This window comes from Carya illinoinensis, chromosome 7 (assembly GCF_018687715.1).
Source record: "Carya illinoinensis cultivar Pawnee chromosome 7, C.illinoinensisPawnee_v1, whole genome shotgun sequence".
NCBI lineage: Eukaryota > Viridiplantae > Streptophyta > Magnoliopsida > Fagales > Juglandaceae > Carya > Carya illinoinensis.
The window spans coordinates 2801600-2873688 of record NC_056758.1 but is presented as its reverse complement, the minus strand read 5'-3'; the positions used below and the strand labels follow the sequence as shown (position 1 = coordinate 2873688).

The 72089-nt window shown below is 34.7% G+C and overlaps 5 protein-coding genes and 1 pseudogene across 24 annotated transcripts; 1 reads left to right on the top strand and 5 right to left on the bottom strand.

Annotated features, from left to right (window-relative positions):
- Positions 1–112: 112 nt before the first annotated feature.
- LOC122315334 (GDSL esterase/lipase At5g03980-like) lies at positions 113–2769 on the bottom strand. Its single transcript, XM_043131192.1, has 5 exons — positions 2264–2769; positions 1141–1359; positions 911–1059; positions 554–827; positions 113–452 (listed from the first exon to the last, which is right to left on the bottom strand). Exons 1-5 carry the CDS (start codon positions 2610–2612, stop codon positions 223–225), a joined length of 1221 nt encoding a protein of 406 aa, XP_042987126.1. The 5' UTR covers positions 2613–2769; the 3' UTR covers positions 113–222.
- A 4702-nt stretch (positions 2770–7471) lies between these two features.
- Positions 7472–11197, bottom strand: LOC122315471 (annotated as a pseudogene).
- Positions 11198–19758: 8561 nt separating this feature from the next.
- LOC122314941 (translationally-controlled tumor protein homolog) lies at positions 19759–21539 on the bottom strand. The gene is made up of 5 exons (XM_043130598.1): positions 21381–21539; positions 20712–20785; positions 20435–20563; positions 20190–20347; positions 19759–20111 (listed from the first exon to the last, which is right to left on the bottom strand). The coding sequence occupies exons 1-5, from the start codon at positions 21406–21408 to the stop codon at positions 19994–19996; spliced, it is 507 nt and encodes a 168-aa protein (XP_042986532.1). The 5' UTR covers positions 21409–21539; the 3' UTR covers positions 19759–19993.
- A 19061-nt stretch (positions 21540–40600) lies between these two features.
- Positions 40601–48836, top strand: LOC122315812 (E3 ubiquitin-protein ligase RFI2). The gene is made up of 6 exons (XM_043131989.1): positions 40601–40986; positions 43635–43804; positions 45686–45744; positions 47417–47442; positions 47526–47910; positions 48132–48836. The coding sequence occupies exons 1-6, from the start codon at positions 40824–40826 to the stop codon at positions 48601–48603; spliced, it is 1275 nt and encodes a 424-aa protein (XP_042987923.1). The 5' UTR covers positions 40601–40823; the 3' UTR covers positions 48604–48836.
- A 714-nt stretch (positions 48837–49550) lies between these two features.
- LOC122315813 (serine/arginine-rich splicing factor SR30-like) lies at positions 49551–67079 on the bottom strand. Of its 20 annotated transcripts, none has more exons than XR_006244119.1 (17): positions 66850–66907; positions 66153–66254; positions 65238–65303; positions 65025–65099; positions 64819–64927; positions 64694–64740; positions 64508–64565; positions 63871–63920; positions 63448–63504; positions 63244–63374; positions 63041–63094; positions 60961–61050; positions 60653–60876; positions 60462–60495; positions 50272–50351; positions 49915–49990; positions 49678–49818 (listed from the first exon to the last, which is right to left on the bottom strand). XR_006244119.1 is itself a non-coding variant. In XM_043131995.1 (14 exons), the coding sequence occupies exons 2-13, from the start codon at positions 66237–66239 to the stop codon at positions 49940–49942; spliced, it is 819 nt and encodes a 272-aa protein (XP_042987929.1). In that variant the 5' UTR covers positions 66240–66254; positions 66932–67079; the 3' UTR covers positions 49551–49818; positions 49915–49939. The 20 variants fall into 20 exon arrangements, 9 of the variants coding, with proteins under 9 accessions (XP_042987929.1, XP_042987926.1, XP_042987927.1 ...); XR_006244122.1 differs by having other exon boundaries at positions 49678–49797; XR_006244121.1 differs by having other exon boundaries at positions 50272–50348.
- A 1920-nt stretch (positions 67080–68999) lies between these two features.
- Positions 69000–71067, bottom strand: LOC122314772. Its single transcript, XM_043130357.1, has 3 exons — positions 70905–71067; positions 70517–70607; positions 69000–69396 (listed from the first exon to the last, which is right to left on the bottom strand). Exons 1-3 carry the CDS (start codon positions 70972–70974, stop codon positions 69261–69263), a joined length of 297 nt encoding a protein of 98 aa, XP_042986291.1. The 5' UTR covers positions 70975–71067; the 3' UTR covers positions 69000–69260.
- Positions 71068–72089: the final 1022 nt, after the last annotated feature.

The window sequence follows — 72089 nt, the reverse complement described above, 5'->3', positions numbered from 1 at the left end:
TTACGAGTGCAGATCATATCTCAATACCAGAGCTTAAAAAGAGCATGTATATGTAGTTATCATTGTCTGCAGAACCATTTCAAAGTCATTTTCCGTTCAGAAGATCATAGAATATTGTGGCGTAATACCAATAACCATTTCATTCAAATAATGATATAATAATCATATAAACAATAATTTTTCAATAAATTACTAAATAGTAATTTACAACCTATATACAAACTATACAAACTTAACAATATTGCAGTTAAGCTTGGGTAAGATGTCACGGATGAGCCAATACGCCATATATTGATATGCTTTCTCAGTCAAATGAATTCCATCCCAGCTTATGCGTTCTTCTGGATTTGTACAAACTGGTACATTTGGAGCTCCGCACATTTTTGTCATTTCAAAATTGTAATAGCCTCCAGCACCACAACAAGACTTTTGTACAGATGCAACATCAAATCCTGTCCATTGAAAAACAAACAACGTTAAATTAGCAGATTTCCTTCGTACAAAACTCTTATCATTATCTGATCTGCTCTATATTAAATCGAGAGAGACTTACTAAGAAGAGGTGCATTTTGGTAAACCCATTGGAAAGCGTTGTAGTAATCACCATACACTATAATAACATTAGGATTTGCTTTTCTTAAATCTTCAATGGCTTGTTTCAGTTGATCATTGTGATATGTTGAGAAACTATTCAACCACTTCAAGCAGTGAAATTCATCATAAGCAGCCGCATTGTTGGTTTGGAATGCTGTAAGATAGATTGGGAAACAACCTATTGGGAAGTTTCCTGGGACGACAACTCGAACAGCACCATAACCAATGACTCTCTGCTTCCAATACAATAGAATTATGAATTAATAACTGCAACAAGCAATTTTGCTAGCAAAAGTAGGGAGGAAATTAAACTTACTTTAACGGCATCCTTTATCGCTTGGACAACTTCTGGAACCATGGCATTGACCTCCTCAACGGGTTTGCCTTGGAAGAATGCATAGTTATAATCATTACCTCCAATTTCTCCCACCATGAATAAGGCTTTGTTATGCTTCTTGACACAATCTGTCAAACATTAAAGACAAAAAAATGGTGAAAAATGCTATTCGTTACATAGATTGCGAGCCTTACTCAAACGAGATTTACCTTGGTCGTTGAGACAAGCTGCATTGAAATGGGAAGACATCCAATCCAATTGTACATCGAGAGAGCTATTAGTAACCGGGGATAAGATATTCTTCTTTGCAAGAGCATTTGTAGACAAGGCAGTAGAACCAGCCACAGCAAAGTTCTCTCCTAGACAAGGTAGAAAGAGCACATCCTTATCTAAATAAGGATGAAGAAAGGGAACTCCAGCCGCCCTAGCTGTGTAATTACAATATAATCAAATAGAATTTCTCTAATAATAATAATAATAATAATAACCCATATCAATCAGCAAGAGGAAGAACCTCGCTTTAGTCCCCTACGCAGTCATATTTAATTTATATGCTTATTACAAGAGAGTATATTAAATAATACATTGGGAAGGGAAATAAAAGAAAAAAAATGAAAGAATGAAATAAGGAATTTACTACGATCTTAAAAAATCTTATCATCATCGCAATATAGATTGCGAAGATCAGCGGTAGAAGATCCAATGATGTTGATCAGGTCATAAAACAAAAAACAGAGGATTTTATTTATTTATCAAATATATGTAAATTAAATTGGACGCAAATCGTTCATATATACGTACGAATAAATTTAATATCAATGATTTCATTGTTTTCAATAAATTTATTAACTTGAAACAAGTCTATCAAAATTATATATTTTTGAAGAACAAAAATTCTATCAACAAGATTGGGCTCGTTTGATTACACAGATAAGATGAGATGAAAGTTAAATAAAATATTGTTAAAATATAATTGTTTAATGTTATTTTTATTTTGAGATTTGAAATTTGTCAGATCTGTTTTTCAATAAAAGTAATTTTACAATCTGAAAAGTCAATGTGAGATTATTTTTATGTAACACTATAGTATTTCTCAATCTGAATATACACTAGAAAAGATTCTAAAGGGAGAAAAAGAAAAAATAATTAGTAGATCGAAGGGCAAGCAATATCATGAAATATATCGAACTGTTTTGTCAATGCTCACTGTTGTTTCCCTATTTTTTCTAAAACAAGAGCCTGTTTTGAATAAAACAACTACACGCAAACAGAGCGTAGAAAGTAAAAGTGAACTAAAAACAAAACAAACAATACAATAAATACGATTTTTACCTATATAATCGATCATAAGCAAACCATTAGAGCACCGTCCTGTTGCGTTCTTGAAGAAGGTCTCGCCGTATGGAAGTCGAGCAAACGGTAAAGCCGAGTTCTCGCGAACCAAATTGCCGGTGTCGGACATGGAGTCGCCGACGTTGTATATGGCATCAAACTTACAAGCCATAAGATCAGGTTGTGCATCAGTCATGCACTGAGGAAGAAGGAACAGGAGAAGAAGAGCATTGAGGGTGAGAAGAAGAGAGGAAACTGTTAGTGTGGAAGCCATTGCACGGTGCTCAAACGGAAAAAGAAACGGTACTCTGGTCTTGAAGATGAAACATGGGAATAAGATGAGCAGCATCTGTGAAGGTATACGTGTAAATATATAGGGGATGTTTCAGCCTATTCCTACTAGGACTACAAATCCTAACTTCAGAAGGATTTAATCTGTGTCAAAACTCATTGATTGTATCACTTTTAAGTACGTAATCTGGTTTTATTCATTTTTAATGGAAGATGACAACAAAACTCTCCTTTACTATGAGCAGTAGTATCCGTGAACGTACCAAATATATATATAGCCAGGACCGACGTTTTATCCTATTCTTATTGTGACCACAAATCCTATATTCAAAGGGAAACCGCGTCAGAATCCAGAGCGAGCTTGAATTCTACTACTTTGCATGCGATTGTAATAAATATTGTACGTGAAAGCCGCGTCTTATGGTACTCATCTAGAAGGGCTAAAACCCTTATTAAAAAATTGCTAAAAATTACATGGGTTGGGAAGCAATAAAAGCCCTGGTAATTACAACAAGCCATGCATATCAAAGGAGATCAGGCAATACCTAGCTAGCTGCATCCCTTTCAATCCTAGAAGCAGTGCATGCGCAACTTTGCCGGCCAATGTTCTATCAGAGGGAGACTCCTGGCTAATATTCTCTTGTTATTAATAAATATTGTATTAAGTTTGAAATTATCAAGAAAAGATTATGCATATTGGTTTTTTATGCTCCAAGTTATTCAATGGACACAAGGTTACAAGTTATATATTTGAATCAGAGAGCTTGGGATGTCATATATATATATTGTAACGAACCGGCCAGTAATTTTAAGGTAGGAATATTGATAATTTTTTTTGGAGCCTAAATTATATTTAATGGGCATATTAATAAGTTTACAAGTGATAGATTATTGATGTTGATTAGGAATTTTAAATAAGTTTAATAATTATGTTAAATCTCATTTATTATTTATTGAATGAGTTAGACTCTTTTTAGAATTTAAAAATCAGTCATTAGAAATTTATGTCAATTTAAAATCATTACTAATTGAAACCCCCTACGCAGTTTTAGTCACTATGAATCCTACAATATATTAAATGAACTACTAGATCATATTTTTAAATTCAAACTCTTTTCTTGAATGATCACAACCAAGTCCAACTCAAAGTTGAACTCATCAGCACCATTTTCCAAATCTCTCTATAAATATCTCCATTCCGTATGTTATTTAGAAAAAATCATAAACCTTCATAAGTGCAACGGCCAAACCCAAGATACCTAGTCTAGCATTGTGACCGATTTTGTGTCAGATATTTTAGGAAACGACACCACAAGATAAGTAACTTGATCATAAATTATGATAACATATGTTAGCTAGTTATATATATTATTATTATAGTCAGTTCTTTGAAAGTACCACACATATTATTATATTTGCAAGCATGTCATTCATCATGTTTCATTCTGCAGATTATAGTTATATATGTATATGCATCTCATGCATCTCAAGTTGCATAGAACACGTAAACTTTTATATATAAGATCAAGTGTAAAATAAGCTTAGACTAGCTTAATCAGATGACCATTCAGATGCATGGTACTAATATAGTTTCAGGGTAGATATGCAAGTCATGGACTCAAGCGTGGTCCACCATAGTATGCTAGGACGTGGGGCTAGTGCACAACCTCGCACACGTGGTTAACTGTGTTGGCCAGCTTGATCAGTCAGATAAATCAGATCAGCAAGTTAATTCAGATAAATCAGATGAGTTAGTTAATTTAGATAAATCAGTTATGCATAGCATAAGTATCAGTATGATCAATCATGATTTTAAGCTCAGCATGAAATATTTTATGAAAATCTTATGTTAAGTATGTTTACATTATGATGACTTTTTTACCGAGCTATTAACTCATTTTAGTTGTTTTATGTTTTTAAACTTCCCTAGGTCAAAATATTTATGAAGGTAGAGCTGCAAAACAGTACTTAGTCGAGGGAGACGTGACAGTGGTTTAGATCATGTACAGAGATTTTAAGTTATGATTTTTATGGCACAGATTTTGAGAAATTTTAATAACTGTTTCCGCACACTCTCATTTATAATTTTAGTATTTTAATTCAAAACGACTCTATTTATTATAATAAATCTTTGTATTTGGCGCTTCCTTTAGAAAGAAAACAAATATATTTTTAAGTCAGATTTAGTAGTAACACTCTAACTTTTCCGAGATGTTCTAAAAGTGATTTTATTCTTAAACTTTGGGAGTGTGGTGTTACATATACAAAGGGTAATGATATCCTTACATTTTTGTTTACTACTCGGAAGTCAGACTAGACCGAACTCCTTACACCTTTTATAATGATTAGATAATGATTAGATAAAAATTTTGAATATTTGAAATTAAAAATTATGTTGTGTTTGAGTGATATTTAAAAATGAAATATTTGATAATAGCTTTAAAAAGTGATGTTATCAAACAGGCCCTAAGTCATGGATACTTTTCAACTTAATAAATCTATCAACAACAACAATAATAATAATTGAAAAACAGAAAGGATACAAAAGAAAGGGCCTGATATTGCAATATACCTGTGCTTAATAGTACAAGTTCTCAAGTCTAGTGCTCCATTAATTGAAAATCCATCAAGGAAATAATTACAGATATACATACGTTTGTCACTAATCTTATTAGTCCGTTAATACTGTTAATACATCAGGAAATTACTTATTGTTACCATACTAATGGCGGTGGGCCCTGCATCCTGCAGGGAGGTGGCTACGGCGGCTTGCAGAGTTTTCCAGGCATCCTCAAGCTTCTCTACAATCTCAGCGTCAGTGTAACCTTGATCTATAAGTGTATCCTGGAGTACGACAAGCTTAAGCTCGGTCTCTGACGCATGTGATCATGCTCAAGAATGTCCTTGTTAGGCTTCCTGGTGATCATACCAGTCGTGCCATGGTTTGCCTCAAACCCCAGCTTGGTGGTTTCGGCGATCCTCCCCCAAGTCTTTGACTTGATTAAGAACCTGTTGCTCTGTACATACCCATTCGTCCTGGACCCTCTGGTGGTTTGTAACCCTACTCCGTTGTACATCTCGGCCTTTTTCAGAATTTGTTTGGCAACACAGCTGTTTTCAAATACTTTTAGAATACGTTAATCCAAACGGAACCTCGGTCCAAACAATAGAAAATCGACGATTAGAATAAATCGATCGGTGAAGGTACATGTAGGGCTGGGCAACCGGGCCGGATTTTTTTCCGGCCCGGTCCGGAACCCGGATAACCGGGTTCCGGTTACGGGCACCGGCCCGGAAAACATCCGGGCCGGTACCCGGTTTTCTAAAACCCGGGTGCACCGGGCCGGGTACCGGATTTAAAACCCGGTACCCGGGTTTTTTTAAAACCCAAACCCATTATAAAGCTCACCATTTGCTTCCCACGCACGAACTCCGATTCCCTTTTCTACCGTCCACACCCAAAAGAAAGGAAGAAAAATCATGGGTTTCTGTAGATCCCCATCAACCATGGCGATCTTCCTCTTAATGATGATATTCACGCTATCGACTGCCTTGGACATGTCGATCATCGCATACGAAGAATCACGGCCACGGGTCGAGTCCGAGGACCGATGGCGAAGTGATGACGATATACGAGGCGTGGCTCGCGAAGCACGGCAAGGCTTACAACGCCATCGGGGAGAAGGAGAAGAGGTTCGAGATCTTCAAGGACAATCTCCGGTTCATCGACGAGCACAACGCTGCAGAGAAGAACCGGACCTACAAGCTCGGCTTGAACCGGTTCGCTGATCTGACTAACGAGGAGTACCGGGCCACCTACTTGGGAACGAAGTCCGTTTCTGAGAGGAGGCTTTCGGGGCCGAGGAGTGACCGATACGAGCTTCGTGTCGACGATAAGTTGCAGCGTTATCGCGTCCTCACCAGATTCCATGATAAGTCGAGGCTCACCAGATTCCAATCCTCATAGCTAGGGATCTTAACTTGGACTTACGGATTTTCGGGATTATCACTACATTAGCTTATTTTACAGAATTAAATTTTTTATTTATTTTGAAAAAAAAAAATCCGGGTAGAGGCCGGAACCCGGATTTCCGGGTTGTAAAAACCCGGATCAATCTGGGTTCCAGCCCGGGTCATAACCCGGATATATCCGGGCCGGATTTCGGCCCGGATTTAGAATCCGGGTATACCCGGATACCCGGTCCGGTACCCGGTTGCTCAGCCCTAGGTACGTGTAAATTGTATATAAGGGATGTTTCATGCATCCTATTCCTACTAGGACCACAAATCCTACCTCGAAAAGGATTGATCTGTGTCAGAATTCTGGTTTTATTCGTTTTCAATGGAAAATGATAACAAAATGATTCCTTCATGTGGGTGCTTGATGCTTATTTTTTGGTGTTTATTTACTTGACTTCTAATTTCACTGACTAATTAATAATTTTGGAAAAAGAGAAAATAAAAAAAAAAGAAACTATATATACCAATTAAAGTGTACATTCCAGTTTGTGACCGATATGGCAGGCAGGGCTTCGATCGTTCGTTACTGGTAATTGAGTAGAATTGTAGAAGGGTTAGGTTACATAGAAGAGTCCTACAACAAAACAACCCTTTTCCAGCTATTATAAAATCAATGGAGAACAAATGACGCAAAATAGCAATTTTTGTGTCGATATTGAAATCGCTGCGGCATGTAAACCCGAATCTGACAGTCTCATTAAAATATGTGTTGCGGCGATTTATTGTCATTTTCACGACAATTTTGTGCATTGCAAGATAACAAAAATTGTTCGATGCTGTGATTTTTGTTGGATCTCAGCATAGGTGAGCCAAGTAGAACGCCTTTTATTTCGCCCCATGTTTGGACGCGCAATCACCCTTCTGCACTTTGACCCTTTGCACCAACAGACTCAACTTTCATTGCCCGCAAGCATCACCCTTCTCAGTGTTCTCTCGTGACGTCAACTCTTCCGTAGTTGCAACCGGCCCATTTTCTGAGTCCCATTTCCCCATACCGGCCTTCACCCTTCTGTTGGACCACTAGTACCTCCATGACTTATTCAAATCAAGACTTTGCTAATTAAACACTTTTAAATTACTATAACAGAGCATCCACACTGGGATGATTAAATTTTTTCTTAAATTTTACTCCAAAATCATATTTTCCTATTTTAAGTATTTATCTTTTCAAAATTTCATATATCTCACTTTCTATTCTTTCTCTATTAAAAAATGTTTGAACCATCGAGAAAGGTGACCCCAGAAGTGACCAATACTATATTTTTTTTTTACTTAATAATTAAATAAGTATTTTTTTATTGAGTTTGTGAATTTTTTTAAATGTTTAAAAGAGATTAAAAATGCTTGAAAAATGAAAAGAAAAACGAAAAGAAAAGTGTAATTTGCATTGTTGGTAGAATGCAATTATGCAGGGGTCATAATATTTCACGGTGGCCCTAACATTATTGTTCTTCTCTATTATTTCTTTATTATTTTTACTACTCATTTCTACATCTTTAACTACTCAATTTTTTGTCTTTTGGAAAAAGAGCGGAAAAAAAATTTTTAACTTATTTTTTTCACATTTTCTTAATTATTTAATTATGTGTTGAAAACATGATTATTTGTTGTATCCGTATTTTTAATTTTTTTTATCTGTAATGAATCTTTTTAAACTGCTTATCTCTCTAAACAATAATATTTTCAAAATCAGTGCTTTCTTAACAATAATATTTAAAAATATATATATTTTCACAAATAGTCAAATTGAAAAAAAAAAAAAAAACAATTAGATTATCTCAATTGTGACATTTGTATCAAATATCAACTATAACAAATATGAGCATAAGAGAAATTGAAAATAATTAGAATAAGAGTTTTGGTTTCTTAGTTAAACAAAATATTAACAAAAAATAATTTAGAGATGAGCTCTCCATATTTAAGGAGTTACTGTTCAAATCCCATGAATTTTCCCAAAAATTGTCTGGGGATAGAGATGATTTTTTTGTCAAAAGCTAAATGTTTTTACCAAAATTTCAGCAATTAAGCTGGAGCTCCTATCCTCATACGAATGTGAATGCTATTGATAACCAAATATTGGCCACTAGCCAGAGGTTATTTTCATTTTTTATTTTATGTTTACAAAATTTAGAGTTTGAGTTTTTTTAAGAATATTACTCAGAAAAATTTTATTCATCATCCCTACAGTACTACATATTTATTTTTATTTTTTATTTTTTTTATTTAATTTTCTTAACAAATGTGTGGTATAAGAATGATCATGAGTAGAAGATCGAACTATTTGTAAGAATACTGATTTTATATGAAAAAATTTATTCATTATTTATATTTTTATCATCTTATGATGTGACATTAGATTATTAATATATTTATTTCAAAAAATAAATATTATGCTATTTGCTACTAAACGTATGATTAATGGAGACCTGATTAAAATAAAAAATAGACACGCTTTTTGACCATAGATCTGGTCTGCATAAGTGTGGAGTACTAAAGGCACTTGAGCGCCTAAAGGCCGCATCATTTCAGAATTTTTTTTCCTTGCATCTTTGTCACTAATTATAAATATTAAAAATTATATATGTAGTTATTTTTACATATTTTTTATATATTCTACTAATATAATTGACTACATCATATTTTTTTAATATAAAATAACTGTTTTGACCAATCACATTAATAGACTACATAAAAAATATGTAAAAATAACTGTATATAACAGAACTCGATCTTATAATATATATGATCCAAGTCATGTAACAAATAATTGCTACGATCGATATCCCAGTTCTCACTTACATAATTAAATGAATGTAGACATAATTTATTATATTATTTGTTTGGAGCTCCACACATTTTTCCCATGTTAAACTCATAGTCACATTAGGATTTTCTTTCCTTAAATCTTCAATGGCTTGTTTCAGTTGATCATTGTGATATGTTCAGAAACTATTCAACCACTTCAAGCAGTGAGATTTCATCATAAGCAGCGGCATTGTTGGTTTGGAATGTTGTAAGATAGATTGGGAAACAGCCTATTGGGAAGTTTTCTGAGATGACAAGAAAAATAACTTTTTGCATTACTTAAATTGGATGCGAAAAATATAAAATAGTTATGAATTTAAATAATGCAAAAAGTTCTTATAGTACTGGGACAATAACTCGAACAGCACCATAACCAATGACTCTCTGCTTCCAATACAATAGAATTATATATGAACTAGTAACTGCAACAGTCAATTTTCCTAGCAAAAGTAGGGAGGAAATTAAACTTACCTTAACGGGATCCTTTATCGCTTGGACAACTTCTGGAACCATGGCTTTGACCTCCTCAACGGGTTTGCCTTGGAAGAATGCATAGTTATAATCATTACCTCCAATTTCTTCCACCATGAATAAGGCTTTGTTATGCTTCTTAATTGACACAATCTATCAAACATTAATGAGAAAAAAAGGGTGAAAAAGTGTAGATATATAATAAATATTATTCATTAAATAGATCATTACAAGCCTTACTAAAACGGGACTCACCTTGGTCGTTGAGACAAACAGCATTGAAATGGGCAGACATGCAATCCAATTGTACATCAAGAGTCAAGAGAGCTATTAGTCCCTGGGCCTGGGGATAGGATATGCTTCTTAATTTGCAAGAACATGTGTAGAGAAGGCAGTAGAAACAGCCATGCACAGCAAAGTTCTCTCCTAGGCGAGGTAGGAAGCTGAACGCATCCTTATTCAAATTGGGATGAAGAAAGGGAACCCCAGCCGCCAAAGCTGTGTAATTACATAATGCAATAAATTTTAGTATAATTTAATTTAGAGTCTAAAATCTACTATTAATATAGTTTTTTTATATATAAGAAAATAAACTATTAATAGATATAGATATATCATTTCGAGATTATAAATCAAGTCATATCATGAGAACCGCATTCCATACAACTAATTAACTAACATGATCGATATTGAGTAAAATCAAACAAATAGAAGCAAAAAGTCCCAAGAAGGTAGAATGTGTTAGCCAGAATAGCAATCAGGAAAGGCTATCTCCAGCTGTCCAAGACAATCCTGCAATAAAACTCATATCAGTCTAAAAACAGAGAAATCCCATGATGTGTGCAGCAGTGTGTGCAGCTGATATGGATGATGGACAATCACGTGATTTAAGGAGTTAGTTTAGGATATGATTTGTACAGAATCCATTGTCAGTTAATTTCCTTTTTGGTATATAGTCTCAAACATGTAAATGTTCTATATAAAGAAATGAAGTATACGGTATTGATTACATTGATCAACACCTTTCCATACTTCAGAATGTAAAGGGAACTAAAAACAAAAAAGAAAAAAAATTAACCAACAACTAGAAGTTTGAGTGTTACCAATATAATCGATCATTAGCAAACCCAATGATCAGCACCGGCCCGTTTCATTCTTGAAGATAGAAGGTCTCGCCGTATGGAAGTTGAGATTGCCGGTGTCGGACATGGAGTCGCTGACGTCATATATGGCATCGAACTTGCAAGCCATAAAAGGGTGTGCATCAGTCATGCACTGCGGAAGAAAAAACAGGAGAAGAGCATTGAAAGTGAGCAGAAGAGAGGAAACTGTTTCTGTGGAAGTCATTGCTCCAACGGAAAAAGAAACAGTACTCTGGTCTTGAAGATGAAACTTAGGAATATGATGAGCGCGCAGCATCCGTGAAGGTGGTACTGGAAATATAAATATATATATATTCTCTTATAATAAGTTGTTAATAGTTATCTAACTGATATAATAATTTTTTTTATTTTTTCATTAAATTTTGTTATTTTTTCATTAACTTTTGTTTTCCTGTTAATTTACTATCTATTATTGGCCTTATTTATTTTATTTGCAATAGATCAAGGTTATTTATTGTATTGGGAGAAGAGAAAAATGGATACATGCACGTGGTTAAAGTTGAGAAAAAATCTCTTCAATCAAAGCCTGTAATGTTTGATGGCCGATGTATAATAAAAAGTAATTTAAAAATTTTTAGTGATCTCATAAACACGTTTTTCTATACACCGGGTCTGCATGCTTTATGGATAAATAAGTCTTTTTTTTTAATTAACATTTTTTTAATTAAATATACTACTACTTTTTTAAAATTATAATTTTCAGATGAAGGTATTTGCTAGGTAAGTAAGTCGTAGATATACTATATGCATTTTTTTCTTTCAAAGTTAATTAACTTGTGTGTTGAATGCATGATGCAGAAAAGAGACAAAAAATAAAATAGACAAGTATGAAAGCTGACTCACTCTCTCTATACTACTGATCAATAATACTCATGAAACTGACAGCAATTTCTCTCATAATTAAGTAAACACTTCCACTAATTAAAGAATTAATTTGAATAAAAAAACTTATTAAAAAATTAATCATATTTTTTATGCCCATAATATGGTGTACAATTGTGATCTCTTAAAAATAAATTAGCCTTGAATAATTGAAATAGTCTAGCAAGTAAGAGAAATAATATATAGTATATTCAACTTTTAATCAAATGGAAAAGTTAAAATATAGATAATATTTTTGAGATCTAAAGTCATTTGATTTATTGAAGTTATCTAAACTAGCTTATATATGCGACAAATTTTATCGAGAACTACATGAAATATTATTGGTTTTATTGGGTTTCAAGGTTTTGTGATTTCTCCATAAATTCATACAAATAATTAAAGTCACAACTAATTAGTTTTAGTATTAAATAGAAATTAATATGTAATTCATGTACGTGCATGAAACCCATTCATGATGTGTAAGTGATTCAATTTGGTGTATTAATTAATTTTTTTGTAAAAATTTATATTATTTTTATTAAAAACATTATCTCACCTAACTATGCAAGCGTGTTTTGAACATTTCTCCAATCTAGTGTATATATATATATATAGGATGTTAATTTAATGCATTTTATTCCTACTAAGACAGTAGGACTACAAACCCTAACTTCAAAAGGATTTAATCTGTGTCGAAATTCAATTATAGACACGTAATCTGGTTTTTATATAATCAAATGGGGCTAATTTAGAAATTGTTACAAATATGGGCTCCCAACCATACCCCTTATCTAATTAACAATTGCTACGATACCCTTCAACGGTGGTTCAACCGTTCAACATTTATTTTCTGCATCTCAAATTAAGTGTACTTTGCCACACTGTAATTAGGAAATTTAATTTTATGTAACAAAAATGGAAAATATCAAAATGATAAGCTTACAAATATTTTACAACTCTACATAAAATGAAGGGTAGTTTTGTAATATTAAAATTTATTTCATTGGTTGTTTAAAATGAATTATAAAAGAGTTTCTTCTTTCTATTTCTCTCTTTACATGATTCTTTTTTTTTTTTTGTTTTTTAAAGGCTCTCTACATGATTCTGATTCAGTGGGTTAGAGTTGGATTGAAGGCCGCTTTTTAATTTGTTGACACTTGCCATGTGATTAATATATAAAACTTGCGTATGTTGGAAATCTCCCGACCTTCATTTGAAAAGAAATTAAGCCCACGCTCAAAAACTATATATAAGATCCTTTGAATCTTGTAGCTCCAGTAATACTACTTCTAAAACAATTTCTGCTCTCTGTGTGCAGAGAGTGGAGGCTTTTCTCTCATCTCTAGTACGAGATTAAAGTGATGGCTAACGATTTGGATGAACTCTATGCGAGTTTGTCCTTAACAGAGAAGGAGAATGCAACGGTTTCAATGGAGACTAGTAGATTGGGCAATGTGTTAGAACGAGGAGAGAACTGTCTAATTATGAAACTTCTAATTAGGAAGCATTATAATCATGAGGCTTGCAAGTAGACGATGAAGAAAATTTGGAGGATCGTGAAAGGGGTGAAGTTTCGTGATCTGAATTCTAAGTTTACATTAGTTGAATTTGACAATGCAAAAGATAAGGCAAAGGTGCTGCGCAAGGGTCCTTGGGCTTTTGAAAGAGTTCAATAATTTGTTGCAAATTAGTAAACTTGAACTGGTGTATAACCCTTTTTGGGTCCGTATACATGATTTACCTTTGATGGCTCATAATGAGTACATTGGTAAACTGGTTGGAGATGCTTTAGGGGAGGTGCTGGAGATTGATTTAGAAAAGGGAGAGATGGAGTGGGGGGAGTATATGAGAGTTCGTGTGATTCTTGATGTTTCAAGGCCCTTTTTAAGACAAAAGCGTCTGAATGTGGGGGAAGGCGTATCCTGTTAGGTTTGTTTCACCTATGAGAGATTGCTAGATTTATACTATTACTGTGGGGTGTTGAGACATATGCTAAAGGAATGTGAAGTTGTTGATGCTACTAAGATTGATCATGCCAAACTTTCATATGGTCAATGGTTGAGAGTGGGATTTGCAACTAACGTAGGGGAGGGAAGAGAGAAATTCCTAACTCGGGGCTGTCGAAAAGTGCAGCACCACGGATGATGGTCGAAGTGGTGGGATTTGAATCACCGACGAGTAGTAAAGTTGATGGTTATACTTCTCTGGTTGTTATAGAGCCAGTTATGGATAATCAATGTGGGGAGGTGGGGGTGAAAGATCAGGGAACGGTCGTGGTGAAGATAAATGAGGGAATCAATCCCTCTCTTGCTATTGAATCTCCCGTTGATTTAGGGATAGCTGAAATTGTGGATTCTAAGCAGTCGTTTGAAGCTAAATGCATGGATTCAATTAAAGCGAGGAATGGGACTAATGGGCTTACAGAAGTCCCTGTCTTGAAGGCCTCACATTTGGACTTGGGCTTGGGATTTGGCACAATTGGTAATATTTCGAGCTTTACTTCAACTCTAGCTGGCCATGACTCGATACATCCTAAGACTAAGCTGAAATAGAAGGGGCGATTATTGGGAATTAGGGCAACAAAAACCAAGGTTGACTCGATCAAGGGGGAAGACGATCGCTCTGTTCAATCTCGGCGAGGGGTTTCTCCATCCCACCAAGGCAAGAAATGAAAGGGGAAGTTACTATTGAAAGATGACATGAAACATTGTAAGTTCAAATTTGTTTATGTTTCAGAGGATTCAATATCAGCGGCGATTGTTGAACAACCCCCCCGATCCCAATGAAGGTGTTAAGCTAGAATCTCTGTGGGCTTGAGAACCCATAGAGTATTCGTACACTTCGAGATTTGATCAGAAAGAGGCTCCTGATGTTGTTTTTTGCAAGAAACAAAATTGAAGTCTCAGCATTTGGAGTTTTGTAAGTTTAAGTTGGATTTCTGTAATTGTTTTGGTGTTGATCGTATAGGGCGTAGTGGTGGGCTTACTTTGTTATGGACAGATGATATTCAACTGTCTATTGTTAATTTTACTAAAAATCATATTCATGCTATTGTTACTAATAGTGATGGGGGGAAGTGGCTGTTAACAGGGGTGTATGGTCATTTGAACTGTAATTTGCAAGGGGAACTGTGGCAGTTGTTGAAGACATTAGGTTGTGGGGTTATTTAACCTCGGTTGGTTTTTGGGGATTTCAATGAAATCCTAGATCATTTTGAGAAGTGTGGAGGTAATTTTAGAAGTGATTCACAGCTGAGGGTGTTTAGGGATGTTAGCATCTTGTGAGCTTAGAGATTTGGGTTTTGTTGGTGCTCGATTTACTTGGAGTAATCGAAGGGAGGAGGTTGGTTTAATTGGGGAGTGATTGGATAGATTTCTTGCTAATTCTTTGTGGTGTGACATGTATCCAAATCTGAGGGTTCAGCATGGGTGGCAGCTTATTCTGACCATATCCCTTTGTGGTTAGATACTGATGGGGTTTTAATTAGAAAAAAGGGAAGGAAGCTATTCGGGGTTTGAGGCCATGTGGGTGGAGGAGAAAGAATGTTCATCTATTATTGAGAAAGCTTATAGGCAAGTAGATGGTCCTCATTCTTTCGGTCATGTTATGGGGTGTATCTCTACCTGTGCTGAGGATTTGGGAAGGTGGAATTAGACTTCTTTTTGTCATGTACAGAAGGAATTAGCTACTGCAAAGTTGAGATTGAAGGGTTTGCAAGAAAATTATCCAAGCAGTTATTTTCTGGAGGAGGATAATAAAGCACGTGAAGAGGTCCAAAAATGGCTTCAAATGGATGAATTAATATGGAAACAGATGTCTCATGTGATGTGGCTTAGAAAAGGGGGATAGTAATTCGAGATATTTTCATTCAAAAGCTTCTACTAGAAGAAGGAAGGATAGTATTGTTCAGTTGCAAGATGATTCTGGACATTGGACAACAGGGGCTCAAATGGATGCTTTGATTACAGATTATTTTCAGAAGTTATTCTCAGCTGCTGATCAAGTGGATATGGAAGATGTTTTGTCAGGAATTGAGGTGAAAGTAACTAATGGGATGAATGTGGAACTTGTCAAACCTTATGTGGCTGAGGAAGTGAAGGTTGCACTCAAACAGATGCACTCTTCTAAAGCTCTTGGACCAGATGGAATGTCTCCAATTTTCTTCCAGAAGTATTGGCATGTGATAGGTAAATTTGTTATTGATGCTTTTCTCTTAACTTTGAATTCTGGAGAATTTCGTACAAATTTGAATCATACTTTCATAACCCTAATTCCTAAGAAAGCCTATCCTTCTAAGGTAGTAGATTTTAGACTCATTAGTCTTTATAATATGCTTTATAAGATTTTATCAATAGTTATTGCAAATAGACTTAAGAAAGTTTTGCCAGAAGTGATCTCAGATACTCAATGTGCTTTTGTTCCTGTTAGACAAATTACTGATAATATGTTGATTGCATATGAGCTGTTGCATTTTTTGAGAAATAAGAGGTATGGAAATAAGTGGTTCAAGTCTCTTAACCTTGATATGAGCAAGGCTTACGATAAGAAATGAGTATTTTTGAAAAAATAATGGAGTCACTTGGATTTACTAGAAATCTGATTAATCTGGTAATATAGTGTGTGATAACAGTTTATTTTTCCATGCTTGTAAATGGGAGTCCAAAAAGCCCTATAATTCCGAGTAGAGGAATTAGGCAAGGAGATCCCGTATCTCTTTACTTGTTTCTCTTGTGTATTGAAGGCCTTATTTCTTTGTTAAAAATAACTATTGGAAGGGATGTAGTGGAAGGTGTAAGGCTATGTAAAGGTGCCCCTAGAGTCAATCACTTGTTGTTTACGGATGATAACATTATTTTTTGTAAAGCCGATGTGATTACCAATGAGAATATTCATTCTTTATTGAACAAATATGAAAGAGCCTCGGGGCAATGTATTAACAAAGAAAAAACTTCTATGGTGTTCAGTAAGAATGTGAATGATATGCTGAAAACTGAGATTATGCAGCTTTGGGGGGTAATTATACACAACAGTATGAAAAATATTTGGGTCTTCCACATATGGTTGGGAGGTCAAAAAAATAAGTTTTCTCAGGTATTAAAAAAAGAGTGTGGCAGAAATTACAAATGTGGGAAGGAAATTTGTTATCACAAGGGAGTAGGGAAGTTCTTATTAAGGCAGTAGTAATGTTTATTCCAACATATGCTATGAGTTATTTTTTGTTCCCAAAGTCTTTGTGTTATGAGTTAGAAATGATAATGGCTAAGTTTTGGTAGGGAAATCAATCTCTAGAAAATAAAATACATTGGGTTAGTTGGGAGAAACTTTGCTTTTCAAAATTTAGAGAGGGGTGGGTTTTAAAGATTTACATCTTTTTAATTTAGTTCTCTTAGCTAAATAAGGATGGAGACTTCTAAGAAATAAGGGCTCTCTATTATATCAAATTTATAAAGTTAAGTATTTGCCTAATACAAGCTTGTTTGAAGCAAAAGTTTGTCTTAAGCCATCTTATGTTTGGAGGGGAATTTGGGAATCAGTTAATTGTTTGAAAAGAGGTTATAGGTGGCATGTGGGAAATAGTAAATCTGTTAGAGTGTTTAAAGACACTTGGATTCCAAATTTTACTTTGCCTCTAGTTCATTCTGAGGTTGAGGAAGATTTAAGAGTCCAATCATTAATAGATGAGCATACGGGTTGGTGGAATGTTCAGATTTTGAGAGCTCTATTTAATCCAAATGTGGTTCAACAGATTCTAAAAATGCAAGTTTCTATCAGTTCAGAAGATTCTTTGTTTTGGGTTCATAAGAAGCTTATAAAGTGCTACAACAGAGTCAATTTCAAACAATAGGGCAGCATTCAAGGGAAAGAACTAATTTAGGTTTTTGGAAGTGTTTGTGGTTGCTGAAAATTCCAAAAAAAAAAAAAAACAAAGATCTTTGCAGGGAAGGCTTGTCATGAAAAGCTTCCAACTTTTCTAAATTTGATGAGAAAGCAAGTGTTGGAGGATGCCAAATGTGTGTTATGCGACCAGGATAGTGAAGATGATGCTCATGCTTTGTTCTACTATTCAAGTGTGAGAAATGTTTGGGTAGAATTTTGTTCTCAATTGGGAAATGTATGCTCTGATCTTTCTTTTTGGGATTTGGCTAATTTGGCTAGAGATAGAGGTTATGATGAGTTGTTGTCCAGATTTATAGTAATTGCATGAGGGTTTTGGTATAGAAGGAATACATTTATTTATGAGCATGTTTCTTTGCAAACTAATGATGTAGTAAATAATGCTCTTTTTATACAACTTAAGTATAAATATATGCAGGTTTTTGATAGGCCTAATAAGTAGACAAATAAAGTGGTGAGTTGGAATCTTCCTCCTCCAGGATACTTGAAATTGAATGTTGATGGGGCTACATTTTGTGAACATAATTTCACTAAGGTAGGGGCGATTTTGAGAGATCATAATGGTGATGTTGTTGTAGCTTGTAGCAAAGCAGAGAAGGAAATCTATGCTGCTGAATTTATTGAGGGTACTACTTTTTTAAGAGGTTTACAGATGTGTGCTCAATGAGGTGTTCCAAAAGTTTTGTTAGAAACTGATTGTTTGATACTTGTTAAGGCTTTGAATGATCATGTTGAGCTCCTAACAGATTTTGACTTTATTCTACAAGATATTCGACGTCTATTGAAAGGTTTTCAAGAAGCAAGAATTATGCATACTAATTGGATGGGAAATTTGACTGTTCATCAGTTAGCTAGAAAGGCACGTGAGTTGATGACATTGTGATGTGATGGGATTCTTGTCCTTCATTTGTAAGTCAAGCTATTTGGCTATAAACACTCTATTTGTAAGAACTCTATTTGATGTGAATGCATGAATTTATGGTTATGGGGAAAAAAAAAAATACTACTTTTAAAACACCTTGGAGGCCGGGACATCTCCATCTGACCCAATATTGAGCGTTCCACTTTTGTTGTTTTGTAGCATGATTAAAGGGTCAAACCCCAATTTTCAAACCCCTTGGAACTTGTTTATGGTTTACCCTCTATTAATATTGTTGATGATTATGCTCATGCATGCACAGTCTAGGAAAAAGGCAAATCTATCCAGCTTAATCCCCCAAAGGCATTTGTGAAACTGTAAAATGATAGGAAAAGCTAACCCCCTACATAAGCAGTGCTCTTGGTTAAATCATTGCTTAGGTACTCTTGAGAGACGGAATTTTATTTTTTATTTTTTTGGTTAAGTCCTCATTGCTTCAAAATGATTATGTTTCAAAGTTTACATCATTAAATTTGAAAGCAACTGTTAGGATTAAATGAAATACACCTCGTGGAGTACTTTAAGAATCTAGAGGATCTTAAGTTCTTAACCATTTCACAACCACGATCACTGCTTATTTTGGGTGTAAAGTTTTACTATCATTCTACAATCTCAAAAAATCCATCTGAGGATCAAGCTGAATAAGCTTTCCTTATGCTCGATTGCGCCTGCTTGAGCAAAATCATCAGCAACATTAACAAATGGCAACATACATATTCAAATTCTGAAAGCTTACATTCATTTCTACTAATTTCACCCAGATTGCTTCAGTCAGAATATGAGCAAAATGCGAAGGTGAAAGATGAGCTTTCTCAAAGACATTTGAGAAAAAAACAGTAGTCTAGTGGTCCAATCTACAATGATATTCAACACACAATAGAAAGCAAAATGTATAATATCAGAGCATTCAAAGTGGCCCTACCCCTCCACACAGTAAAACTTGCAGGCCACTTACAAGGAAAAGAGATGGGAGGGAGGGGCTCATTGCTCAGCCACGACACCCAGAAACCCAACTAACGATTCAAGATAAGAAATAAATCAGTGGATGGAAAAGCACCATTTAGCAATTTGCAGAACTCGCGCTTTATTTTTTATTCTTCCACCAAGGTTTGTATATAAATTGTCCCAATGTCACCACCATAAAAAGAACATATTAATATAACAACACCCAAAAACTGAAACTCTTCCGACAAAGTATAACTTTATCCTCCAATCGTACCAATAGAAGGAAATAAAAATAAACACAACTTGAAACCTACAGAAAATATCACCATCTCAAAGCTTGTTTTGATTGACCAATGTTTAACACTTGACTTCCTTCAATCCATAAGCAAAGTAGATAAAGGTCGGATCAGTAGCACCTTCCTTGTAGTATGCAAAAACCAAACTGCCATCATCATGCATGCTTTCCCCCACAAAACTGCCACAAAGATGAGCCAACTAATTAATACAGTTTTCCCATCAGAAACAAAAACAGAAAAGATTAGAGAGCACATACAACTGGAGATCACTGAGCTTCGAAAGAAGGAACTTGGTCGCTCCCTCAATGTGCTTCTTAAACAACTCTTGCTTCTCTGTCTCCAATTTGGCTGTTAGATTCTTGATGTACCTCTTCATGAATGTGATAAACTGCTTCTTTTCAAAAGAAGGTTGTTCCTGCAAAAAAACATATGGCCACATGTTTTAGATCCAGAGCAGAAAATCAATAAGATAATAGATACTAAAAGCAGTGAGCTTTCTCACCTGAAGCCTAAAGGTATCCACAATGTCAACAACCTTGACATGTTGGTCATCGACACCTTCATCTTCATCTCCACCTTCTGCGGAAGGGTTAGCTCCAATGTCCACATCAACAGCTCCTTGCACAACCCACTGCATAAAACTGTATTTTAGAACCATCCCCACAAAAGACTAAATAACAGTAGCAGAAGTTCAAGCTCTCCATCCTTCAGCAGCACAAATATTGATATGACAAAAACAATTATGGAGAACCAAAAAAATACAAATCAACAAGTTTTACCTTTCCTTCCACTTCCCACAGCATCCCATTCTCAATTTCCTTGTACGGGAATGAGTCCGAGAGAAGCTCGTCACCTGAAATTCATCACTAAAAGTCAATCCAAAAGTCCGGTTGCGGTTCAGAAATATAACTAGAGACGGGTTTTCTCACTAAGGTATCATAAGAAGCCACGATCATATGGAAGTTAACATAGGAATTTTAGCAGCCAGAAGAAATTACAACCATATAATCCCAACCCACAACATATGAGGTATAATTTAGATTGTTTGCGTGTGTTTCAGAAAATAGATGAGAAAAAAAAAAGCTGCTTTAACCGCCACAATTTGACAACGGAAAAAATCAAATTGAGAAAAAAACGATTCTATCAGATCCGATGGGTTGAGTTCCCCAATCCTAAAATTAGAAACAAAAATGAAAACAGTCAAATTCATTAGTACTTTCCCTTGAATTAACCCTTACTCTTAGAAAGAGACATTAATGCTATTACCATTAGCTACTCAGAAAGATCAAGAATAGAGCCGGAAGAGATTATAAATAAAGTATGAAAATTAATTCCAAAAACTAAATTTTGCAAATAGAACCATATGGTAACCGTCCGAAACAAAAAAAAACGATAGTTGCAGAAACTAGTATTTGTTAAAAACAAAATAGAGAGATAGAAAATTGTACCCGTCAGAAGATCCTGGTAAACTAGCATGGCTGCAGATTTTTTATTCTTTAAGATGAATGGAGGTTTGAGAACAATGCAAAAGCAGAGAATCAAGTGGAAAAGCGTGAGAGCGTGAGGGAGTTTCGAAAGTGCAGAGGGCGTGAATGGTTTTATACAGAGAAGAGGGTAACGCCGACGCGGAACCTGAAAGAGGAGTTCAGAAATTACCGTATTAGGTCCGTATTTGTTTCAAAATCCAGTGGTATCCTCTTACGGCTTGACTAGGAGTCTCTTTATTTATTTATTTATTATTATTTTTTTTTTTTCTCAAATAAGTCGAACATATCCTAAGTTAATAGAAAAACCTTAGATACAGTTTTAAGGTATAAATATTTTTTTTTAATTCTGAAATTTATTATTAAAAAATAATTTTTTATGCAGACTCTAATTTTTTTTTTTTGCTTAAATAAAATGTGTGTGGACTTATACATTCTAATATTATAAATACCATTTTTCAAACCAATATGATTAAAAAATAAATAACAATCAACTTAGATTTTGAACAATTTCTCTCTTGAGTCTTAGCGATGTGTCATTCTCTTGTGCTTAAGATTTATTTTAAGTTACGTTTGGATGTTAAGATAAGTTAAGTTAAATTATAAATAGTAATATTTTATATATTTTATTGAGTTGGATTTTTTTTTTTTTAATTTAGATAAGTTTAACTTTTTAAGTTAAAATACATAAAATAGATTGAGATAAATTTAATTTTTTTATGTAAAGTTTACAAAAATAGTGAGTCACATATATGAAATGAGTTGATTTTAGTTTAACAACTAAACACAATTTAATTATCTGTCTAAATTAAACAAAAATATTGATATTTTAACTCTTTATATAATGATAATGATGATCTTACAATAAGTAATGCAGTACACATTAATCTTATAAATAGCCTAACCCATTGAATAGTTATGATGAATTCTTTGTATTGTTTTGTATAATACAAGCAAAAAAAGAAAAAGATGAGAGACTCGAGGCCACTATGAAAAAGAGAAGGAGGGTGGTGAAATAATGATAGTGGGGGAATTTTGGACTTTTGTCCAATTTCAGCGTAATCCTTCTAGTGGCTGCGAATATGCTTTGCACGTCAACGTATTCCTTGTGGTGGGTTTCGCTGGCAATAAGAATATGAATGGTGCTTTTCCATCATTGAGTCTTTGATCTAGGGGTGCAACGGTCTAATTTGATCTGATTTTAAATAAAATTTAAGATCGAACCGGTATATATTGATTTTATATTTTTTAAAATCGATTACGCACCGATTATCCTTATAAATCGATATTCTGGTTTTACCAGTTCGGTCCGGTTTTATCGATTTTAATGTACTATGTTATATATTATATAATATATATAATATATATTATAATATAATATATTATAATATGTTTTATATAATATAGTATATAATACTATAGAAATAATATATTGTAGTATATTATAATATATATTATAATTATATTATAGGCTATAATGATATATTATATTATAATATATAGTAATATAGTGTAAGTATAACTATTAATATGCACTATATAATATTAGTATAACTATTAATATAATAAGCAAAATGATATACGATTTTAAAATTTAATATTATATTAATTAGTAATTTATCATATAGTACAAAATTATTTTATATATAGTTATATATTATATATAAATATTATATATAATATAAAAATTTAAAATATATATATAAATTGGTCTGGTCCGGTTTTAGAAAAAGAAAAATTGGAACTGGACCGATTTTGATCGGTTTTAAAAAAATTAAAACCGATACCTGACTGAACCAACCTCGGAACCGGACCAATGCCACCGGTTTGGTTCGGTCTGGTCCAGTTTACCAGTTTATCAGTTTTTTTAACCCCTACTTTAACCCCTTTTTTCCTTCTTTTACAATTATACAAGTCCTAAACATTCAAAAAAAGTGGAGTCTATTAAAAGTTAATTTTTTTCATATGGTTATCAAATTTATCTATTTTTTTTTAAATGAGTTCAAGAACTTATATATCTTAAGACTGTAAATATCATTTCTTTTAATTTTTTTAATATTAAATTTTCATAATTAGTTAGTTAGAATCATTTTGATCAAAATTTCGGGATTAAATTTGAAGGAAAATGGATACAAAATCTAAACCTTACAATAATAAATTAAGAGTAATGTTATATATCATACTATCATCCCACTTTCATCTTTCTATATAAGATGTGACACATTTATTGTTAGAATATACAAAACTATGCAAAGGCATTGGAATTAAAATCCCGAGAAGCCAAACGAAGGGTTTCATCCATTGTTAGTTGATAGTTAAGTTAGTTAAAAATGATATGTGCAGATAAGTTAGTTGGCCAAGTGTCAAATATTATATAGTCATATTAGTCCATCACATGTGTATAAATGGAGTCATTGTACATCCATTACAATAACAATTTTCCAATAATGAAAGTTACTCAGATTTCCTTTTCTTAAGTTGTTTGTTTTTAGCAATTTTACATGGTATCATCCTGTATAAAGATTCTTCCGTTGCTTTCTTGCTTCTATGGCAAACCCCTTTGAATATTCTTCAAGTCCTTATTACCTGCATCCCAGCAATAACTTTGGAGCTCTTTTGGTTTCTAAAATTTTTACTGGTGAAAATTATGTTGTGTTGAACTCAAGGTTTCAAGTTTCATGTGATTATAAATCTACACATGGATTTTGATGATAACAAATGAATTCAAAGAATAAAGAAGTCTCAAGCTCAAGTTGTCTACACAATGGAGTCAAGCACATCAAGGAAACAAGCATGAGCAAGAAGGGAACAAGTTCACATTAAAATTATAGAGTAATGTTGTAAATCTCTTCAAAATTCGAAATTAGGATTAATGCTCAAAATTAATATTTTATCATAAAGCATTAAAATACATTTTCCACATGTGCATGAATATTTTTGAAAATTAAATTTGAAAATTTTGAAAGATGATTGATTGTCATCTTTTGCATGTGCATGCCTTGATTAAAGGGTTGAACTTTGAAAATATTAAAGATGATTGATTGTCATCTTTCACATGTGCATGTTTTATTTGAATATTTTCAAAAGTGATTGATGCTTTTTTAGACTTATACAAAAAGTAAAAGATTAGGTTTGAATTTTTTGAAAATGAAAGTGTGCTCATTTTGTCATATGCCAAAAGTAAAAGATTAGGTTTGATTTTTTTGAAAAAGTGAATGATGTTGTCTTTGACAATTGATAAAGAAGAACCTTTTATTTGAATTCTTTGAAAAAGTGAATGATGTTGTCTTTGACAATTGAAAAAGAAGAACCTTTTATTTGAATTCTTTGAAAAAGTGAATGATGTTGTCTTTGACAATTGAAAAAGAAGAACCTTTTATTTGAATTTTTTGAAAAAGTGAATGATGTTGTCTTTGACATGTGAATCTTTTTAAATTTGAATATGAAGTCTCATATGCCTATAAATAGATCATTTGAGAGCTTCACATTTACAACACCAAGAGCATACAACATTCATTCAAAGCTTTCATTCTCTCTTCTCTAAACATTGAGCCTTAATCCTTGTTCATTTTGAGAGATATAGTTTGCGCTGTATTGTTCTTATTTCACTCGTTGAGGAGTGTTTTCTGATAACCTACCCACTATCAGCTTTTGTATCAGAAAAAGGGTGTGTATAACCCTTGTGTGTGTAGAAAGTATTCTACACAGGGAATAGTTGAATCACCACGTGTAAGGTGATTGCAAGTGTAGAGGGTGTTCTACACGGATCCTTTGTAGCGGTGTTGTTCAAAGGTGTAATAGGTTTCTATCTCCACCTGAAGGAGGTTGAATAGTGAATTTGGGAATCCTCAAGGGGTAGCTTGAGGCGAGGACGTAGGCAGTGGGGCCGAACCTCGTTAACATACTGAGTTTGCTTCTCTCTTACCCTTACTCTTTATATTTATTGTTATTTCATATTTTGTTTATATTTTATATTATATATTTGATTTATAATTGTTATTTTTTTTTAATACAACTCAATTCACCCCCCCTCTTGTGTTAGTCATCTGGGCAACAATTGGTATCAGAGCTAAGAGCTCTATTATAAGATTAACTATCTTTTGAGTTAAGATCTTATGGCTAACATTGCAGCTTCATTTGGTGAAGGTCAATCTAGTAGTCGGCCTCCACTCTTTTGTGGAGATAATTACTCATTCTGGAAAGTTAGAATGAGAATATTTCTTCAAGCTCAAGGTAGAGAAATATGGAAATGTATTGTAAATGGACCTTATATTCCAACAAAAGTGGTTGGTGGAGTAAAGGTCAAAAAGGAAGAAGAAGAGTTTGATCGTGAAGACGATAGACTTTATACTTTAAATTTAACTGCTATGAATTTATTATATAATGCTCTTAATGGAAATGAGTTTAATAGAATAATGAATTGCGCTACGGCAAAGGAAATTTGGGATAACTTGGAAGTAACCTATGAAGGAACTTCGCAAGTCAAGGAATCAAAAATTTATATTCTTACTCATGAATATGAAATGTTTAAGATGAATGATGATGAATCTATTTCGAGTATGCACACTCGTTTTACTAACATCATAAACAGCTTGACAGCTCTTGGCAAAGTTTATTCCAAGGTGGAGATAGTAAGAAAAATTCTCAACTCTTTACCAAAACGTTGGGAATCAAAAGTTACAGCGATTCTTGAAGCTAGAGACCTCAAGAAGCTCGAAGTCAATGAACTCATCGGGTCACTTATCACCCATGAGTACACATTGAAAAGAGGAGAAGAAGAAGGAAAACCAAAGAAGAGCTTAGCACTTAAAGCTGTTCCTCATGAAAGTGAAAGTGATGAAGATGAGGACAATGACGATAAAGATGAAGAAGTTGCGATGATAACAAGAAGAATTCAGAGGTTCTTGAAGAAAAATAGAACTCCTCCGAGGAAATCTTTCAAAAAGTTTTCCAAGAAAGATTCAGGTAAAAACGACACTTTAATTTGTTATAAATGCAATAAACCTGGTCATATCAAGCCAGATTGTCCTCTGCTAAAGAAAGATCGAAACAAGGGCAAGAAAGCAATGAAAGCTACATGGGATGATGATTCAAGTAGCTCAGATAGTGAAGCAAGCAATGAAGAATCAGCAAATCTTTGTCTTATGGCTAAAGATGACATTGAGGTAACAAATCTTGATAATATTGAAAATCCTTCATATGAAGAATTGCAAAATGTTTTAGAAGAGATTTATGAGGAATTTGAAAAATTGGGTATCAAGTATACTGCTTTGAAAAAGAAAAATTCTTCTTTAACAAACGAAATTGAAATTTTAAGAAAAGAAAGTATCATTTTGAAAGATGAAAATCTTGAATTGAATAAGAAGAAAACCGATTTAGAAAATATTATTGAAAACTTTACGAATGGAAAAAGAAATTTTGAAAAACTTCTTGGTAGTCAAAGATGTGTTTTTGACAAGGCAGGTTTGGGATATATGCCAAAACAAAAATACAAACCTTATAAAAATTTCTTTGATAATCATTCTACCTCAAAGACTAATATTCAAAATTCTTTTCATAAAAATAATTTTGTCAAAAAAGGATATTATTATAATCATTCAAGTTTTTCATATATGTCACATGCTATTTGTAATTTTTGTAATAGAAATGGTCATAATTATCATACTTGTCCTATTAGAAGAAATCATACAATGACTATTAGGGCCATATGGGTACCTAAAAATCTTGTTTCTTCTAATACTAATAAATAAAGGACCCAAAGAACTTGGGTACCAAGAAAAATCATTTTAATTGTTTTTATAGGTATGCATGAAGTCATCCACAAGCAAAAATAAGTGGTTTTTAGATAGTGGATGTTCAAGACACATGACGGGAGACAAGACTAAGTTCTTTGATCTTAGATCTAAAGAAGAAGGACACGTGACATTTGGAGACAACTCGAAAGGGAAGATCGTGGGAATAGGTAAAATTGGTAATGAATCTTCTCTCATAATTGAAGATGTTCTACTTGTTGAAGGTTTAAAACATAATCTTTTGAGCATAAGTCAATTATGTGATAAAGGATTTACAGTTACTTTTAAAATGGATAAATGCATTATTTTGAATGATCATGATTGTAATATTTGTTTTATTGCTTTTAGAAACAATAATGTTTATACAATTGATTTTGAAGAAATTACCTCACAAGATGCTATTTGCTTGTCAGCTCAAAATGAAACTAGTTGGTTATGGCATAGAAGATTAGGTCATGCCAACATGGAACTTATTTCCAAACTTTCAAAAAATGATCTTGTGAGAGGTTTACCAAAAACATATTTTCTTAAAGACAAAATTTGTGATGCATGTCAATTTGGTAAACAAACAAAAACTTCTTTTAAAACTAAGAAACATATTTCCACTACTAGACCATTGCAACTGATACACATGGATCTTTTTGGACCAAATAGAGTTGCAAGTCTAGGAGGAAAATATTATGCATTTGTTATTGTTGATGATTTCTCTAGATATACTTGGGTCATCTTTCTTGCTCATAAAGATGAGGCACATAATACCTTTACCAAGTTATGTAAGAGAATTCAAAATGAAAAGGGCTATACTATTTCAAGTATCCGAAGTGATAGGGGAAAAGAGTTTGTTAATAAAAATATTGAAACATTTTGTGATGAAAACGGTTTTATTCATAATTTTTCTGCTCCTCGAACTCCTCAACAAAATGGGGTAGTAGAGAGGAAAAATAGATCTCTTCAAGAGATGGCAAGAACAATGCTCAATGAGAACAACTTGCCTAGTTATTTTTGGGCCGAAGCGGTAAGTACTGCATGTTATGTTATAAATAGAGTTATGTTAAGGTCTAAATTAGATAAAACCCCCTATGAGCTTTGGAATGAGAAAAAGCCCAACATTGGTTACTTTCATGTATTTGGATGCAAATGTTTTATTTTGAATGACAGAGATAATTTAGGCAAGTTTGATGCAAAATCTGATGAAGGTATTTTTCTCGGGTATTCTACTAATAGTAAAGCTTATAGAGTATTCAACAAAAAGACTTTAACTGTACAAGAATCTATGCATGTAGTATTTGATGAATCTAATTCTCCACTCTCCAAGAAATCTATTGATGAAGAAACAGAAGGTATAAATAACACAGAAAGTCTCAATCTCAACAAAGAGAAAGCAATAGAGGAAGTTCAACATGGAGCCATCAGGAAAGATCATCAAAATTTAATACAAGATGCAACCAAACAGTGGAAATTTGTGAAAGATCATCCAGTTGAACAAATTTTGGGAGAACCTTCACAAGGTGTAAGTACTCGATCATCTCTTAGAAATATTTGTAATCATACTGCTTTTCTATCTCAAATTGAACCCAAAAATATTGATGACGCACTTCTTGATGAATCTTGGATTCTAGCTATGCAAGAAGAGTTGAATCAATTTGAAAGAAATGATGTTTGGACACTTGTTCCTAGACCCAAAAATTATACTATTATTGGAACAAAATGAGTTTTTAGAAACAAGAAAGATGAGTCTGGAGTCATTACTAGAAATAAGGCTCGACTTGTAGCCCAAGGTTTTAATCAAGAAGAAGGAATCGATTATGATGAGACATATGCACCTGTCGCAAGATTAGAAGCTATTCGAATGCTACTTGCATATGCTTGTTATAAAGATTTCAAACTTTTTCAAATGGATGTTAAAAGTGCTTTCTTAAATGGTTTTATAAATGAAGAGGTATATGTTGAGCAACCTCCAGGTTTTGAAAATCATATTTCCCCAAATCATGTTTTCAAACTCACAAAAGCACTATATGGACTTAAACAAGCTCCTAGAGCTTGGTACGAGAGACTCAGTGGTTTCTTGATTGAAAAAGGTTTTTCAAGAGGAAAAATCGACACAACTCTTTTCATTAAATATGAAAATGATGATATTCTTTTGATTCAGATTTATGTTGATGATATAATATTCGGTGCTACTAATGAAAATATGTGTCAAGTTTTTGCTAAGACTATGCAGGAAGAATTTGAGATGAGCATGATGGGTGAACTTACATTCTTTCTCGGATTGCAAATTAAGCAAACAAAAAGTGGGACATTCATCAATCAATCAAAATATATTAAGGAATTACTGAAGAAGTTTGGGATGGAAAATGCTAAGGAAATTGGAACACCAATGAGCCCATCAACTAAACTTGATAAAGATGAATCCGGTAAGCCAGTTGACTCGAAGATATATCGAGGTATGATTGGTAGCTTATTATATTTAACAGCCAGTAGACCAGATATTATGTTTAGTGTGTGCTTATGTGCACGTTTTCAATCATCTCCAAAAGAATCACATTTAATTGCAGTTAAGCGCATTCTTAGATATCTTAGTGGTACAATTAACCTAGGGTTATGGTACCCTAAGCACACATCTTTCGATCTAATCAGCTACACAGATGCAGATTATGCTGGCTGTAAAATAGATCGAAAAAGCACTAGTGGAGCATGCCATTTCTTAGGTCATGCATTAGTTTCCTGGTTTAGTAAAAAACAAAATTCTGTTGCACTATCTACTGCTGAGGCAGAATATGTTGCTGCGGGTAGTTGTTGTGCTCAAGTTCTCTATATGAAGCAACAACTTGAAGATTTTAAACTCATGTATAATCACATTCCAATCAAATGTGATAATACAAGTGCTATAAATCTTTCAAAGAACCCAATACAACATTCTAGAACTAAGCATATTGAAATAAGGTATCATTTTCTTCGAGATCATGTGCAAAAAGGTGATATAATGTTAGAGTTCACAAACACACACGATCAGTTAGCAGATATTTTCACAAAACCTTTACCAGAAGATAGATTATGTATGATCAGAAGAGAAATAGGTATGATGCATGCTATGAATATCTCTTAAAAGATAGACCAGAGTCAATAAAAATAGAGATAGATTTTTTTTAATACTTTTACATAAATTTGAGATTCTTAGCCTCATGTTTGAGACGCTCATTCTCTTCATACAATATCATGTCATTCTTATTCATGGGAACCGGCAAGCGGAATGAAGAATCTAATAAAGATTTCAACTGTTTATTCTTCTGCCGAATGATTCCTTCCCTTGTGTGAGACTCTTGAACAATTTGTTGAAGTACAACAATTTGTTCTTTGAGCTTTTCAACTTCGTGATTTTTGGCTTGTAGCCGCTGAGAAAAAGCCACAATAGAGGAAGAGTAGCGAGTCCCAAGACTCACCAAGTCATAAATAGCATCAGAATCTGACTTATTAGTCAGATTATTATTTTCTTGCTGCAACATGGCACCAATGGTAGCTGCAGAAAGAACAGGAGGTTGAGATGCAGAATGCCTCATGGATGGATCTAGAGAAATGTTAGAAGAATGAGCCATTGAGAAAAGAATAGAAGGCTTAAAACGAGAATGCTGAAGGAATGCAGATGAGTTATAGAGATGAGATGAAAACTTGATGCGGATTAGATGAACTTCAGGACTGATTTTATAGAGATAGCATAAAGAATAAGACAAACTATTTTATCTTCAAATCTTATTTAGTCAAAAGAAATACAAGATATGCTGGACACACATTGTCAAAAGTTTTCTTACTAAGCCAGCGAGATTAACAGTAGATTGTCCCTATTTTTCTAGTAAACGATGAACCTCTGCTGTTATCTGCCGATGTTGACCTTGTATCTGAACCCTTTCTCGTTCCAGCTCTTCTATTCGTGGTTGCAGATCATGAGCATACCAATCTGCAAATTTTTTCAACTCTTGGTTTTCTTGCTTTAGCCTTTTATTCTCACTATCCTTATTAGCAAGCTTCTGTCGTAACTCAGATATTTGCATGTTAAGATGATCAATCTCACTCACCCTCGCCATTAACCTTCGAGACATGATCGTAACAGAGGCAGCATATTGATTACTGAGCATTCTTGATTCTGCAATAATCTCAGAATCAGCCTTACTAGAAAAACGGTTCACTGCTCCTATCATGGTATTGACGGCCTCAGGAGAGAAGATTGATGATTGATGCGTCAAGGGTTCCTGATTCAAGTCTGGAACATTAGTGGAAGAGAATTGCTCAGCCATTCTATCGTTGTGGAAAAACAGAACTCAGGTCAAGAAGTGATTATTTTTTTGGCATCCGGTTGATGAAAATGATCATTTTTTTTATAGAAACTCGGAGCCTTCAATCCCGTTTGTCAACAACATCAGGCGATTGTTTAAATCTTCAGCCGTATTAAACTCATAGAGTTAGGCCTCGAGGCTTTGCAGCACTTGTCGGGTCACGGACGGCTCCATTTTTCAACTATCTACAGTGACTATTAAACGCATCGTTTTCTTCAGTCCATTTACTTGTTGCGGATCCTTTTTAATGATGCCAAAAGGGGGAGAAGTGTTAGACTAGAACATTAACATTGTTTAAATTGCTAAACTTGTTATATATGCTTGGAATTATATTTATACTTTTGCTTGAAAAACTAACGCATATTTTCAGGGGGAGCTTAAGTATTAATATAGGTTTCAAGTTCTATCAAATATTTGTCATCATCAAAAAGGGGGAGATTGTTGAACTCAAGGTTTCAAGTTTCATGTGATTATAAATCTACACATGGATTTTGATGATAACAAATGAATTCAAAGAATAAAGAAGTCTCAAGCTCAAGTTGTCTACACAATGGAGTCAAGCACATCAAGGAAACAAGCACGAGCAAGAAGGGAACAAGTTCACATTAAAATTATAGAGTAATGTTGTAAATCTCTTCAAAATTCGAAATTAGGATTAATGCTCAAAATTAATATTTTATCATAAAGCATTAAAATACATTTTCCACATGTGCATGAATATTTTTGAAAATTAAATTTGAAAATTTTGAAAGATGATTGATTGTCATCTTTTGCATGTGCATGCCTTGATTAAAGGGTTGAACTTTGAAAATATTAAAGATGATTGATTGTCATCTTTCACATGTGCATGTTTTATTTGAATATTTTCAAAAGTGATTGATGCTTTTTTAGACTTATACAAAAAGTAAAAGATTAGGTTTGAATTTTTTGAAAATGAAAGTGTGCTCATTTTGTCATATGCCAAAAATAAAAGATTAGGTTTGATTTTTTTGAAAAAGTGAATGATGTTGTCTTTGACAATTGATAAAGAAGAACCTTTTATTTGAATTCTTTGAAAAAGTGAATGATGTTGTCTTTGACAATTGAAAAAGAAGAACCTTTTATTTGAATTCTTTGAAAAAGTGAATGATGTTGTCTTTGACAATTGAAAAAGAAGAACCTTTTATTTGAATTTTTTGAAAAAGTGAATGATGTTGTCTTTGACATGTGAATCTTTTTAAATTTGAATATGAAGTCTCATATGCCTATAAATAGATCATTTGAGAGCTTCACATTTACAACACCAAGAGCATACAACATTCATTCAAAACTTTCATTCTCTCTTCTCTAAACATTGAGCCTTAATCCTTGTTCATTTTGAGAGATATAGCTTGCGCTGTATTGTTCTTATTTCACTCGTTGAGGAGTGTTTTCTGATAACCTACCCACTATCAGCTTTTGTATCAGAAAAAGGGTGTGTATAACCCTTGTGTGTGTAGAAAGTATTCTACACAGGGAATAGTTGAATCACCACGTGTAAGGTGATTGCAAGTGTAGAGGGTGTTCTACACGGATCCTTTGTAGCGGTGTTGTTCAAAGGTGTAATAGGTTTCTATCTCCACCTGAAGGAGGTTGAATAGTGAATTTGGGAATCCTCAAGGGGTAGCTTGAGGCGAGGACGTAGGCAGTGGGGCCGAACCTCGTTAACATACTGAGTTTGCTTCTCTCTTACCCTTACTCTTTATATTTATTGTTATTTCATATTTTGTTTATATTTTATATTATATATTTGATTTATAATTGTTATTTTTTTTTAATACAACTCAATTCACCCCCCCTCTTGTGTTAGTCATCTGGGCAACATGTTGCATGGAGTCGATCTATTTCAATTGCTCTCACCTTGAAGAACAATATTGCTTTCATTGATGGAAGCTTGACTCAACCTAATCTTGATGATCCTAGGCTTTGAGTTGCTTGGATGCGAGCAAATAACCTTGTATTATCTTGGTTGGTGAACTCTATTGCCAAAGAAATTTATGGCAGTCTCTTTTATTTCACAAGTGCATTTGATATTTGAAAAGAGCTTAAAACTCAATATCTTTGAAGTGATGGCTCCACAAGTTTTCACTTTGGAGAAATCCCTTAGTTCTATTTCTTAAGGATTAAAATCTATCACTGAATACTTTAATGACTTCAAGACTCTTTGGGATGAGTACATTAGTTATCGTCCTATTCCAACCTCTCGATGTGGAAATCTTGATAGATGTACATGTGACATATTAAATAATCTTACTGATCGTCAACAATCTAATTATGTGATGAAATTCTTGATTGGCTTTCATAATTTTTACTCAATCATGCAAATTTAGTTGTTGCTTCAAGCTCCACTACCATCCATGAGCAAAGTCTTTTCTTTGTTGTTGCAAGAAGAAAGCCAAAGATCCTTGACTAATGCAGTTGGCATTCCTCTTGATTCACATGGCATGGCTACTGCACAACCACCCAATCACACACCAACAAGTGGTTTTCAATTCACAAAACCAAAAGGCAAAGTAGATGTGATTTGCTCTCACGATCATCTTGCAAACAATTACTTTCAACTCATTGGCTATCCACCTGGATGGAAGGGTCCACGAGGCAAAAGATCATTTCCTACATAATCTACTCCACGATTGCCTATTGCAAACAATGCTTCTTTTTTGTATTAGAATTCAAGCATTCCAAACATGATTTTTTCTCAGGAGAATTCAAAATCTGCTCACACTTGCCAATAGCCTATTCAATTCAAACATTAATCCTAATTCAACCGGTAATACTACTTTTGCCTTAGGTAATCTCTCTCTTTGTAATACTGTTTTCACTTTAAAGAATCACTCCCCTTGGATTCGTGGTACTAGAGCAACAGATCATAAGATATGTTCTCCTCATTTTTTCACTTCAATCCACTTACCCACTAAACCTTTTCCAGTTCATCTACCAAATGGCCAAGTGTTTCCATTGTTTTCACTAGAAATGTTCATTTTTCTTCTGCTATAATCCTACATAATGCTCTTTATGTTCATTCTTTCAATATCAATCTTATTTCTGCTTCAAGATTGACTAAAGAGAATTCAATTGGCTTGTTCTTTTTCCAATCCAAATGCATTTTGCAGGACCTCAGCAAATGAAAGATGGTTGGGCTTGCTTAAGTGAAATCTGATCTATACCATTTACAAAATTTTTCTACTAAAGCAAAGAGTAAAATGCTTGACTCAATTAGTTTACCTTATATTTATTTAGCTCACACTTGTAATATCAATTTTGATATATGACATCTACGATTAAGACATCTTCCTCCTGCAAGAATACAAATCATTAGTACATTTGATCCTTTGGTAAAAGTTACTCAAAATAATGCAGGTGAGATTTGCCCTTTAGACAAAGAAGCTACCCTTTTTTATATCAAATAGTTTATCAAATAAAGCTTTTTAGTTGGTTCATTGTGACATTTGGGGTCCCTTTTCTACTACATCATATTCTGGCTATAAATACTTTCTAACAATTGTAGATGACTACACATATTTCACTTGGCTTTATCTCATGAAAGCAAAAACAGATACTCGTCTTCTACTCACCAGTTTTATTCAACATAAATATTCAAACTCTTAGATCATACAATGGTCAAGAGTTCAGTATGCTTGTTCTTTATCAAGAGCATGGCATAATTCATCAATTATCTTATGTTGAAACCCCTCAGCAAAATGGTAAGGTTCAAAGAAAATATTGACACCTATTGAATGTAGCTAGAGCCCTCCTATTTCAATCAAAATTACCCTTATCTTACTAGACTAATTGTGTATTAACTGCTACACATCTTATTAATTGTACCCCTTTATCTATCCTAAATAATCAAACATCATATTCTCTTCTGTTTTAAAAATCACCAACTTACAACTATTTCAAAGTCTTTGGCTGGTTGTGTTTTGCTAGCACAATCACAAGTAGTCGAGGCAAATTCCAATCAAGAGCCTCGAAGTGTCTATTCCTTAGTTATCCACCCAATATAGAAGGATACAAAGCCCTTGATCTACTTACTCTGAAAACTTTTGTATCCAGACATATGGTTTTCCATGAATCCATTTTTTCTTTCATATCAAATACATTCCACACACCTTTTGTTTTCCCTAATTTCCCTCAAGTCTATGACTCAACAATGCCTAATACCTCTTCTCCATCACTCTCTATTTCTTCAAATCCTGAAATTTCAAATCTTAGAAGGTCTGAAAGAATTAGGCATCCTCTTGCGTATTTGCAGAATTTCTATTGTGGCAATATGACTCAAACAGTTTCAGCATCTCAAGCATCACTCTGCTGCTTTTCTCATTCTTCTAGTAAGCCTCATTCCATCTTCTCTTTTCTTTCTAACTCCAAACTGTCTCCTAAACATAAAACCTTTGTTTATGCTGTTTCATCCATATTTGAACCCAAAACTTTCAAACAAGCCATCTGATATTCTCAATAGCAAATTGTTATGGTAGATGAAATAAAAGCTCTTGAGCTTAACAAATCGTGGGATCTTGTTATTTTACTTCCAAATAAGACTGCAATAGGCTATAAATGGGTTTATCGTGTAAAATTCACAGTTGATGGAATAGTTGAGAGGTATAAAGTTAGATTAGTAGCAAAGAGGTATACTCAACAAGAATGTCTTGATTTCTTTGACACTTATTCTCATGTTGCAATGATGACAATTGTGCTTGTTTTGCTTGCTATTACTGCAATAAAACATTGGCGTTTACATCAACTTGATGTAAACAATACTTTTTTACATGGAGACTTGCATGAAAAAGTGTATATGCAGTTGCCACTAAGGTATTCATCTCCTACTAATCCCGAAGTCTGTAAACTCAAAAAGAGTTTATATGGTGAGAAAAAGGCTTCAAGATAGGGGTTTTCAAAACTATCTTCATCTTTACTTCAGTTTGGCATTACTCAAGGCAAATCAGATTAATCTTTTTTCATAAAACAAACTTCAACAAGTTTCATGGCTCTACTGATATATGTTGATGATGTTATTATTGCTTCTGATAACATTGATCATATAGTTATTGTAAAGAAATTTCTGCATGATTCTTTTACAATAAAAGACCTGGGTGAATTGAAATACTTTTTGGGTATTGAAGTGGCTAGATCAACCAAGGATATTACTTTATATCAAAGAAAGTATGCTCTAGATATTTTGCAAGACAATGGTTTCTCTGGTTGCAAACTAGTAGCTTTTTCTATGGAATCAGCTCTAAAGCTAAGTGCAAATGACTCTTCTCCTCCTCTATCTGATCATGCATCTTACAAAAGGCTTGTTGGTCGCTTGTTATATTTCACTATAACTAGACTTGATCTAGCTTACTCAGTACAAGCATTATGTCAGTTCATGGCTAGTCCTAGCACCATACATCTTCAAGCTACTGAAAGAGTTCTTCGATATAAAAAAGGCTATACCAAGTCAAGGAATTTTTCTATCTACAGTGTCTTCCTTACATTTTAAAGCTTATTCAAACAGTGATTGGGGGGATCTCTTGACACTAGAAGAAGTGTTAATGGTTTCATAGTTTATATAGGGGATTCTCTCATATCCTGGAAGTTAAAGAAGCAACCGACTGTTAGTAAATCATTTGCTGAATCTGAATATACAGCCCTAGCCTCTATAACTTGTGAGCTTCAATGGCTAATTTATCTCCTGACTAATTTAAATGTCATTCATTCTCAAACTGCATTACTCTATACTGACAACAAACCTGCATATGATATTGCTTCAAATCTTGTTCACATGAAAGGACAAAGCACATCCAACTAAATTGTTATCTTGATCAAGGGAAATTGCAAGAAGGCTTCATCAGATTCATCTATATTCCTTCCAAGTATCAGTTAGTAGATATACTAACTAAACCTCTTGGATATCTTAATTTCCATAATCTTATTCACAAGATGAAGGGGGTGCTGGAATATACAAAATCATGCAGAGGCATTGGAATTAAAATCTCGAGAAGACAAACAAAATGTTTCATCTATTGTTAGTTGACAGTTAAGTTAGTTAAGAATTATACATGCAGGTAAGTTAGTTGGCCAGGTGTCAAATATTATATAGTCATATTAGTCCATCACATGTGTATAAATAGAGTCATTGTACAGCCATTATGATAAAAAAAAATTTCCAATAATGAAAGTTACTCAGATTTCCTTTTTTTAAGTTCTCTATTTTTAGCAATTTTACATTTATTATCATTGGGTCACACTAAAATCACATTGACTTCATGGTATTATATCAAATCCATAAATTTAGTGTTCATGTATCCAACTTCGATTTTCCAACATTTCGTTGATTTTCCTAAAATAATGCCGAACTCTCATAAATAGATATACCTTAATAAACCCATTACACATAAGTCCAAAATCATGATCCGTTTATATATAATAAATCCATATCACCTATAGAGTCCACGCCCCACGTACATAACCTTAACCCATATATATATCCAACCCTTGAAAAACTTATAGGCTGACTTCACAAGAGAGAGTGAGAGGGAGGAAGAATAAGCTGTACTGAGAGAGAGTGGGTTATCTTAGGCAGTGTAACCATTTGAGAGGAGGAGCACGATCGAACGGTGAGAGTCTGCAATGAACAATCTCCTACAACTTGAAGCTGCTGCCGATGGTTGGCTTCCAATATTAGTCTCCCACGTTGATGCTCAAATGGATGGCAGCGATGCTTGGCGTGAGGTCTTCATAGTGGTGCTACTCGAGTTTGTGTGAGTGAGAGCTTGCAGAGGAAGGATCACGGTGGTAGGTCTAGACAGTGGAGGCTCACCATAGTGGTTCTAGCGTGGGGTAGCGGCATTCTCAATGCTCTATTTTTGTTGTATAAAAACTGGGGTTGCGTTAGTGGTTTCCTACCCCGTTTATAGCTGGGCTCGAGTTGGGTCTCTTGGGTTCGACAATGGAAGTTTGGGAGGAGTTCCACCATACGTATTGGGTTGAGTTTACTAGATAGGGACATGGGCTAGGACGGTTGTATGACGAGGCTTATGGTGCAGAGCTTCCATGTGTTATGGTGCTTTAAGGTTGCACTAAGTCTTAGGGCAGGGAGGTTTTGATGTTGTGGACGATGGGGCTACAACGCTGCGACATTATTTTGGGTGCCTGGAGGAACTGTCGTGCAACCTACACACATATGTATATATATAGGGTTCTTCTACTTGGCAACCCTACATCACGCACTCGTTAAGAGAAAAAGATAAACAATAAAAGTAAGTGTGCAATGTAGAATTGATGAGTATAATTTTTCATATATATATGTATATATAGGGTACCTTGGAGCAAAGGAAGAAGACGACATGTGCATGGAGCTATGTGGGCATATATAGTAGTCGGGTAGGGTTTTCTTCGCAACTGGGTTTCAGCTTTCCATTTGGGTCTCGGCTTGGCCCGTTACAGTGGTTTATCAGGTAATTTGAAATAGTTAATGGCCCTAAAATTTCTTTATGGTAGATTATATGATTTTATTAAGCTTAATAATTAGGTTAAACCCCCATTTAATATTTATGGATTGAGTGTGCCCCTATTTAATTAATATTAAGGCCAAGAATTTATTATAAGCCCCACAATATTTATTAGACGAATTGGGTTCATTTAGTTGGACTCTTAAAATGGCCCAACTCATTGATCAGAGCCCTTGTATGTGTGTAACCGTTAAATATTGGCTTATTAATAGCATCCAAAACCATCTTAACGAGCCTTAAAATATACTTTTCACCCTTGAACTTAATTAAAATCTCCTTACAACCTCAGTAAATAAAATCTGGTGGGCTTATTCAAAGCAGTCCATTAAATAGACCCAATACAATTATCTTTATTAAATCCTATATTAGTTCAGAACGTTGGGTGCTGCCATTCCCACCGAGGCTCCCCACCGACAATTCCCACCGAAGGGCCATTTATTTTTTTCAAAATGTTTTTCAACCCCTTAAACATTTTTTTTTAAAAAGCCATAAATTTATTAAAAAATATTTATTTAATTATTAAGTTAGAAAAAAACAATCAGTAGTTTTCATTGATGATATTCCTCGGTGGGAATGACCGAGAAAGTCCAAAAGCTATCAAAATTTCAAGGGTAGTTGATTTAGATGTTAAGATATAGTAAACATCTTTTAAAAAAATCAGCCTTATAAAATCTAAAATTTACACAATAAAAAAATTTTAGAAAAAATTTTTAAAAAAATAAAAGAAAAAAATCTATTTGCAAAACATTTTTTTTTTTTTACACCCAATACAACGTTGAAGTGTATCCCATAGTATTGGTGTTTTAATTTTTATTTTTTTTGTGCGTTTTGATTTTTTTATCATTTTTTATATCTTGAAAGATAAAGACTAATTTGTCTAAGAGAGAGAGTAAAGATTTTATAGAATTGCTAATAAATATAAAAATTATAATCGAACAAAATATTTAATCAAATTAAATATATACGAATCGAGCACAAGTTGTATAAAAATGAGATCATAATCTAACAAAATCACTTTTAAAAAATTACTCAATTGTGTCCAATTATTTATTATATATCAAAATGAATCTGTTTTGATCGTAAATAATTATTCTCGTTACATATAATCTATCATAAATAATCATCTTTTTTATAATACATAATTAATCAAACCAAATATATACAAACCGAGCTCGAACTGTTTATAAGCTATAAAACAAATTCTTCCCCATTTTACGATGTTGGGGGGAAGATATGATCGTGTCAACGTCTCCACTCACCGAAGTTGGTTTATAATTACTGTTATAAATATTTATGATCTTTTTAAACCCCTAATTCTGGATTAAAAATAATCATAATAATATTGCAAATATTTAAAAATTAAATTAAAAAGTTCAGGTCAACTTCAATCCAACCGTATCAATCGAGTCACGATTTCTAGATTTTTAATCCAAAATAAATTTGAAAATCAGGAAATTAACCTCAATCGTCAAATATAATCCAACGCTCCCAAAGCAATCTGAGCCGTGCATTTTCTGATACAAGACAGCGGTTATTTCAATCTTTCTAGCAACAACCCGACCCCCAGATCTGACGGTGTACACTCAGAGAGAGAAATGGAAATATAAAGAGCAATTAAGAAATTTTCATTCATTCAATCTTACAGATTTTCTATTGAGATTTTTTCGTCTTCGCATCCAATATTTTCGTCTCTCCCTGCGATAAAGCATTCATCCAAGCCCAAGGTTCGAGCGTGATCAGAACGGAACTGTTTTGGTGGTTAGGGTTGTATACATGGGGCTCGGGAACGACGACGTTGCTGTGGTTGATGATGGCTCCGATGACGGTGGAGGAAAATGTTTCGGGTCGGTGTCTTGCTCGATTTGCCTCGAGATTGTGGCCGATAATAGGGACAGATCTTGGGCCAAGCTTCAATGCGGACACCAATTCCACCTCGGTGAGTCAGATTTTGTATTTATCGAATAGTTTGGTCCTAGGGCTGGGATTTTCGTATTCGTTTCGTAATTCTATTTGGAGTTGTAATCGTTGAGATCTGGGTGTATTTTGGTCATTCAGGCTGACGCTAGCTTGAATTTCGGGTTCGTGTTCATGGTCTTGTTTTGTTATTGAGAAAAAAGGAAAAATGGAAGAACGTTACGTTTAACTATGTTTCAGCCGAGCTTAATATTTATTCTATGGCTAATTGGAGCTTTTGATTTGTTGGCTTTGCCATTATGAGAAACTGGATATTACATAATTTCAGATTAACTTACATATTGTATATTTTCTGAGCAAATGATTGTCAACAGAATGTGATCTATGCTAGTTGTCTGAATAACGGACTTGACATTTTGGAGTTCTATATTTTTTTTTTTAAAGATTTTTTGTTGAATTTTGTGTTTTGATTAAAATGATTGTAGTTGGATTGGGCTTTTTGAGATCAGGAGAAGATGATAGATGAGAGGAAAAAAATTTGATCCCGAGGGCTGTTTCAAATTAACTGGGTATGGTTAGATTTACTTTAATTCTTCATGTTGAGGGGTAGCTCAATTGGTCAAGCCTTGGGTTTGCTCCCCAATGGTCACTAGTTCGAGTCCCCTCAGGGCCACTGGAGGTTTACCTGGCCGTTAACTTCAGGGCCCCGTGGGATTAGTCGAGGTGCGCGGAAGCTGGCCCGGACACCCAAGGATATCAAAAAAAAAAAAATAATTGACAAGTTGCAATGTGTTGGAGGGTATTGCCGAGAGCTTGGTGGAGCTTGGTGTGGTCAGTTTGAAGATTAAGATTTTTTTATAGGCAAAATAAAACTTTATTGATAGAAAGATAGGTGTAGCCCAACTACATGGAGTATACCATGAGTTAAGATATTTTTAAGGAAATGTATTGTTATATCAAGTGCAAAGTCACTTAACTAAAATCCCAAAATATAATTTCGATCTATCAATAACCTGCCCACCATTCGAAAGTTAATGAACGTCTTGAAAATAGTGATAACTCGAATTGTTAGGACAAGTATATAGAGCTAACAGAACAGATTTTAGAAGGAATTCAACAACTCTAAAACTTAGCTACTGTCTAGACCAGTGTTTGCTATCCTTTTGTTTTCGCCCACAAAGACTGGTCCTAATTTATTTTTCCAAGGGGTATACAATCTTCCAGTGAAAATCTTAAAAGTTGTATTATATTAGGACATCAATACTTCATGGACAGATCCCTATCATGCATTTAATTAGAAACTGCATCTATTTACCATTATGTGCACAATAATTGAAATACATTACAGGCAGAGTGAGTCATATTGTGTTAGTGATGTTCACTTATTGTGCTGTGCCCTTTTTATGAATAGCATGGCTTAAACTTATGGTTCTACATAAATTACGTGGATGTGTTGTTTTCTTTTTTCTTATTTCTTTTTTTGCAAGTAAACAATTGTATTAATAAGAATAGGTATGGCCCAAGTACACAAGATGATATACAAGAGGTAACGCCTATCTAGGAAGAAGCAAGGGAAACAAGAAAGTCATGAACACCGAGGCTATTAAAATCTAGCCCATAGAAATAAAGTTCTAATAAAAAGAGATCTAAGTTCCTCTATTGTGCACTCCTTGTCTTCAAATGTCCGGTCATTTCACTTCTGCGACAAGCACCACTGGATACAAATAGGAACCATCTTCCACATGGCTTTGATTTGTGAAATACCTCCTAGATTTGTCCAGCTGGCCAACAGTGCAGCCACTGTGGCGGGCATAACGCCAGCTAGCTCTTATTTGCAAAACCCTTCATCCCATAACGCTTTAGAAAGCTCACAATCTTACCCAGAGAAGCTGTCCAAGCAAAAAATGCTGCTTTGGGAGGCATCTTATTTCTCCAAATCCTTCTCAATCTCCATGGAAACTGACTGTTCTGTGACTGTGTGAGAGACTTATAGAAAGAGAGAACCGAGAATGTACCTTTACCTGCGGGCACCCACTAAAACATGTCAGCTCCTTGAATGCTCAGTTTCATAGATGTCTTGTTTTCTTTCTCACTAGTCTTCTTTATCTAGCACTTGCTATGAGTTTTCAGTTGTCACCCTAATGTTATCAATTAGTTTTTTATAAGACAGTTTATAGCAGAAAGGGGCACAACTCAAGTACACAAGATGTATACAAGAGAAAGCACTGAACAATAGGAAAAATTAATTGATAAGCACTTTTGTTAAGGAAATCAGTATTTTCATCTTCTTCTACTCATAAAAAAAAATCTTTTTGTACTCAGAAAAAATTATCTTCTTCTTTTTCATCAATACCTTGTTGCTTTGGGTAGCAGCTATAGATTTTAACAGGCTGTTTTTTCATGATTTCCTTGTATAATTTCCTTTTTCCTAATTGGGTATTTCTCTATGTCCTGTCACCTGTGTAATTGGGCTATGCGTTTTTCATTTTTTTAAGTAAAATCTCCTATTACTTAATTAAAATAAAGGATTTTATGTGTTACACATTGGTGCCTTTAACAAATGTTGTGCTTGTTGACGAATGTCATTTTAGTTTAGTGAATATTGTTGGTAAGTTAGCGTTGCTTGTATGTCATCTTTTTCTTATGCTTGCAATTATAATTGTTTGTCAGATTGCATTGGTTCAGCATTCAATATAAAGGGTGCGATGCAGTGCCCTAATTGTAGGAAGATTGAGAAAGGCCAATGGCTTTATGGTAATAGCTGCCGATCTTTTACAGACTTTAGTATTGATGACTGGACCCATGATGAAGATCTTTACGATCTAAGCTACTCGGAAATGGTAAAGGGAGAGAATGTCATTCAATTGTTACATTTATGCAGCATATCATTGTGATTCTTTTTTGTACTGCATTCTCGCTGTTTCTTATCTACCATAACATTTCTGTGTTGAAGGTCTCTTATTAAGTCACAATATACCCATTGTTTAACTCATTTACTTTTCTTTCTCCATATTTCACCATATAAATGTATCATACTTCTTTGTTCATTCGTATTAAGGCTGCAAATTACAAGATGAACATGGTATTTGCTTCATCACTTACACTCTCATACATTAAGCTAGAGAGCAACGAGCTAGCGTAAAGCATTCCACCATTAAGATTTTTACAAGTGATCAATAATTCTATTAAAAAAAGCAAGGTAGAGCCCAAGCACACGGGTTGTATACAAGAGAAAACCCTAGCTAGAGTGTGAAGCCGATACAAGGAAATTGTGGATGCCAAGTCCATTAAAATCTATCACTTGACCCCATAGGAACAAAGTGTAAAAGAACTATTTTTTTTTTTTTTTTTCATCTGTGGTCCACTCATGATCTACAAAACTTCTGTTATTCTATTACCTTCAAATGTACCATAGTAAACATATAGGAGCCATCTTCCATATTGCTACAATTTGCGAGCAGCCATATAAGCATCGCCAAGATGCAAGGAAGTATATGAATAACTCTTCTTCTTTTTTCATCTGTGGTCCACTCATGATCTACTAAGGAAGTTGCACCCTAGAATTAGTCGGGATACCTTTCCTGGACACCCGGTGCCAATAAAAAAAATGATCTAAAAAACTTCTGTTATTCTATTACCTCCAAAGGTACCATAGTAAACATTTAGGAGCCATCTTCCATATCACTACGATCTGTGAGCTGCCGTGTAAGCATCTCCAAGATGCAAGGAAGTATACTAATCTTCTTGTCATGACCCAGGCTAGTCCCACTCTACCAAAGAAATTATTCTAGAGAGCTAGGCTACCTCACAGTGAAATAGCAGATGGTCTATATCTTCCCTGTCCTTTTACACATACAGCACACATTGACTACCATGATCCGACATTTCCTTAGGTTGTCACCACCGTTAAGATTATTGAAAAATCACAAAGCAAACTCACATGACTGTGGCAATCTTTGTCAGCTCTCCTAGTTGCTCAAAAGAGTCTTCAAGCCAAGTATTTGGCTTCAACATTTTCCAAAGAGTGCTGCTGGGGAGCCACCCAACAGCGACCACTGGGCGTGCCCCCTAGGCCAAATTCCCTTCTTTAATTTTTATCATTTTTTCTTTTCATATTTTTTTAAATATTTTAAAAATATATATAAAAAGAAATACTAATACACTAATAGTCACTTTCTTAATTAGTAAGTAAAAGAAAAAAAAATTAAAAAAAATTAAATGATTGAGCGGTCAAAACAAGTGGGCAAAATGGAGGGACAAAGTAACATTATTCTTTTCTAAATACTTGACTTACCTGGCGCAATGTAAGCCATCTTCTCTGGAGTTGACACTTGGAGAACTTTGCCATCACCAAGCTCAAACTGTTGTTATTCCTCTGATATCCTCTAGGTGGTAGATGACGTTTTGAAGAGACTGCTAATGGTTTTAGAAAAAATGCGAAAATCAACATCAACTGTAGCATCTTAGAGAATGATGTTTAGCCATTATATTTTCAAGTGCACTTAGCTGTTGATGTTACTTCTAGATAACTTTGGAGGGATGTATATGTACGATTCTCTCTTGTGTACATTCATTGACTCTATTTCATTTTTATAGGCAATGTATGATGGAGCAAGTGTGCGAGCACACGCACGTGCAATAGATAAAGAAATATATGTAGGCTAAAATATTTTTTACCATGTTATGGTCAGTTTTATTCATTTTCCAAATGCTTTTTGCAGTCATTTGGAGTTCACTGGTGTCCATTTGGTAGCCTAACGCGGCCTCCTTCATCATTTGAGTAAGAATGATCTCACAAGTTAGAGCTTTAGTCTTACTTATCCAAAAAAAAGTTAGAGCTTCAATCTAAGTTCTTTGTTCTTCAATATTTATGCTGAAATTCTTTGTTTTGAAATCCTCCCCCTCCCCCCCAACTTTAATGTTTCCCCACATGCTTCTCATTTCTGATAATTTTCGTTAGTTTTAGTAAGGTAAGTTTTTACATCACTTTTTTTACTCTTGAGAAAGAGAAAGGTGCATAGCAGAGGAGATAATAATCTCACAGGTGGAAGGATGAAGGTCTAGGAAGAGGTGCAATCACTGTCAGTGCCAGATGATGATAAAAAGAGCATGTTAATGCTTTTGAAAAAAAATAAGGAGCCTGCCTACAAACAAATATTCCATGCACTGTCCCTTTTGCCATTTCAATGTGATGGTAAAGGGGGACCGTGTTTATTGGCAAACACTTCTCAGCTTGACAAGAACTACCATCTTGCCAATAAACACTGTTCAGTTAATATCCTGGAGAGATCCCACATTTCTTGAGAGAGAGAGAGAGAGAGAGAGAGAGAGAGAGGGAATTTCTTGTGCTTTGTAATGAATCCAAGGGGTTCAAATTGCAATATTGCCTAGTCCTTTTGGTGTATAGATCTAGATGTGCCAAAGATATGCCATATTAGTTCCAAAATAGGAATATATTAAAGCGAGGGCAGTTTCAAGTTAGATTGTTCTATCTGGTATTGTCTTCTTATCTTCTCAGAGTAGAACTCTTTCCTTTTGCCATTCTAATGAGAGTGGCTTTCTTTGTTTGGATGACGGCTCTTGGGAAGATCCTTATGATAATCTTAGAAAAAGGCTTCTTGTAGTTGTAGGGTGATGGTATATGTGTGAGAGGAGTGCGGAAATAATTGATCATCTTATTGTTTCATTGTGAGATAGCTGGTGCTCTATGGAACACAATTTTTGGCTTGTTTGGACAGTTGGGTGTAGTGGTGCATCCTTTGTCATGTTGGAAACGAAAGTTTTCTAGTCCTGACAAGGTTTACTTTGTGGAAGCTGATTCCGTCTTGCATAATGTGGTGCTTACGGAGAGTAAAGAATGAATGGAACATTGAGAATTGTGAGAGATGGTGGCAGAAGTTAAAGATCTTTTCTTTAACACCCTATACCAATAGAAGACTACTCAATTTTGTTTTTCGATTTTTATTTTTCCAGATTTCTAACTTATCAAAAAAAAAAAATTTCCCAGATTTCTATTATTGTTCTTTTTTTCTCTTAAGTTGTTTATCTTGTATATCCCAGTGTACACATATAATTCTTTCATATATATTAATCAAATCTTTGATATACAAAAAAAACTCATATGAAATCTTCTTTTCTTAGGATTCAAAAAATTGCAACTTATTTTGTCCCCTAGTGTTGTGTGCATTTTAATCAAATAAAGATTAAGGCTTTGGTTGTGTTGCAAATTTTTGTAATGTCAGGTTTTTTGTTGAAGAATTGTTATTTTTCTGAAGAGTCGAGAAAACCCAAAAGCCACATTTTCCAAGCAGATGATATCTTAAATCTTATGCCGAGTTATTCTCTTTTTCTTTCCTTTCCTTCTCTTCTTCCTTTTTGGGGGGTTTTTTTTGTGTTCTAGTGGAATATTTTCTTCTGCAGAGTGTTAATTTGTTTTTACCGATTTGTCTCAGGGAAGGGGATTTTCCGTCAAGTGCATGTAAGTCTTTTTTTAGCTACCGTTCTGTTGAAAGCTTTTGTCTAGGAGTGCCTTTTTGACTGAATGATGATATCATAATGTAGATCATGATCAACTGGGACAACATGCAATCTTTGCTGAACATACAGCTGTATCATCTGCTACTCATCCATGCCCCTATGTTGCTTACTTTGGGCCAATCCATCCATCATCCTCAAATTCCAATGGAACTGTTTCAGAGGCTTCTAACTTGAACAATCACTGGGGCCCATCAGTACCTAGTGAGATACCAGCTTCATATGCTTTTCCTGGCATGGATCTTCATTATCACGGTTGGGAGCACCATTCCTCTCCCTTCCCTACTACCAGCAGTCGTATTGCTGCAGCTGATCAGCCTTCCATCCTGCCTGCTACTCAAAGGTCGGCGAGGAGCAGCTCAGATATTCCAAGATCAGGATCTTTTATGCATCCATTTGTCATTGGTCACAGGTATGCCGTCATAATATGGAGGCACTGTTGGTAGCATCCTTTTTCTCTAATTACTTTTTCTTGCATGTAGCCTGGAGTCTCTTTTCATAAGTATTATAGCCTTCAGCCTAATAACATATTTGGTTGAAAGCACAGTTTAGTTAAGGAACGAGTACTGCAAAATTTTCCTTTATATTGGTATAAGTACTAATATCATTGACGGAGGCTCGTAATTTCTGCAGTTCCGGTGGTAGACAAGGGAGCTCAGTGGCGTCTTCAATGATTTCCCCTTACCCAGGTAGTAATGCCCGAGCCCGTGATAGAGTTCAAGCTCTCCAAGCATATTATCAGCAACAGCCTAACAATCCAACCACTGTGCGTACACCTATCATGCCTGGCACCCGAAGATCCAGCAGCCATAGAGGCATGGCTCAGGTAGGGCCAGTGGCTTCGTCATCTGATCAAACTGGGCCCTTTTATATCATTGCACCAGGTTCGTCGGGTCGGAACTTTCAAGAAGCAGAAAGCCCCCTGTCAAATAGGTTTCATTCGTGGGAAAGAGATCATTTGCCTTCATTCTCCTTGAGCCAGGTTGACAGAGACTCAGGTTGGGGGTCATATCACCAGGCTGCTGGTGGGTCAGATACAGGCATCAGGTCCGGCAGTTTCCGCCAAAGGCATGGATCCGAGAGAACATCTGGTCAAAATCGGTGACAAACTTGACTGCTTATCCTTTTTCGGCTGAAGCAAACTACCCACTATGGTGAAACTGAAAAAAAAAAAAAAAATTATGTATGCTTGAAGTCTGAATGGTCTTGGCAGACGCAAAAAACGTGGCCCCAAAAACTCTTTTTTTGGCCGGTCATATCATGGCGTGATGAAATCCTCTTAAGTTTCTTTGCCTTTGCGGATATGAAATAAGATAACATGTTGGGTGGGTGGCAAAATTAGGGTTTGGGCATTTTATCTTGCCATTTTCACATCAGTTTGAACGATCCACAATCTGATTATTTGGGATTTGGGAAGTCCCCACTACGAACCAAATGTGCTTCGTTTTACCGTTTAGTGGGTCGCCTATTTATGTCTGCGGTCACTTGGGGACTTATATGAGTTATGAACAAACTTGTATAGAAGATTGATTTATGTTCCCCTACTTCCTATTGGTGTTGGTCTTTAAAGAAGGTTTTCAAGTTTTTAGGGGTTTGCGATCCGATGAACATTAAGCTGACTGGAGAGCCCCATAAACTGGAACTTATGTTTTTGAAAAAACTAGAAACAATAATAATAGTTTGTATAAGAGCATTTGTATAAAAGTAGATTTCATAGAATAGCTTTATATATATATATATATATATATATTTTTTTTTTTTTTAAGTAGTCTACTTGTTTTTGTTAAAACCTGTATAAATCATCTCTAATAATAATAATCATAGATGTAATTTCATAGTTGTGCCCGTGAGAAACCGGTCAAGGTGCGGCCGTCGTGGATCTGTACTGAACAGTTATACATAATCTACGAAAATTTGGAATATTGTGTAGGACGCAGTGAGCACAAAAAATATTTCAAGTCGTTTGGTTTTTAGTATGTTTTGTCTATTAATACCGCGGTTGACCCAGGTGCACCATTGACATAATTGCAGCCACTCCAAACCACCTTAAAATAATAGCAAACCCAGCACGAGCATATTTTGATCAAATGTCGGATTATTTGTATCGTTCAATTCAGAAAGATGCACAATGAAAGACCCTTCAGTGAAATATCGAAATTTAAACACATACTTAGCTACCTATAGTCCCATAGTTTGGTGTCCTAGCGACCACAAAGAACATCTCACGAAGTAGCACTAAAAAAATTATGCTCTATAGCGACCCTTGGGAGTCTACAGATTTGCTCCGTTCAGGTCTTGCCTTGCTCCGTTCAGGTCTTGCCTGTATGAACCATAACCAGGAAATCAATAAAATTAGGATGGATAGAGAATCCATAATATAAAACAATTACCCTAAGTGAAAGGAGAAAAATCATACAGCTGGTGAGCAAGACTGATCAGCTTCAATCGCTCCAGCTGCGACTCCAACTCCTACTGCGGCGTTTATGGTTAGCCTGCATCATACCAAATCAATGAGAAATATCAGCAGCAGCAAACATGGTGCAGGTCACGAGTATTATCTTGAACCCCGCACTACAGCTTTAATTACTTTATTCTCCGACTGGTCATCCAGCTTCTCTCTAAAAAGACGTACCTCACCCTCTCCATCTTCCTGTTCCACTGGAGAGGATGGAGCCTTGTCTCCCCTGCTCTCTATTCCATTTCCAGCATCACCCTGTTTATAGGCCTTTCTCCTAATTTTTTAACATTGTCTATCCACTAATTTGGTCTAGACCTGATCTACCGCTTTACATCGACCGGTTGTCTATACGCGCTCCACCATGCAAAACCATAAAACCTTTAGCCACCGATCTACTGGTACAGCAGTTAGAAGTGTAAGTTGACCAGTCAAAAACGAAAAACTGACTGGACCGAATGGTTCTAGGCGGTTCAAACTAGACCAATAAAACTAATGGTTTGGTCCCGATCCTTTAGTTTGCAAAGTTCAGCTTTCAGTCCAATCCCGAGTTATGGTTTTTTCTTTTCAGACCAAACCTACCGAAATACATATATATAAATATTTTTATATAGTAGTATAACTTAATTATACAATTTTCCTCTAAACTATGATTATTGAACATATATGTTAAATATAATATTAAATATTAACTAATATGCTATCAACAATTAACTAATATATTATATGATAAATCATAATATTATATGCAATGATAAATACTCTAGTTGCCTAGTATCTACAGCTAACTAAATTAGTTAAGTATATTTTTTGTAAGATACCTAAGTTACAAGTATGAAATATCTTGGACCAGTTATTCATTAACCACATATAAAATATTAAAATTTTAATATACACAATATTGTATTAACTAGTATAATTCATACGCATACTACTGAATATTGAGTACTAAATTAGCAACTTCATTCATATAATTATAATTAATAATTTTATTAATAAGTTAATTAGATAATCCATCTTAAAAAATTCACTTAATTTTAATTTTATTATTTTATATCATTTTTATCATTTAATTTAGTTGCAAAGAAACGAAAATGGAAGAAAAATGTTGGATTTTTTGTAAGTTGGGCCAAAATAAGAAGTAGGGGTTTGATTGGTCCAGTTCAATGGGGTCACAAACCAAAAATTTTTATCCACCATTTTTCTAGATCAAATTGAACCAATTACCTCTAAGAATCGGACCAGACCGTTAGCTATTGATTCAATCGATCCATATAAGTTAGGAACTTTTTTTCCTCTTTTCTTTTTTGGCAAATAAATTAATACAAAAAATTAATTATAAAGTTACAACTAAGTGAGCTCTTTAATATAAATTATGTAACTAATTCATTAAAAAAATTAATTATAATTATATTTATATATGTTTAATAAAAATTAAATACTTTCATTGTCCATTGATTATTCACGATTACTTGCAACTTAGGTATCTTAAAAAATGTTAAATAATTACTTTAATTAGATATAGATGGTAGAATATGTATCTACATATAATAACATATATTATTTTACATTTTATATAGTCACGGGTAAAAGAAGACATAAAGATTACATAATTAACTTATACAATTATTATATAAAATAATATATTATATATTTAAAAAATTTTCAGTCCAATTCAATAAAACCACACCTAAGACCAGACCGATTACCAATTTTTGCAAGGGGTAAGGATTGAAGCCAACCAACCCCTTACCGGTCTAGTCCAAATCACTTACACCCCTAATTAGAAAGGTAATTTGGGCTTTTTCATATGTTGGCCCAAACCAATAGACAACAGACTGATCCGATCTATAGGTGTAATCGATTGATTCTTGGGTGGAAAATGGGTGGCAATCCAATCCAAAAATCTCCCCATAGACCGACCAAACTGGACCAAAGCAATTACACCCTTAAATGTAGAACCACAACGAAAATTTATGCATGACTCTCACGCACGGCTCCAACGTCTACACGTCGTCTAGTGGTTTCATCATCCTAAAAAGTATTAGATCCAACCCACCTCATCTCACTATCATAGGAGTGTGGCCTCCATCATAGACGAGTGCGAAGGAATTTGGCCACCAACGGTTCAGGCCAATCGATGCCTCCTATCCCACCATGTTTTCGCTTTCCCTAATCAAAGCTTTAGTAGATGAAATCGTGGCCTCTTCTACAAACATCTCAAGTTAACATACAGCAGTGCACCACCAACAACCACCGCTTCTAAAGGAGGGTGGCTGCTTTTTACAACATTCCTGCATTCTTCTTTAGTAAAACTTGTTTTTAAAATATTTAAAAACTGTTTTGAATCATCATTCTTTGAAGTATAATAATTTTCAAGAAAATCAAAAAATAAGATGTGCTTGTTATCCCTGTACATCTTTTTCTTCCATTCTTTTCAAATCTTCTGTTTCTTAGGAAATGAGTAAATCCTATGGTAAGTTTTTCACTTATCATGGTTTTCTTTGGACATAAAATCTGCATGTAAATTAATCATATCAATAACTAATTGAGAATCTAAATCAACAAATGCCTTATCCAATACCAATAGACTGGAATAGATAGGAGCAACAATTTTAAAAGCTGTAGGGGATGTTGACTCTGCATCATCTTCTACTTATACTTCTTCCTTTACGGATTTACCTTTGAATTTAAGATCATCTTTAGTTGAATAATAAACAGAACTAACCTGTGACTTAGTTGAAATTCCTTCCAACTTTATGTCTTGGTCTGAGGGTCCTTTTGAGTGAAGTTCCCTAATCACAATTGGACGAGCAGAATTATCACGATCCTTCAAGTATCTTTCGAGATTTTTATCTCGTAAATCTTGGTCCGAGTTAAATGACGACCTAGAACCGGCAAAAGAATTTCTTCTTTTGCAGAAAGAAAAAATTTAAAAATATTTTTGATTTAACCGCTATATAAACTCCCGTCTTTTTTTTTCTACCGTTACCACTTACGCTCTTGTCACGTAAGTCACCATCAACAGGTATGGTTGACATATTTTTTGTATATAAATTATGTTTTTTTTCATCTCATATTAGTTAATATTACTTGCTGAAATTCATATCTTAAAGTCTATATTTATCGTCGCATGAATCGTAATATTGCTGATTCAATTCTTTTTAATTATTTTACATGGATGGTCATCGTCCCATTGATGAGAAGTTATAAAACGAGTGGTCAGAGGGTAAGCTTATTGAGACGATGCTTGCGGATGTTACCCGTGGGAAAGTGCGGCTGGGAAAGTTCAGCCGCGAATGTCACGAGTTTTATGCTAGCCTACTTACTCGTTTTGGGACAGTGAAATATACCGAAGAACAAGTAAAGGAGAAGATCAAACGGCTAAAAAAGAGGCTAGGCATGTTCACCGATTTGATGGGACAAACGGGAATGGGATGGGATCCTAAAACGAAAAAGGTGACAGACAGTGACGAGCATTGGGCAAATGACATTACAGTAAGCTAATTTAACCAATACATGTTTCCTTCATTTTTTATAGCTTCTTAGCCAATATCTTATACTAAACCGTGCCATTATTTGAACTAGATAAATAAAGAATGGAAGCATTTCCGTAATGGAGGCTTCCCGTTCTATGAGGATATGTGTTCGGTATCTGCCACTCCAGTCGCCATTGACACATTGCACTGTCCTGGTTCGAGTGCGCCTCATGGAACTGATATTTCCATGAGGCACATTCTTCTTCGATTCCATCGACACATGTTCCATGGCCCCGGTAAACAAATGGGGTAGGCGTTGCAGGACGACTTATGCGCACAAAACAAGTCCGTTGCACGTCGTAAGAGTTGCGGTGAGGGTGCTGAGCAAATGGACAATGCTGCAACCACCTTTGGACTTTGTGTCACTCAGCTGACGAAGCTCAAGCCCCAGATGGAGGACGAGCAGGGGAATAATTCATTTGTACATGCGTTCGGGCGCTAATTGAATCACCCCTTGAGCAGCAGGACTTTTTAAATATGGATGATGAGTGTCAGCAATTGTGGGCCAAGCAATGGTGACTTCTATAAGGGAACTAGAATATTTAGTAAAAAGAGTATTGTTATCCATCTGCCTTTACTTCTCTAACACCACACACCGAGTGACATGACATTTTATCTAATTTTTTTCCTTAAGTAAAACGAATGTTTTACTGAATTTCTTCCTCCGCACGCCCATTCGAATTTTTCCACTCCCCCACGTCGCAATAGCCTGCGTCAGAGGCGTCAGTTTCAACAATCTTGACGCTGTTTGAAGTAGGAATGCCAAAACACGGAAGAGTTTTGACATGTGTCTTGATTTGTTTAACAATATTGGTGTGAACATCAGTCCACGGAGAAAGATTGGAACGCAATCTCGCAAAGAGAGGGCGACGTTTTCTCATATCCTTATACAAATCTGAAATATAATTCAAAGAACCAAGAAATCTTTGAAGATGATTTTTGTCAAGGATGACATCAGAAAATTTGTCAGCAAATTCAATAGCTCGTTGGATGGACCTGATTTTGCCTTCGAAGATGTCATAACCAAGGAATCTGATCTTAGTTTGAAATAATTTAATCTTTTTCGCAGAAACAAGTCCATTTCTTTTGATGATCTCAAGAAACGTTTTAAGATGTTTCCAGTGTTCATTGTTTCATCCTTTCAAGTTATTGTGTTACTTGCTCAATGAACGAAGCACAGTTGGCTGAAGGAGTGCAGAGGGGCGACGCGGGGGAGTGAAAAAATTCAAATGGGCATGCGAAGGAAGAAATTCAATAAAACATTCGTTTTACTTAAGAAAAAAAATTTAGATAAAATGTCACATCACTCAGTGTGTGATGTTGAAGAAGGGCAGATAGATAGTAATATTCTTTTTACTAAATATTCTAGTTCACTTATAGAAGTCACTATGGCTTGGCCCACAATTGCCGACACTCATCATCCATATTTAAAAAGCCTTACTGCTCAAGGGGTGATTCAATTAGCGTCCGATACGCACGTACAAATGAATTATTCCCCCGCTCATCCTCCATCTGGGGCCTAAGCTTCGTCAGCTGAGCAACACAAAGTCCAAAGGTGGTTGCAGCGATGTCCATTTGCTCAAACCCCTTGCTCCGTTTTGACGCAGAAATCTCAGCACCCTCGCCGCAACGCTTACGACGTGCAACGGACTTGTTTTGTACGCATAAGTCGTCCTGCAACGCCTACCCCCTTTGTTTACCGGGACCATGGAACATGTGTGTCGATGGAATCGAAGAATGTGCCTCATGGAAATATCAGTTCCATGAGGCGCACTCGAACCAGGATAGTGCAATGTGCCAATGGCGACTGGAGTGGCAGATATCGAACACAGATCATCATAGAACGGGAAGCCCCTATTACAGAAACGCTTCCATTCCTTATTTATCTAGTTCAAATAATGGCACAGTTTAGTATAAGATATTGGCTAAGAAGCTGTAAAAAATGAAAGAAACATGTATTAGTTAAATTAGCTTACCGTAATGTCATTTGCCCAATGCTCGTCACTGTCTGTCACCTTTTTCATTTTAGGATCCCATCCCATTCCCGTTTGTCCCATCAAATCGGTGAACATGCCCAGCCTCTTTTTCAGCCGTTTGATCTTCTCCTTTACTTGTTCCTCGGTATATTTCACTGTCCCAAAACGAGTAAGTAGGCTAGCATAAAACTCGTGACATTCGCGGCCGAACTTTCCCAACCGCACTTTCCCACAGGTAACATCCGCAAGCATCGTCTCAATAAGCTTACCCTCTGACCACTCGTTCCATGTAAAATAACTAAAAAAGAATTGAATCAGCGATATTACGATGATTTTGGTATGTGAAAGTATGAAAGATTCATGCGACGATAAATATAGATTTTAAGATATGAATTTCAGCAAGTAATATTAACTAATATAAGATGAAAAAAAGCATAATTTATATACAAAAAATATGTCGACCATACCTGTTGATGGTGACTTACGTGACAAGAGCGTAAGTGGTAACGGTAGAAAAAAAAAAAAAAAAAAAAAAAAAAAAAAAAACGAGAGTTTATATAGCAGTTAAATCAAAAATAATTTTGAATTTATTCTTTTTGCAAAAGAAGAAATCCGGTTCTAGTCGTCATTTAGTTCGGACCAAGATCTACGAGATAAAAATCTCGAAAAATACTTAAAAGAACGTGATAATCCTGCTCGTCCAATCATGATTAGGGAACTTCGCTCAAAAGAAGGACTCTCAAACCAAGACATAAAGTTGGAAGAAATTTCAACTGAGTCTCAAGTTAGTTCTACTTATTATTCAACCAAAGATGATCTTAAATCCAAAGGTAAATCCGTAAAGGAATAAATACAAATAGAAGATGCAGAGTCAACATCTCTTACAACTTCTGATATGGTTGCTCCTATCCATTTCAGTCTGTTGGTATTAAATAAGGAATTTGATGATTTAGATTCTCAATTACTTGTTATTGATATAATTAATTTACATGCAAATTTTATGTCCAAAGAAAACCATAATAAGCGAAAAACTTATCATAAGATTTACTCAGTTCCTAAGAAATAGAAGATTCGAAAAGAATGGAAGAAAAAAATGTATAGGGATAACAAACACATCTTATTCTTTGATTTTCTTGAGAATCATTATGCTTCAAAGAATGATGATTCAAAACATTTTTTAAATGTTCTAAAAACAAGTTTTACTAAAGAATAAGGCAATAATGTTGTAAAAACCAGCCACCCTTCTTTAGAAACCATCCTTGTTTCAGTCAAAGGGAAAGAAGTAAAAGCTTCACCTTTTAAAATCTCGGATCTAAGTCCGAATGAAAATGTTTTAACTGAAACAAAAAAATATCATCGAACAAAACAATTTTGTCAACCAGAGCCTCCATACAATAGGTCAACAACTCGACCGTACAGAGGATAAATTTGAAAAACCTGTTTTAGAAAAAGCTGCTTCAACAAGTTTTAAAATGGTTGAAAAACCTTTGATTATTTTACCAGAAGACAGGTCAAAGATCCATCTTGGAGAGACCAGTATTATGGCTAAAATTGATCAAATGCTTGCTCAAGTTAAGCAAAAAAAACCCTCTATTTCTACTATCGACAGAGACAGCCTAGGGGTTAATTTCAATGATTCTTTTTCTGCACATACTTGGAATGATTCTGATGATGATGTTTATGTCTGATAATTTCTTAGTTTAGAAAATTGATTTACTTGAAAAACAATTTTAGGGTCTTCAAGGTGAAAAACCCGAACTTGCCAGGATATATTTGAGAGACATTAAACCAATAAGTCTCATGAAGAACTGGTATTCTAAACCTACTCCTCCTGATTTACAGTATGAAGAAAGGTTTTCAATCTCAATTCTCCGTATCTGCTGACCAAATGTATGAATGGAATATTGATGGATTCTCTGAACAAGAAATCTTCAATACTCTGAATCGTATGTCTATGGTTGCTACTGCTTATTACAAGAACAAACTTAGCCAGACTGATATTGTTGATATCCTGACCAGTGGATTTTCAGGGATGCTTCGTACTTGGTGGGATAAACATCTCACTGCAGAAGTAAGGGAAACCATTCGTTCAGCCATAAGGGATGAAGAAGGTTTACCCGTTTTAGATACTGAAGGAAACCGAAGGGAAGGAACCAAGGATTTCCTGATGGTGTCAATACCCTAATCTATACCATAGTTAAACATTTTGTTAGAACCCCTTCCAACATCACAAACATAATTTCAGATTATCTGAATAATTTGCGATACAATAAAATGTCTGATTATCGTTGGTATAAAGATGTTTTTATGTCTCGTGTTATGCTTAGAGATTATTCCCAAAAACCTTACTGAAAAGAGAAGTTCATTAATGGATTGCCTTGTTTATTCGCCATTAAGGTAAATGACTCGCTGATATCTCGGGTTATCTAAATTATGATAATTATACTTAGGGTGACATTGTAAGTATTATTCAGAAACTTGATATTAGTATGTGCAATGATCAAAAGATGATCGCTCAACAGATAAAAGATAGAAAGAAAGCCAAATACAAAATGGGAAACTTTTGCGAACAATTTGACCTTCATCCTATTGCTCCATCCGTGCAGCATAAAAAGAGTTTTAAAAAGTTTTCAAAACCTCGCAGAAACTATAACAGATCCCGTGATGAGTTTTACAAAAAACCTGTTTCTAAGCCGGTTTCAAGAAAAACCATTTCAGAAAAAGGTTTCAAAACCTCCTGCAAAGGGAACATGTTTTAATTATGGCCAACCTGCACACTATACGAATTAGTGTACAAAGAAGCCACAAGGTTTTAAGAAAAAGCTTAATGAGTTGAATATCAATGCCGTGGATCAAGAAGATTTGTTTCGTTTACTCAAACACAGATCTCCTACATCTTCGGATGAGGCTGATTTTAGTTTTAGTAGCTCAGATTACCACTCGGACTCTGATCATTCTAACTCACCAAATATTAAGCTTGGTTGCAATGATTCTTGTTGTATTTCTAAAGTCAAAACAATCAATGTTTTAGACCGTGAAAGAAAACAAGGACCTGTTTTGAGTAAAGAGCAGGACATGAAAACATGCTCCTATCTATCATCTCACAGATTCAAGACCATGAGCTAAAAAATAAATATCTCAAGAAGCTCAAAGATACAATGACTCGTTAAGAGCCATCGTCCTCCAAATGGAAGATTTCTTTTGAAGAAACTTTGGGACGTTTTCATAAACAAAAATCCACAGATATTTCGTTAAAGGATTTACAGCATGAAGTATCTCTCATTAAAAAAGAGATTACTGAACTCAGAAAAGAGATCAAGACTCTCAAATCTGAGAATGCTTCTTTTAAACAAGATTTAGCATGTTTAAAGTTGGATAAAGAATTTGATCATGATAGTCCTTCTGGTGAAGAATCAAACCAGTCAAACCATGCTGAACCCTCTAGTCCAACTAAAGATATTTGCTTGATTCACCGTTCTGTTCCGCAGAAATGGTTTTGTTTAGTAGAGATTATTGTTAATCATGAATACAAATTCTCTGTTATTACTTTGATCGATTCAAGAGCAGATCTTAATTGTATCCGAGAGGGCTTAATTCCTACCTCCTATTTCGAAAAGTCCGAAGAAAATTTATTCTCGACAAACGGATCTAAGATGAAGATTCGTTATGAGTTGAACATAGCTCATATTTGCCATGACAATGTTTGTTTTAAAATTCCTTCTGTACTTGTTAAGAATTTGACCCATGATGTTATTCTTAGTATGCCTTTTCTTAACATAATTTATCCATTCCTTTCTAAAGCCGATGAGATCACTACCGACCGCTTTGGACAGAAAGTCAAGTTTAAGTTTGCTTCTAAGTTTGAACGAGATACTGCTAGAAGTTTAAGTTCACTTCAGTCCAATCCAATAAAACCACACCCCAAGACCAGACCGATTACCAATTTTTGCAAGGGGTAAGGATTGAAGCTGACCAACCCCTTACCGGTCTAGTCCAATCCGGTTGGTTTCTCAAGTCCAAACCGAATCACTTACACCCCTAATTAAAAAGGTAATTTGGGCTTTTTCATATGTTGGCCCATTTTGCATTAGCCCAAAGCAATAGACAACAATCTGATCCGATCTATAGGTGTAATCAATTAATTCTTGGGTGGAAAATGGGTGGCAGATCCAAAAATCTCCCCATAGACCGACCAAACTGGACCAAAGCAATTACACCCCTAAATGCAGAACCACAACGAAAATTTCTGCATGACTCACGCATGGCTCCAACGTCTCCACATGTCGTCTAGTGGTTTCATCATCCTAAAATGTATTAGATCCGACCCACCTCATCTCACAATCATAGGAGTGTGGCCTCCACACGCCATCATAGACGAGTGCAAAGGAATTTGGCCACCAACAGTTCAGGCCAATCGATGCCTTCTATTCCACCATGTTTTTGCTTTCCCTAATCAAAGCTTTAGTGGATGAAAACATGGTCTCTTCTGCAAACATCTCAAGTTAACATACTGCAGTGCACCACCACCAACCACCACCTCTCACAGTGGCAACACAATTCATATAGCAAACTGTAAAAAACTATCATTTAAGATAGCACCCTCTTTGCAGAGAATATGTGGGAACCCCACAAAACTAGATTTATTTTTTTTTTCTATGCTACTCATTATCCCCACATACCACAAATCACAATTTTTTTTTTATTCTTTCTAAACTAATTAAGTTTTTTTACTCATCATCCACACCACATTTGGTAGAGAAAAAATTAAAAAATTATGTATGGTGTATTGTGTGGGGATGATGCATTGATTTTATTTTATTTTATTTTATTGTAATTGGGTGTTTGTTGAGAAACCCCACCTCCTCATGTATCTTGGATGCTTTTATGTTAATGAAAGGCTTGCTTTAAGAGGAAAAAAGGGGGGGGGGAAGGGGGGAACTACTTTATTCTCCTTTCAAATAATAATAGGAATAAGCCAGATAAATTTACTTACAGAAGTAACTGGAGATCTGGATTTTGGCGGGGATCTGCAAAAAATCCACGAACAATACATTAACCACAATCCTTCAAAACTTGATACAAAAAAATCTATGCCGGCTTCAATTTAGAGTTTCTATAATCAAATAATAGGAGAAATAGAATAACCCCAAATCTTTAGCAGCAGCCAACATTAAAAACACTAACCCAATTTTTTCATCATCACAAGCTCCCATTAAATCTACTTTTCCAGCATCTTATGAGAACTTAAATGGACCGATATGACATCCAGCCCAGAATCCTGCTCTCAAGTCATAATAATGTTGAAGAAATTATGAATTGTCTACACCGATGTATGGTCATGAGTTGAACCAATGGCATTTTCACAGGTAATCCAGCTTTTAAATTGCAATGATCCAGTCTAGCACCCACTGGGAGACCATGCGTATAGTACATAAGAAATGTTATTGTAGCATTAAGGTTTCCAGAGGTACTCATCAACGAAACATCATTACCTCAACAACCAAAAGAGTTGCAGGCGTTAGAGTACCACATGCCATCATGTTCCTAACATGCAGTCCCCAGGTCGCCTCAATGGTCCATATCTAGCAAACACAAGGTAACCCTCATAAACAATACATGATGACTGACCAATCTTCTAAGCCCTTTCCTAAGTATCCACTTCCATCTTTGAAGACAAAAAAGAATGGTGTAGAAAGTTTGTAGAATCTTCGAAGGTCATATTGCCTCGGGAAGAAAGAAGAATAATTTTAAAAAAACTGTTGAAAGGAACTCGAAAAACAAAAAAATAGCAAGATATCTAGGGCTGAAGTGAATTTAAGACAAAAGAAAAAGAATAATCCTCGAAAGATAGCTCCGGCTATTATTTCATGATGCCCACAGAGAGAGAGAGAGAGAGAGAGAGAGAGAGAGAGAGATAAGTCTTAGGATGTTCATATTCTAGTTCAATTCTCATTGAAAATGAAAAATAAAAAGGAGAAGGGGGAGGACACCGGTTGCATAAAGAAATATCATGAAGGAAAAAGGAAATGAGTGTGCAGGGAAAAATGGAAAAGAGAGCCTACTACCAAACCGCACCTATCAAGAACATAAATTCCCCAAAGATTGAGCAAGTCACTGTTGATTATTATCCATTGCCATGTAAGCTTTTACTTAAAAGATCAGCAAAAGGGAATATCTAAAGGTAAGTAAAAGTTATGCTTTAGTGAAAGTTGAAAGTTGAATAAAATATTGTTAAAATATTATTTTTTAATATTATTATTGTTTTGGAATTTGAAAATGTTGAATTGTTTATTCTATTTTGTGTGAGAATTTGAAAAAGTTGTAATGATGGGATGATATGAGATGAGATGAAACCGTTTATGTATCCAAACTAAGCCTAAGACAATGACAGGGTAGGAAGCTTACAAATGAACTCACTCCCTCCAAAATTGCAAGGATGTATGTCTAAGAAATACATCCAGCCAACCCACATTCAGTTGGACTAAAGCCCAGTCGGTTTGAGCTAAAGGTAATGCCAGATGAAGATCAGAAGATCATGTAGGTAATGGATTTTCGAGAAATATATTAAATTACCTCGTGCCTTGACCTGTAAAATAGTTAATTGAATTTCTAATTTTAGCAATCAGCTCCATGTGTCTTCCATGATTTTCAACCAGATTTCTTTGTTTATATTCCATCCCTTTTTTAACAAAAATTTTGTGCAATATAATCGTGTCCCACAAACAGTGCAACCTAACACATCATCGGGCACCAACAGGTTCTATGTAAGGCGTGCACATAACACCTTAAGATTCCCTAAACAACCCCCCCCCCCCCTTTTCCCCACCAAAAAAAAAAACAGAAAACCCTTGGCTTGGCATGATGACACTGTAGAGCTGGTAGGACTGTGGTTGAGGCACACTAAGATGTATCAGGCACTAGCCCATCAGCACTGAGGCTGGTGGCCCATTTTATCATTTTGTTTCTCCTTTGGATTCTCATCCAGCAAGCCTCTTTTTTTCCCCTTAAGGCTGGCTTCCACTATCAAACAGATTGAATTGGGACAGAAAGATTTGATTAAAATCAGGGGAAATGCAGGGCATTGATTGCTAAATTAAAAATCCAAGGACACTATTTGAAAACAGGCCTAACATGAAGTAGTTTGATATATTCCCTTAGTCGAAATCACTATACGATGTATTGCATTTCTGTGCAATTTTTTTTTTTATAATTAAAAATTTTATTAAAATTTTTTTATAAGTAAAAATTTTATTAAACCACTTAATTAGGCATAGCCCAAGTACACATGGAGCATACAAGAGAAAACACCTAATTATAAGCTAGGAGCTGGAAAGAGCAGCATAGAAATCATGAAAACTAAACACATCCAATACAATAGACGTTGCACAAAGTAACAAATGTGTGGTAAAAAGTCTCTAATCCCTCCCAACAAACGTTCTCTATTTCTGTGCATATTTTTCCAAATGCAAATCAAGAAACATGCGATTGAAAATAATAGAAATTGGGGTGCAACCCAGAAGAAAGACCTTGTTTGTTTTTTTTTTGGGGGGTGGGGGGTGGAGCAAAACAGACCTTGAACGAGATTCTGATGGAGATTGGTGAGAATATTTTCTCTCTGGAGATATGCTGCAAATACCACATTTTCAATTTGTATTGTTACTAAGAATTCAACTCAATTCTTTTCTCTTTTATTATATGTAAGACCACATTGCAACTCTTACTTTGCCAAAACCATTAATTAAAGCAAAAGTCAAATAAATATTTATTTTGCTAACCTCCTGCTCCTGCCACCATAGCTTCGGCTGCGACTAGGGCTTCTTGATATAGAAGAACTACGAGAATAGCTCCGCCTTGAATCACGGCTGCGACTCCGAGAGTAGCTCTGCCTTGAGTCATACTCCCTCACCTAGACAAACAAATAGATAAGTAAAAGTGAATGAATAAAATAAACCATAATTAAGCAAATCAATCACACATACCCGTATATATGACCGAGAAAAAGCATTCCGAAATTTGGAGTCATCAAGTTCTTTTATCTACAAAGCAAGATATAAAAGAACTTACAAAGAGAACAAGACACTTGTTTTTGAAGAAGACTGTAAACAAAAACCCTATTTCTGTCACACAATGAAAAGTGCAACACCACACAAAAATGTGCATGTATAATTAGAAAGCGTAATGCTAGATACAATCATGGTGCAAGCGCCGTGCACTCCTTTTCAAAGAAGAAATGGGATCCACTATTAAAAAATTAATTTTTTTCATATGAGTATCATATTTACTCACTTTTTTTTTTAAATGGATGCACGGTGCTTGTGCACTCTATGACTGCAAATATCATTTACGACTTAGAAAGTCTTTTTTTCTTATAGAATAATTACTGACTAGAAATAGAAACTTACAGCATACTTCATGTCATCATAATGTGCATAATCCACAATTCCTTTCATGCCTACAAAATATCAGAAAAAAGTAATTGAAAACAGCAGATACAATATTTTCCAATTCAATAGAAGAAATCCACACCCAAACTGAAGACATCAACCTGCCATGGTACTCAGCATCCAGTCCTACAGACCCAGCTCATTACACAAACCACCATGTTCTGATAGATGTCCATGACTCTAAAAGAAAATGGGACTAATACACTTTAGATCTAGGAAAAATGATGAATTTATGACCATTCATTCACAGAGAAAAATTGGCAATGACTGCAAAGTAATGGATGATAAGTCATGATTCTAACTATCCAACAGGAAACTTTCCATGTTATCGCATGCTCTTGAGTCTGGTCACCACTGAAAATTAATCACAATCAGTATGCTCCAGGAAATTATCTAGACTCTTTCTTCAGGTGGAACTTTCAAACATTCACGTTTTTCAAAAAAAAGACCACAAATTGCTAAATCATTAAATCAAACTTACGGCAGCCAGGTTGTGGTATTGTCATTCATACACTCACATAAAGTGTACGAGAAAAAAGGCATAACAGTTCATCCAATTTTTTTTTTATAAGTAATAACAGTTCATCCAACTTACCACCACGATCACGGTATACTTGAGAGAAAAGGACATCACCAGCTTGACGCATGTGATCCTAAACATTAGATATACAAAATCATCACACGTTTAGTAAACCAACTACTAGAATAAATTTAGAAACTTAAAAAAGGAAGGATCTTGGATGCATATAAAGCAAACATGACTCAAAAGGCTCAAGCTTACCTTCAGGTCTTGCCATGAAGCAGAAGAAGGTAATCCAGTGACCAAAACTGCATAATCTCACTATATTAGATCAAGGCATGGCAAACACCGTGTATAACTAAAGTCATATAGAAGGCAACACCCACCACGATAGTCAGAATGCCTAGGAAGACCACGGCTGCTACTACTACCACCATAACTACCATAGCGATCCACTGATGATGAATATGATCGCCCACTATGTGCAAGCTCAACCTTTAAAGGCAGATAAAACCCATGACATGAGATAAACCTTAACATAAAAGCAAATAAACAGGTATTGATAGAAGGAAGTAGGACAAGTGTCACTAACTCGCAACCGATAGCCATCAAAGTCATATCCATCCCGGTAATAAATTGCATCTTCTGCGTCATGGGGGTCTTCATACTGAAATACGTGGCAGTTTAAAAGAAGAAATGTATGAGTGAAAGGAAGACATGCAAGCAACAAAAGACAAATTCATACTGATAATAGAACATCTGTGTGAATTTGTAAATACTGGAGATTTCTATAATCAGAACTCACTTCAATAAAAGCATAGCCTGGGGGCCTTGGCGGGAGCTTCAGATCAATGTCAACAATACGCCCATACTGCATTGAGACAGCAAATCCATAAGTGGGAGTCAGCAGCAAATATCTTTACATAGCTAGGACATTAATGAAATAAACCCCTCCTACACTTATCCTTACAGATCAAATGCCTATTCTAAACTTCAGATCCTTACAGAAGTCTCTGGTTTATGACCAAGAAACGCAGGGTTTTTTTGCAACATCCACTTAGTTATGTACATTAACAAGCATCACATATCCATCGGTTTATCAAAAGAAATATTAGTATCCAACACAAAGAAAAGATTGTTCTAGATATCCGTCCTATCAATCTGATAACCCATTAAGTTGCCCGTCAATACTAAAAACCAATCACTCCTATAGCAACCGTGTATCAATTCAAAACCCCACTACCAAGCTCCTTCCTCCTTTACTCCAACAAAAGCTTTTCTTGGGAGGGGGGAGTCATAAGCTGTCAGCTTTAATCCGAATCAACTGATCGCCATGTTGATTTTTCACTAATGAATTAATGGATATCTATAAATTTCTAAATTTCCTTCCTTTTCCCCCAAAACAAGCACGGCCTCAATGGAACCAACTGAATCAACCAACAAAAGGTACACCCACAACCAATACGTATTGGCCCTAACAATATGCTCAAAGCAACTCATTCACAGCGCCAAATTCCAAGACTAATTTATCTGATTTTTTTATATGTAAAATATTTTGCTGAGAAAATAAAAGATTACAAGCAAAAAATAATTTTTTAACTGAAAAGAATGAATCTACTGAAGACTAAAAACTTTTCACATCGCCGAAAATTTGTGGGGGTAGACACAGGTCCTAGAAGCATACAATCTCAGTGGAGAGGTGAGTTGTAATTAACAATACCTTATAAAACAGATCTTCTACTTCTCTCATTCGAGTGTCACCAGGGAGATTTCCAACATAGATGGTACGGCTTGAGCGGCTGCTCATTTTTTCTTTTTTCACCTAAGAAGCATAATTTTTAAATAAATCAATTACACGGGCGAATTCTTTTCAAAAAGCAATTTAAACCATTCATTTGTACTTCTAAAAATAACATTGAAATCATTATGGGGAGTGCTACGGCCACCGCTGGGGCTCCCGCTGGGAGCTCCCGCTAGGCCAAATTTTTTTTTTTTTTTTCACATCATTTTTTTAATGCTTTTAAATATTTAAAAAAATATAAAAAAATCACAATAATATTAAAAAAAAAATTTACTTAATCACTAAGGAAAAAAAAAAAAAAACTGGGAGCGGTAGCTCCCAGCGGGGGATCTAGCATTTTCCAATCATTATAGATAATTGCCATCAGATACGTACTAATTGAACTTCATTTAACCGCAAGAATTACACATATACAAAAAAGAGCCGCAACATTTGATTTTTTTTTCACAACAAGAATTACGCACAAAAAGATAGCTTCATCGATATAACATAACCTGATCCAAGAAAAACTAAATTTAAAAAGAAGACGAAAGATGAAAAGAAAACACATGCATATCTAAGTAAATGTAAAAAATTATAAATATATGCAAATAAATCAAAGCATGTAAACTTCTGCCTCGATGATTGATATCCAGTGCATGAACCCGAAAAATTTAACAGAAAAATAAATTAAATATTTGAATTCTTTTTAAATTTACCTCTCGCAAAGACGGGGGGAAGAAATAGGAGTTGAGAAAGTGGGGTCTTGCCTGGAAGATTTGGGAGCTTCTGGAAGAGAGTTTAGAGCTACTTAAAAGGTTAGGACCTTCGAAAAGGGCTAAGTTTGACCAAATTACCCTTACGTTACCGAAACGCCATCGTCTCTCATCCCACACGGCTTTCTATCAAGTTTTTCAAAGAAGGAAAACGTACAAATTTTCTCACCACCACTTTTAGTCACGATAAAATTTATAAAAATAAATTTATAAATTAATATAATTTAATTAATATATTAAATGATAGAAGTTGGGAGCAGAAGACATAAAAGGAAGTTAGCTTAATTTAGAGAGAATATTTTGAGAGTGAGAAGGGTGACAAAATGAATGGTTTTAGATGAGAAATTCTAAATACATTTTCTTATTTACAGGTCCTTCTTTTATAAATACATATACAGTGTAGATCAATAATATGTGTTGCCTGATACTAGTACAGTAAACATTTATAATATGTGCCGTCTGACATCCTAAAAATTAAAAATATACAAAGTCTCTTGTCATATTAGGTTAGACTCTTATTTTCCTACGTCAAGTGAAAATAGATCAAAATGTATAAAGTCATTTATCCTTTAGTGGACTTAGACAATAATCTTGAAACACACTTGTATTCACTATTCTTGAATAGTAATTCTTATCCTCTTGAATAATGATTCCTTCATTAACTCTAAAAGTAATATAATAAGAACGGTGGACAGTAATCTTGATAATGGATGAAGTCGTTTGTCTCTACTCTTTGAAGAGATAATATTTCTGACATATTAATTATAAAATTAATTTTATTACAAAATATATTTAATATATTACATAAAATCACATCAACTACCACAAAAAATATGACCCTTAATGCATAGATAAAAAAGAGTTTCAAAATGTGACAAGAGCTGCTAATTAGAAGGCAATCTTCATAACGGTTAAATGCTGAAAAATATAACATTTAAATTTAAAAGGTAAATAAAATATCAAAAAATGGGCAATGAAAACTGGAAAAGAAAGAGAAATGAAAGGGGAATCGGCCAAACCAATGATCTTATGCATACACAAGCTTATCAGTGCACTCATTAGATTTTACTAAAAAGAAATGAAATAATTTAATCATAAAAAGATTATATAAAAATAACATCACAAATTGATGTGGTTTAATATAATTTATCAGATTATAAAATAGATCTAACATGTCAGATAAAATCATATTATTTTATAGAATTAGTTTTTGTAATTCCTTTATAGACATAGCATTATTAAAAAAAATAAAAAAAAAATAGAGACATCATCCTCCCTCTCTCTCCCCTTTCCCTCGTGTTTCCTTGCCTTCCTCCTCCCTCGTTCTTAGGTCATCTCTTACTTTTAATAGAAACTTTCACATTTGGAAAAGCAATATTCTAAATTCAGGCACTTTTGTTTACCGTTTGCGCATGAAATCCAGTTGGCGGCCACGGGGAAAAATATAAAATGGTGCATAGAGGAATGAAAGCTACAAGAATGGAAGGAAGCCAAAATTGGAGGAAACGTGTTTGGCGATGAAATTCGTGGATTTCTTCTACGCCCCTACAGCCCAGGCCCCAGTCTCCCTCCTCTTCTCCAAGTCTTCTGAACTAGATCTCTAGCCGAAACCGCTAGTCCCGCCTGCTCCATTCCCACGTAGCAACGAGCCATCCTCTTCTCTCATTAACAGTCTAAAAGCTATTTTATAGAGGAACGAAAAACAAAAAAAAACAAAAAAAAAAAGAGTATTTTTGATAAACATATAAAAAGAAAAGCTAAAAATCTATTTTTCAAAGAAACACCACATTGAAGTTTTTGTTACAAGATACCGTAATTAATATCAAAACCGACTATTACTCTTATAGTGTTGGACAACCACATTGAAGTTTTTGTTAAAAGAAACACCACATTGAAGATTAGGATTACAAGCAAGCTATTACAGGAGAGAATGACTGAAGTGGGATGAGTGTTGGACAATTACTCTTATGACCATATACGAAAATGGGTAGCCAAGGTATAGCACACTAAATTTCAACTTGACCCGCTCTACATTAAAGGCAAGAACAACAACAAATCTGATACCGGCACATGTAATTAATATAATCTATAAAAAGAAATCACAGTGAAAAACTTATTACTGTGGTACCAAAAACCCCAGTACAACCGCAAGAAATGTGATGAGTATTAAGAGGCAAAACATATATGGGGCCTTGTTACAAGTAATTTTATTATCCTCCATTGGTAATATTCCCAACAAAGTTTACTTGACACAGTTATATGGGAGGTTCACTTATTCCTTATGCGAGTAAGTATCAACTGGAAGGAACTTTGCATATCGGTCGGCCTTTGCTCCAGTCTTGTGGTCATACCACTCAACCACTGCAGCACCAGCTAACGCAGCCAGCGTAAGAGCCTGTGCATGCAACCTGAAATTGAATCAACGAATTTTGAAAACAGGGGCAAAAGGACAGATACCAAGATTCAAGAGGGAAATCAAAAACAAGGAAAATATCACGCTTTAGCAAAGCAAGGATGCAAGGCATGGAAGAAGGTAGATTTTGAAAATCCTTCAAATGACGCATTTGAAAGCAGGTTCTACCATACTATACGGGTTCAATACCAAGGAGATCACTGCAAGAGATCTTTGGCAAAACAAACATATTGGAAAAACTCTTGGGTTTTCATATGAAATGTACAATATTCTTTCTGCCCAACCATCACTAATTTGATTTGATCAACTTATAAAAATGAAAAAAGCCCACTAATTTCATTCAACTCCCTTCTGCCAAATACATATTAGAATAGAAAGCATAACTTATATTTGGGCTTCAAGCTATAATAACCTTGAAGAAGCAAAGACATCAGTAGGGGCTACAACAGAAAAAATTATCTACGAATGAATTTGATATGGCAACAGAGAAGGCACTAACCCCAAGCAACTCTCAGAAATGGCCCCAATTGAATTGAATGCTATAAAAGATTTGTATCATGAAGACAAGATTAAAGTACTCTACACAATTGAACCGAAAACAGTAACCACGTTTATAACCAAAGTTCAAAGCTTTCCATTCTTTCCAGCATCATCACAACATGGCAAACATCCAGAAACGAATGCAGAGTTTGTACATAATTTACAACATCACAACATGCCAAACAGGTACCGTAAATCCTTACTTTACTAGTTTCACACTGTTATTGCTGAGAATCCAGGGAAAGTGAAAGAAAATATTTTTTCAGTTGTTTTTATTAAAATAAAACGAGACGATCACCCAATCAAGTATTCTACTCGCATTTGCCTATGTTCGTTATTCTTTCCCTAAAAGGCACACAACAGATAACGTAGGGCGAAGGTTCAATTTCTATACCTCATCAACCAACCAAAAGGATTTACTCTCTGTTACTATCTAGTTAAATTATAAACCTATACCAGCCACACATACCTAGAGCAACAGATTTCACAAGCATAAAAAAAAGTAAACACATCTTAAATCGCAATTAGATATCAAAACTGCAAAATTAATATTCATCAAAACAGCCAAAACTTACCTAGCGTGAATAATCTTGACACTGGTTTTCATATTTGGTTGAGACCAATTGTACGCAATCGAACCCGCTAGTCCGCTAAGCCATAGACACCCTTTCTCCAAAAAAATGACAAATGCAAATAAGAAACCCAGAAAAATACAGCAATCTATTTTTATAGATTCATTAAATGTATCAATCAAATCCAGATACACCCTTCTGCGATATGAAAACACATCCAAATAACAAAAACAAATAACCACGAAAAAAAATCAAGCGTCTCCTGTTTCAGAATCAAAATCAAATATATGCAAATCTTAACCGGAAACCCCCACACAAGAAAACACCCTAAAACTGAAAAAACAGATAAAAGAAAATTAAGACTGAATCGTGGAAAATGAAAAAGAAATACCAACTGTTCGAAGCTTATGCTCGATTACCCACTCCCTTATAGATTCGGCTTTGCTCTTAGATTCCGCCATATCCAAGAGAGAGGAAAATCTTTCTGAGAGAGACAAGGAAAGAGTCTGCGATGCGAGGTAGGCAACAGAGGAAAATGCGAAATTCAAAACGGTGGACAAGTTAATAAACTGTGTACTGGTAGCGAGACCTGTTTTACTTTTGCCAATTGTGTCAGTACACATGGCATAAGGGACAGATATTTATCATTACAGAAATGAGTGTAAATTTTACCGTCAATGACTAGTTATTATCATTAGAAATACAGATAAAAAGTACTAAATAATAAAATTTGGTCATCACGTTCAAAAATATATTAATTAAAAAAATTATTATTTTTATAATATAAATTTTGGTTTAAAAAAAATACTATATTGAATAGTCAAAATCATATAAATATTTAATAGAAAATAATATTTGAAAAAAAGATAATAAGATAAAAGAGTTAGTAGTTAAAATTGTAAATAGAAAAAAGAGAAAAAAGTAATAAAAAAATAATAGAAAAATATTATTTAATATAATAGAGATAAAGATAGGGAATGAGATGTATAAGGTTTTTAGAAGATGAATAAAATTTAAAGATAAATTTGAAAAAATGTGATTTTGTGTTAAATTATAGGGATGGGATTCGAAATCGGATGGAAATGCTCTAAGGGAGCGATTCTCTATTGTATTTTTTTTTTCCTTTTTAATTTATTTTTTGGGGGGAATAACTAATAAGAGAGAGATCCTAAGGTGGGATTTGGGTGTTGAGAAGTGTTGAAATATGTTATGAATAGTAATAAAAAAAATAGGTAAAAAATAATAATAGAATATTGAATAATAGTAAAAATTAACAAATAGTAGAAAAAAGTAGGTAAAAAGTAATAATAAAGTAATGAATAGTAGTTGAGTATGTTGAGAAGTGTTGAGAGTATCTCAATACCCAAATACACCAGACTTGGTACAGCTGGATTTGAGCCCAATCTGACCCGAAACAGTCTCATTTCAGAATCCAGATAGATCCGACTGACTTGATTAAAAAAAAAAAAAAAAAAAAAAATCGGGTTGAACCCGCATGACCTGACCCCAATGGAACCCATTTCTTTTTCTTCACTCAACTTCTTTTTTTCTTTTATTTTCTCATGAGCCAAACAAC

Bases quoted from the DNA above. Each gene is read 5' to 3' on its own strand.
- LOC122314772 (XM_043130357.1), bottom strand. From the start codon at position 70,974: ATGGCGGAATCTAAGAGCAAAGCCGAATCTATAAGGGAGTGGGTAATC. The intron at 70,608-70,904 runs GTATTTCTTTTT...TTTTGGAGAAAG, and splicing joins GCATAAGCTTCGAACAGTTG to GGTGTCTATGGCTTAGCGGA. The intron at 69,397-70,516 runs GTAAGTTTTGGC...ATTCAATTTCAG, and splicing joins GTCAAGATTATTCACGCTAG to GTTGCATGCACAGGCTCTTA.
- LOC122315334 (XM_043131192.1), bottom strand. From the start codon at position 2,612: ATGCTGCTCATCTTATTCCCATGTTTCATCTTCAAGACCAGAGTACCG. The intron at 1,060-1,140 runs GTAAATCTCGTT...AATGTTTGACAG, and splicing joins AGCTTGTCTCAACGACCAAG to ATTGTGTCAAGAAGCATAAC. The intron at 828-910 runs GTAAGTTTAATT...TATTGGAAGCAG, and splicing joins CGATAAAGGATGCCGTTAAA to AGAGTCATTGGTTATGGTGC.
- LOC122314941 (XM_043130598.1), bottom strand. From the start codon at position 21,408: ATGCTAGTTTACCAGGATCTTCTGACGG. The intron at 20,348-20,434 runs GTGAGAAAGCTC...GTTTTTTTGCAG, and splicing joins TGGATACCTTTAGGCTTCAG to GAACAACCTTCTTTTGAAAA. The intron at 20,112-20,189 runs GTATGTGCTCTC...TCTTTGTGGCAG, and splicing joins AAGCTCAGTGATCTCCAGTT to TTTTGTGGGGGAAAGCATGC.
- LOC122315812 (XM_043131989.1), top strand. From the start codon at position 40,824: ATGGGGCTCGGGAACGACGACGTTGCTGTGGTTGATGATGGCTCCGAT. The intron at 40,987-43,634 runs GTGAGTCAGATT...ATTGTTTGTCAG, and splicing joins CGGACACCAATTCCACCTCG to ATTGCATTGGTTCAGCATTC. The intron at 47,911-48,131 runs GTATGCCGTCAT...TAATTTCTGCAG, and splicing joins CCATTTGTCATTGGTCACAG to TTCCGGTGGTAGACAAGGGA.
- LOC122315813 (XM_043131991.1), bottom strand. From the start codon at position 63,364: ATGACTCAAGGCAGAGCTACTCTCGGAGTCGCAGCCGTGATTCAAGGC. The intron at 60,496-63,040 runs GTCTGTTTTGCT...GATTTTTTGCAG, and splicing joins CCATCAGAATCTCGTTCAAG to ATCCCCGCCAAAATCCAGAT. The intron at 55,379-55,468 runs GTAAGCTAATTT...TATTTGAACTAG, and splicing joins ATTGGGCAAATGACATTACG to ATAAATAAGGAATGGAAGCG.